We start from the raw sequence: 72,089 nt of genomic DNA, 5'->3' as shown, positions 1-72,089 counted from the left end.
TTAATCATTTAGGGGTTTGTTAACATCTCTCTGAAAGAAGAATTCTCGCCAATCTTTAGTGTAAGTTGATTTAAAAATACATAAAAAAATAAATACATATAAATTGTAATGTAATTACAATTTTTTCTCTGCACTAATGCTAAAAAAAGCTCACCTTTTTATAATAGTAATTCATTTTTTTCCCTCAAAACCATATAACAGGCAGATGATGATAACACAGGTCTTAAATCAGTAATACTATAAGTCTTGCTCCCGCCTTCTCCTTGCCCTCTTTTTTTCTTCGAAAAAATGGAAACTCTCCTGATAAGCTCCGTTTCCAGACAGACAGCAATATAATTTCTTGGGTATTTTGTTATTCATATGAAGAAATTTTGGGTATCTTTTACAATTGTATAGCTACTCTTTTAATAAAATATTAAAAAGTAATATTTTAATACACTATTGAATAAAATACTACAGTAAGCGGGGATCAAATTGTCGCCTACTTTAAACCTTGATAACTTGAAGACGACATTATCAAATAAAAAACCGGTTCCCAAATAGGAAAGTTATCCTTGTCAGCTGACGATACGTAGTTCAGTTATCATCATGCCGCGTCATATGAGGAGATAAAGAGCTATAAGTGGAACGAGGAGCTTTCGAGGTCAGCCGTGTTCATGGCATTGGTTAATAATGGAGGTGAAATCTCCAATTCGACGATTGCTTCAACCTTAGGAGTAAATTTACGGACTGTTCAGCGTATCCGTAAGAAGCTAGAGGACACCGATGATGTTGATGCCACCATAAAGAGGGCACCCAAGGAGGAGAGCGCCGACAGGAAGGTCAGGGACACCAACTTTGTCGACAAGGTGAAGAAGATGGTTGAGGATGATCCTACCAGGTCCATGAAGGCCGGAGACATGCACTGGGTGTGGCAACAGGACTTAGCACCCTGCCATGTATCCAAAATCTCCATGCAGTGGTTAAACGAGAACTGTTATGACGTCGTAACCAAGGATTTGTGGCCTCCTAACTCTCCCGACCTTAATCCTTTGGACATCCCCATAGCACCAAGGCCAGCCTGATGGACTCCATCAAGGAGGTATTCGGCAACATGGACAATGAGATGGTCAGAAGAGCCTGCGGCCGGTTCAGAGGCCGTATTGAGGCCGTTATTGATGCCAACGGTGATTATATGACCTACATATATGCTCGTCATAGTTTTGATTTTCAATAAAAAAGTTAAAAAATGTATATTTTGTGTTGTTTTTTGTAGAAAAATATTTTGGCGACAATTTGATCCCCGCTCCCTTTATGTAGGAATTGAACATTATTAGTATAAATATATGTATTTAATTCATTTTAAAAATATTAGAGAAATAATGTAACAACAAAACAGTCTCAGAGTAATTAAAAGATGCATAAAAGTTGGTATGATTGACTTATTTGGATAACTACCAAATGATTTCGGGTCCTACCTATTATTTTTTCTAGAGGAAAGAGTGCAAGGAGAATACACTTGTAATGCTGATCTACAAATATCCCATTCCTATATCAACAACGCGAGTCAAAAGTGTACCCAGGGTGCAGTAGACTGTTTTACTGCATTTTTGTCGTCACTTTCATACGTGTCTCTTTTGATATACACAAAGCTATTAACCAAGCGGCAAAATGAAGATTGTTTGACTCATATTTGTACAATTTTTATTTGTTTTTGAAAACTAGGACCGTTGAATATTACACCAAGCAATATTACGATCTGCTTGTACAGATTACAATTTGCATAAAATTCCAACATGTTCATGACATATATGTATATATATAAAAAGCTCTGGGACGAAGCGCACAGACAAGATGTAACAAGGAAATGTTTGGTCACCTAACATCCATTAAATATACAGGGTTTATAAGCAAAAAAATCCGGTCTGTAATCAACCATTTCTGAGCGAATTTACGGGGAAAACTGGAAACGATACAGACGATATAAGAAATTTGTTATGAAGTTATATAAAACTCCAATATTAAAGATTCAAAATATCCACCATTTGCAGCTGCACATGCCTCAAAACGAGGTTGGAAGCTTATGCATGCGCTGATAATTTCGGTGGAATCAACAGAAGCCCATTCTCGGAGAATAGAAGCTTTTAAATCAAAGAGACTATTATGTACGGTTCTTCAGCGCCTCTTCTCAATCTATCCGGAAAAATAATAAACCAGTGGACTCAAATCTTGTGATAACAGCAGCCATATTAGACCAGAATCTCCTGATGTTGTACATACACCATTTTAGAGTTATGTTGCTAGTATGGCATCCATCTTGCTACCAACGTACTCCAGATTCTGGATGTGTCCATTTGAATCAACTCCACCCTAAGGGAAGAAATGTGGAGGCATTTCCATCGAATGTAATGTCACTCAAGACCTTAATGTCAGCTGGAAATTTTCCCAAGCTCCCAATACCTTATGATTCGCCGGTCAGAAGTACAAATACTCCCAGCTATTTCAAAAGGACGAATTTGTGTGGGCAGTTAATCTACTAATCGTTGCCTTTCAATATCAAATAACTTCAAATATCACCAGGTGATGTATTGTTTTATTATCTTTCTACTAACGTCACTTTAATTGTATATTAGCATTACTTTAGGTACAATATTTGTAGTTAGAAAAAGGACTCTTTTCTAATAAACTCCTTCGATACAAAAGATCTTAGAAGAATCTAGAAGGTAAGTACGCAAATTGACAACTATTTCGCAAAACACGCAAAATATACTCATTTTATTTTAATTATATTTAGTGTGTCAGTGTGTTTTATTGTCAATTGTCGATGTTTCTACTTCTTTCTCCAATAATAATCAGTGTTTGAGCGTTGATTGGTTGAATAAGAATTATCTTCTTGAATGCTGTGAACAATTCCAGACCATTATTACTGAGAGATACCTAACTCCATATTTGCAAAGGTTTGGCTAATTACTCACTGATTTTGGACCTTTCCCTGTTTATTTTTGTGGAGAGGTTGCGTGGTATAATAAAGTACGTAAAAATACTTTATGGAAGAGGCTTGCAATTACATAAGGAGACTAAGGTGTGTATTCATAATATATGTACATAAAAGGGTATAAACAACGATACACAACTTTCCTTGATTATTATTATTATTTTTTTAAACCTCTTTTGATGTCATCCAACCAACAGAGACCTTAGCAACATCACCTTGCCTTACTTGGTCTAGATTCTTCTTCTTCTTGTATAACAAGGGTATTTAAATGGATTCAGAGTAATAAATTCTAAGAAATAAGTCTCAATTAACTTATTTCTTTGGGAATCTACTTGAAGTTATACAATATGCAACCATCTACAAGGCTGGTCTGAAAAGTTTACGAACACAACGTGAAGGTAGCAGCACTTGTAAATAAAAGCTAGTCACATTTATCTAGCATCAATTAAAACAATTACTTATCAAAGTTTCAGTCATTTTGGAGACGTAATTGTTATGTAACAGTTGTTTGAGTGAGTTGATGCGAACGTTTTTTTGGAGAAATGAACAGAATTGAATATGGAGCTGTCAGTATATATTTATGTTTGTAAGTTGTACCTTTACATAGATTCAAATAATAAGGAGAGATATTAAAGCTTGTTGTGTTAAAATTTGACACGCCTAAGTTTATTCTATGCGGAATAATTGATCCAAAAACAAAAATGGTCATTTGAACAATTATTTTTCTAGGAAAAGTGTTTTGAGTTAAAAGGAGATTATGTTGAAAAATATCTTGTATCTTTGATAGGTCAGAAACTTTTCCGTCCAGCCTAGTTAGATGAGTAACGTCATGTTATATTTGCAATATATAGACGATATTAAAGTATATTATATTTCTTTCTTGATCTAAGGCATACAAAGGTGAATTTTATGAAAGAAGATGGATGGAAGAAGAAGAAGAAGAGTAATAAAAATAAAACAGGTTTTTCAAAACGCCATCTACAGTCAAAAATGTTCAATACTCTTCGAAATACTTCATCAAATTAATATTGTAGTAAATATCAAAATATAATTACTTAACTTCTTTTTATTTAGAATTTTTTTCATAATATACAAGAAGCCTATGCAAAATAATAAAAATACGTAAAGGAATAGTAGATACTGGTGTTGGAGTCAAATATGATTCGAATTCGAGGAAAACCGAATTTCTTAAATAAGATAATTTTCTGAAAAATTACAAGGACTGACCAAAAATATCTTCAACAGGGGCGATCGCAGTATTATTGAGTCATGTATGGAGTTAGTTTTTTTTGTTTTTCAAAAATCCAAAGCTTTCAAAAATTAAATTTAAAGTATTCAAATTTTTGAAGAAATATTTCAAAAAATTCATAGTTATTGATATAAAATTTAATTTTTTCGAAAAAAATTCAAAAAGCCACAACCAACGGTTCTCAAAAAAATAAATATTAATATATAAAATATTTAAGAAAAAAATATCCTTTTTTTGTAAAAAATATCTTCAACTTTACAGAAAAAGTTAAAATTTTAGCAAAAAAAATCGCAAAATCCACAGCTTTTTATAAAAATATAATTAAATATTAAATTTTTGGCTCTGCTACAGAATAAGTTAGTTGTTGTAATTGTAATACTATATTGTTGACGTATACTTCATCCGTTTAACTCCATCTTACAAATTAAAGGAACATTAAAAAAAAATGTTAACCCCTATACACATTTTATTTATTCCTTAAATGTTCCTTTAATTGGTGGGATGAAGTTGCACGGATTAAGTATAAGTAAATATTATAGCAATACATTAACTCCGATTAACCAAGGAATCTTGCGTGTGAAGACAATATACATAAAGTATATTTATTCATCTAGGAATCACCTGGGCGCGAACCTACGCAATAAAAGAGCCTTAACACCAATTTCAGTTTTGTTTGAAGTGTTTGTAAACACTGGTTCAAGAAAACTTGGCCAGACAAGGAATCATCTGTTGCTCAATGCTCTTGGAATGCCAAAAGGCATCCTGGTAGACTTTCTACTATCTGTACAAACTCTCTTGGACTAAACTAAAGTTCAAGAGAATAATTTCTCCCGAGTGCGTTGTCTATGAGCTACGGCCATTCAATTACGTTAACCCCTATTTTCAAGAAAAATGTTCTCATCTTGACCAAAAAAAATCCATGATTTAGGGGATGCTAGATCCCCTCCAGACCATTCCCCGCCACTCCGAAATCAAAACAACATTCGAGTAATAATTATTCAAATCTATACATAGTGGGTACCCAAAACTTGTTGTAGTATTTCCAATACTAAATTGCGATAAACGTTATATTTATGGAAACAAGGAAATAAAATTAAAGACCCACTCTTGATAATATGTTCAAAACTATATTTACCTATATTTTTGAATCATTAAGTCCTTTTTTACATTTAATGAGAGCCTTGGCATGCTGGTGAACGAATTGGGAGCTGTTGAGGGTGAATACCCTGTAAATTGAGAGGATATATTTTCAATTTGTATCAATTTCGATTACGGCTTGTTCGGAAAACTTGTAATATGATAAGAAAAACACCTATAAGGAGACAAAAGTTATTTACTTCGTCAATAAAGATTAAAATACAGCATTCATCCTTATTATACATCCATTCCTTATGATAAATATTATTCTAATCTATAAAAAACATTAGTAATTTTTGTTTTTAAAGCCACCCTTTGGAGCAAAAAGAAAGAAATAAGACATTTTTTATCTTTATTTTCAGGGAATGTATTGAAATGATGCGTTCTATACGCAGATCATCAAATTTTCCAACCTTTTTCTCTTTTTTTGTTCCATAGGAAAATTTTAAAACTTATTCTTTTTAAACATTTTCTTTAAAAAAAAGTTTAGATAAGTCCAGTTTGTATACGAAGTTTCTTTAATTCCTCATTTAATTCCTAGTATATTGATACTCTTTTTGATAAAGAAATCAGCTATTTTAAAACCTTCAAAAGGATTTGATTTACAGAGGGGGGAGTATTGCCATTTTCATTAGTTAATCTTCGAAATCAAAACCTTTTTTAATATTTCTTGAAGTAGTTGATTAATTGTTTGTTTTATAAGAATTATATCAAAGCCATGAAAAGACCTAAATCCCATATAGGGGGTAGAGTAGCCCAACTACCTCGTATTTTCCCGAAAATTTACTCCAAAATTATTGTGGATATTTCAAGAAATCCATCAGTAGAATGGAGAAGAAGTATAACGAACCGAGAACCGTACATTTGGGTCACGATGGGGACTAATCTGACCAACAAAATTACATCTTTGATCTCTCCAGTTTGGGGCTCAGCTATTTAGAAATGACTCAACCATTGATATATGCGGCAAAATATAAATAAAAAGTTATTTTTTAGAAATTTAAAGGACCCCTCAATTTTAGAAGAACGCTCAATCACACGAGATATTTTAACTGTTCATAATTTAAATTCGGAAGAATTGCTCCACGATGGTTGAATAAGATTTCCACTTGTTAATTCTTCAAAATATTATTCAATCCCATTCCCGTGGCACGTTAAGATGGTCCCCCCACATTTGAGCAGCTGTGAATGAACTCTGGGAGCTGCATAGTAAGTGTTTGGGCCTCCCTATGAGTTGGAAAAGAAAAATTGCGTCTTCTCTCAAGGGATTTAATGATGATAAAAAGTTTACCGTGCAGTTACTAATCTCCACAGATTGTATAAAATATACTAGGCCCTGCAAGGACTGTGGAAAAATATATAATAACACAATTCATGCGTTTGTTTGATGCCCTATCATCTATATCCTAAAACATTTTGTATCTATAAATCGAAAAAGGCTGACGAATGGGGGGAAAAAATATGTTAAAGGTCTTGTTCTTTTTGGAATTTCAAGGAAGAAGGGTGGAACTTTTAAGGTAGCAAGGGCTCTGGAATTTGCAATATAAGTTCCTCATCTCCAGCCGATTAACTAAGCCCATTCGGGAGGATGAGTTGAGAGGTATCATCTTGGCAGCTTCTGCCCGCTATGTCTCTCTCACAATGAAAATCCCCAAATCAGGATGTGAGTCATGGAGTTTTGCAGGGGAAGAAATCCGGTACCTTCCATCAACTTCACGGAACCATCCGAGTATTTTAAAAAGGGTTTTAAAAAAGTGTAACAAATATTTATCATAATTTTTTATTTGCATGTTTGCTGCTGTTTTTTCAAAGATTGATATTTAATTGAAATTTTACCCCGGATTAAGTATAAACTACTAAGTTTATTTATGTAATTTTGTAGTTTGGAGCAGTTTTATCCATTTATACAAAAACACTCGCATCAACACACTCAAACAACTGTTAAATGACTACTGCACGTTCAAAATGGGTGAAAATTTGCTGAGTAACTCTCAGCAGATGCTAGATGGATGTGACGAGTGCTTCAAGTTGAGGTCAAAAACTTCTTAGACGACCCTCGTATATATGAGGGCGAATCTTCCCCGAGTGAAGATTCCAGTCACAGATCTTCCCGTCACCCAATAGAAAATGTAGATATAATTAAAAGAGTCCAACATGAACGGATTTGTCTTTTGTATGAATCAATTTTTTTTCAAATTATTTCAAAGTATGATTCATATATACATACACATGTTTAATATGGGTGATGTAACAATTTTTATCGGAATGATATGTGCATACAATCATAGTTTTGTTATAGCCTTGCTCCGCTTGGAACACTAATATTATTCAATGACTCTAGTATTTAAAAATAAAGAGCAAACGATAACGGAAGGGTTTAGTCAAATGTAAAATGATACTCAAATATCCATTTACTCTATTTGTATGTAATAAACACCGTCAATATTTGTTCAATCCTAAGAGTTATATCTACAATCTACATATTATAATGGCTTTGCAGTCTTTAAAATGACGTATTTGTTGCTATTGACGAGTAGCGACGACCTACTTTTAATTAAGATATGATTTTTTATGAAGGAGAGAATGGGATCAGTTCAAACATATGACGGGTGTTACTAGTGTTGTGTTGGTCCCAATTTATTCGGACTAGTTCAGTTGAGTCTTAGGACCGATACTTTGGAATGTTAACTCTTGGGACGAGCACTTAAATACGTTGGTAGGTTGGATTTTTCCTTAAAATGTCGATGATTTAGGTACTGTAGTGATGGGAAGATTAATTGGAATCGAGGAATCGGATGTTTTTTTTCTAGAATCGGCATTGAGGAAATAATGATTAACTTGTTATTTCGAAGCTCGTGTATTAGTATTTAGTACTAGTATTTAACTATTTTTTACGTTTTTAATTTATGGGAAAAAATTATTGAGTATATCGGTGAAAATATAAATAACGACCATGAGAATTTGTTACTTGAGTCCCGTTATTTTATAAATATTGTAATAAAATAATTTATGATAAAAAATGCTGGAAAACTGTCATGAAACAAATTAAATATAAGTTTTGTAAAGGGATCTATGACTGCTCGTCTTTGCAAAATTTGCATTTGGAAAGTTGGCTGTGGGATTACTTGCCCTCGAAAACAACTTAAATTTTTTTTCTTAATTCTAAGGATCTTCCAAAAAATTTAAATTTTTTTAATAGTTGTGGATTTTTTTTTTTTTTTTCTGAAAAGTTTAATTTTTTTGTGAATCGTTATTTATTTTGCATATTTTTTTCCAAACAGTTAAGTATTTTTAATTTAAGTTTGTACGAAATATTCAATTTTTTGTAAACAACTGTGTATTTTTGAATTTGTTTTCTAAAAAAATTATTTTTCTCCGAATATCTATGAATTTTTGATATTTTTTTCCAAATGTTTTTTTTTATTTTTCAATAGCTCTTAATTTTGGAATTTTTTTGAAGAAATTTAATGTTAGAATTTTATTTTCAAAAATTCAATATTCGTAATTTTAATTTTCGATTTATTTTTTTTTTTGCAATAAATTTAACTTTTTTTTAACACTGGATTTTTTGAAATTTTTACTGGATAGCTATGGATTTTTGAAATTTGTAAGTGTTGGAAACTTTTTTTTTGAAAATTTAATATTTGTTTTTAATTTTGGAAATTTTTTTCCAAAAAATTAAATTTACAAATTTTTAGGAAGATTTGTGGATTTTTAAACTTTTTGTGAATAGCTATGGATTTTTGAAGTTTCATTCCAAAAAATTTGATATTTATAATGAAATTTTATTCCCAAAAATGTAGTTTTTGAAATTGTTGTGAATGACTATTGATTTTTGATATTTTTATTAAGAAAATTTAATTTTTGGATTTTTTTTCAAAAAAAATTATAAAAAAGTGCCCCCCCCCCCCAAAAAAAAATAATAATAAATATTGAATTAGTGAATGTTCAGATTTCAATGAAACACCCGGTAAATCAAACCATATTCTGAATAATTGAGTTAAAACAAAGAATCTATCAACAGTTCCCGGTCTCTCCTACCTTCAATTTGATACAATTTATAGCAAGTCATTCGCCATTAATGTTAAAATACGTTTGCAAAGACTCTTGATGGTTGAGTTACCAATGCATTTAAAGTCGTATCCATGTAATATTGTCTAATGAAGAAGATAAGTTAGTAGGGGTGACCGTGGACGATTGCAAAAAGCCCCTTTTCTTGAACATCAAAGTGGGTTTGGACCATAATATAGAGTTATTGAGGCAAAATATAAATCTTTGTTGTCAAATATCCTTCCAAATAATAGATAAAAACAGATTTTGAGTCCTAAAAGTATGTAATTCTTTGGGTTTAATGAAATGAGTTTTTCATAGTTTTTGCTGTCATTTATAGCGTTTAAATTATTATTGATTCTTCTGTAATCCGTTAGTATCAATTCATCAAACCTCAAAATTCACTTAGTAAGGTGAAATTTAAGATATTGCATCACAAAATACAACAACCGTATTGTTTATATTTTCCTTTATCCATCATAATTCATAATAGGCATGTATCTTAGCTAAAAGAGGATCCTGAAGAGGTTTGGAAGAGTCAGTTTACCACATTTATAGTTAAAGATGGGATGTGTGTAATGAAAAAACTAAGCAGAGCTCGTCATTAGAAAAAGAAAGAAGGTTTACTCTTTCTTCTTTTTTGTTTATTATAAACAATGTGAAGGTGTTAACTTTGCCCTCTGAAGTAAGCATTTTCTCCTATTTTTGGAGTAAATTGATTAAAAAAGGATTTATAAAATAAATATCCATGAATTAAATATAATTATAATATTTTCCCAGTACTGATACTATTTTACATTATGAAGAGTCTTCTTTTAATAGAAGTCATTCATTTTCTCCCTCCCCACCCCTCCCCTCCCCCCGAAAAAAAAATTATAAAACCCATATTAACAAGGGACTTCATTCAGGTGTACCCTATGTCCCGCTCCAGCCTTCTCCTTGCGCTCTTGTAAAAAATGTATACTTATTTAAAATATAATGAGATACAATAACAAGGGATAGGACTTCAAAAATAAAAAGTTACGTTAGCTGTTTTAACAAACATAGGGAAGTCCACTAAATAATTCATAGATATTTTGTTCTAAATTTGGATATTTTCAATACTTTTCGAGAAAACTAAATCAATGAAAAGGTCGATAATGATTTGTAACAAATATAAATGTCAGAAAAAAAGTTGGAATAGAAAATACTTTATTAAATTGTATTAGGTTTATACCTTTCGTAAACTAAGAAATATTGGCAATCCAGCATTAAATTTTGCTATTTTTCTTTGATCAGCAGTACAATCTTTCTTATAATTATTTTTCCGCTTATTAATTTACCGAGCAAGATCCCTTTTTTATAAGTAAGACATTTTTTAGGAATAGATTATTTATTTTTCTTCTTATGTTGTTTGCTTTTTTTACAAAAACTATTCCCAAATCTACATTCTTCTTTAATATTATATTTATTTAGACTTCCACCTATATTTGCTGAGAAGTGCCAGCAACAAAGACTACTATTTATTATTTGCGCACCTCAGTTATCTTACTTGGCCTTACCATTTGTTATCCGAACCGCTTCCCCTTCCTTTCTAAAAATTGTCCTGGTTTTCCTAGTGAAACCTCCAATTTTCTGTGGTTAATCGTCATTGGAAATTTTTATAAGAATCCCATCGGAATCGGCATCGATATTTTTTTTATGTTTTTTTTGTTTTAATAGTCTCATCACAAGTATATTGTGTTAAATTTAGACTAGTCAGAGTCCATCCAGTTACAAATAATCCAAGCAGAAACAAAAAAAAAAATCATAACTATGAAGCCACTACATTCGCATATAAAATGAGGCAATATGTTACATGGAATTTGAATGAACCATTAGTTATATTAATAATCCGGTAAATAGTTGATAAGTAAGAAGATCATAATAAAATCTTCATTAAACATTCATATTAGGGGGTTTTTTATTGTGTATTAATCAATTTGGGTTTTTTTCAGTCTCTCACCAAATATCTCCACCGGTTCTAATACAACAATTTTACATGACCTCAGTATTCTTGATGTCTGTCATTTTGGGAGAGGGATCAGGGGCGTCCACAAGTTTATATTTATTTTTTTTTTGAAAAAAAAACCAAAAAATTAATTTTTTTGAAAAATTTTAAATATTGAAGTTTTTGAGATTTAAATTCAAATATTCAATTTAAAAAAAAAAAAAAACTTATAAATTTTTTTGAAAAAAATTTCCAATATTACAATTTTTTGGAAAAAAAAATCAAAAATCTGTAGCTGTTTAAAAATAAAAAATTAAATTTCAAATACTAATATTTTTTGGGAAAAAAATTACATGTTAACAAATCCCTCTAAAGGAAGAATTCTAGCCTATCTTTGGTGTAAATTGATTTCAAAATGCATGATTAATTTAACTATAATAATAAAATTTTCCCTGCATTAATGCTAATTTGAATGTAGAAGGTCTTCCCCTTTGTAGCAGTATTTTATTTTCTCCCTCCTAATTCATAAAAGAGGCAGCTGATATTAACACCCTTCGCACTCTTACAAAAAAACAACTAATTATAATACAATTTATGACCTCAGTGAAAACGCTCTCTATAAAGTAAAAGATTAAGAAGCAAGGGCCACCATTAAGTATGAATTAAAGTGAAAAATATATTGTACAGCAAATTTTTATTATGAAGAGAACAGAATATAAGATTGAGACATGTTCGACTACAACATTGATTTTTAAGGGACTTCCTAATCTCTATACACATTATAAGAAATAGATTTATCAAATTGAATTCGTTAACGAATACAATGTGCATATACTAGAAAATGCAAAATACGAGTCATCATTGCTTTAAAATTGAAAGCTGATTCCTTCAAGTGCATTCTATGTATTCATTTCTCCTCTTGTTTGAAATGCTACTTGCATTAGTATAAAATAGGAATCAAGGCAGCCCAACTGACAATACTTATATAAGTATATACATACGTATAAACCCACGCAAATTTGATAGTATCTATGTACATTAGACCTAATCCAAAATTCATTCTTTTAAATGTTCTTTTGTTTTCGTACACTTTTTGGGAGGCTTATTTAGAGGGTAGGGATGGGCAAAATGCAGGGAAATATAACAGTTTTTAGATTAGAAAAGGAAAAACGGTTGTTAACACCCTAGTCGAATTAGTAAAATATCAAAGGTGTTTTGAATATAGCGTGTATCATATTCATATTTTGATTTAAGAAACAACATTGTAGTTAGTTAATGAAATTGCACTGGTGGTTTACATCTAGTTAATTAAATGGCCAATATATATATATATAGGACGAATATGAATGATCAACAAGAAATTGTATTCCTGACATTTTGGAAACGGAGCATAGGTATAATACACAATAACGTAAATCTGGTGTGTGTTTTAGCTGGTCTCTTAATTTGTAATTGGTAGTAAAAAGAAGGAATTTTTTATTCCTTAGCATTTGTCATTATTATTTAATTACTGAGTAGTGAACATCCTTTCTTAAATCCATTCAATTATGTTCTAAACCTGCTTGAACGTTCATGTGTGCTCATAAAAGACGGAGAGTAACCCTGAGGATTTGTTATATAGTTATCATTGTAAACCCTTGTTGGAATAGGATTAGAATTGGGGATCGACATTAGAGTAATTCTAGCAAATGTCCTTCTTTATCTCCTTTTTTTCCTTCCTCTCTTGTCACAACCGATTGTAGCTGATCTAATGAAACGTCATGACGATTATTCTTCCTTTCCTCCTAAAAATTCTTCAAATTGTCAGGGTTACCATCTTGATTTTCAGTTGTTGTTTTTTTAACATGCCAATTCACCACTGGATTTTCACCTATGATAATACACCTTATTACTGCGTGTATTTATCAAAAATAATAAATTATGAAATAGCCATGATATATCAAGTCAGAGGAGGCAATTGACAGCTGACAACAAGATACATACTGTATTTTTGTGTTAGCGAGATAAAGCCGTGTTATATATAAGGGTGATAATTTTGGTAAGAATAGAATAGCGTGCAGAAGAAATACTTATGGCATCATTGATTAAATAAAATATATCTTCTTCTATCAAGAACGTTATCGTTCCCGCCTTTATTATTCAATATTAATATAATATTAGATGGTGATAGTCGATAGAGAACTGAATAAAATGCCTAAAATAACGTCGCCTTCTGTCTGGATTTATAAAAATGGAGGCCCAGGAATTTGGAAAATACTTACCGGATGAGAAACAGATGGTTTGTCGGATTTGTCGATATAAATGTGCATTTAGTCCCCTGTCTAGAATTACACGCCACTCATTATCCTCATCTCATATCAAGAGCATGGATATTCTTCTAAAAAATCAAGTTAATGATGAATACATCAAGTCAGACTTTAACTCTAATCTCACAAAGATGCTTATTGCTTGTAATATAACCTTATCCATTGCTGATCATCTACTTTCAAAAAATTTATGGAGAAATACACGGGTAAACCTATCCCTTCCCGAGGAACCATCATTAAATTAATGGAGGATGTTGGTACTGATGTCATTTATAGAAATACATATAAAAATGTTTTGAGTCGTCTACACCAAATGACGATCAAGTTATCAGTAAAAAGTATAATGTATTTACTAATTTCGAAATATATGTCTGAATTTTGTACTATGTAACAGTAAGTATTCAATTGTTTTTAAATTTAACCCTAAAATATGATTCTATTTTAGCCAAAATTATCAAGAATTATGATACTCAACTCATTCAATGGCAAAAAAAAGTGTTTTAATGGTCACAACAACGGGAGTAGTAGCTTTGGATGGTTCGCAACTAGTTTTTCTGAGACTAGTTTCTTCACTTAAAGACTTGGCTATGATAATTAGGTTTTCTGATATTACATAGTCAATAAATATTACTTTTTTTATCACTTAAGGCTTAGCTATGGTTGATAGGCTCCAAGAAATGTTGTTCAGAAAACTCATAAAAGGCAAAAACAACTGCTTAAATGGTCACAACAACGGGGGTAGTTACATTGGGTGTACCATTATAATTAGCAATTGTGTATATCCTTCATGATAAAAGTATGTTGTTATATAAGTATAAATAACGGGGGAAATATCTTTTTTGATGCTCTTAATCAGGAGTAATATCACCGGACATTACTACATAATTAGCTTTTGCTCTAAATCTTTAGGATGGATTTATTTCTAACATTGTTTTTATTAGACATAATATTTATTGTCTAATTTTATGATTTTGACATTTACTTTATTATTAATAATTAGTTAGATCTCATCGGTAGAGATATGTATATCCTGTGCACAATTGTATATAGCAACTTCCACATGAAGAAGAAGGGTGATTATCTTTTTGATTAAACACCACGTCTCGCTTGTGTTTTGCAACCTAAACTTATGACATATTTAACTGGATTCCGATGTCCGGACAAGAAAATATTATTTGGATCAATCTATTATTTCAATATTCTGTATATATAATTTATTGTCATTAGTTATATGATTCCAATTTTTTAATTTTGTATATTTAACATAAATGTATGATGGTATATTTTTTATTATGTAGATTATATTTAATTAAAGCCTTCTTTTTTAAACCTGGAACTTCAAATATATTTCGAAATACTCTACTTTGTCGTTTCATTAGCTATTATTCTGAGAATAAGGTTAATAATGAATTACAATTTCATGGAGTGTGACGTTATAAAATCTACTGTAACGGATAAAAAACTTCTAAGTCAATTATACGTAGTATATCTTCATTAAACATTTTGCTAATAAATACTTTCGTTATACCCTCAAAAATCATAATAAAGCAGGTAGATGATAATCACATCAGTATTTTAAACAATGATACCATATGTATTTTCCCCCCTTCTCCTTGCACGCGTTTTTCTCTACAATATTATCAACTTTAGTTATATATATAACTGAATAATTGGAAAAGGAAAAACGTGAAACGCCCTTAATAATGTCAAAAAGGAGCAATTTTGCCTACTTTAAGGACCGAAAAATGGGACTGGACCTCGGTCCTGGATCCTAAATGTGTACCAACACAACACTACAACTGAATATGAAATAAAACACATTCTAAACGAGGGACATGACCTATATAAAAATTCATGTACTATATAATACCTTTTTTGAGTTCATTATCATTAAAGCCCCCTTGTTTGAATCATACAGGAATCAACTTATCAAAATGAATGAAAACTGGAACTGATCACTTAAACCTTCCTACATTTAGAACCGAGAACATCAAATAAGTAAACATTATTTGCATGACTTCTGTCCTGCTCAATGTTCCGCTTTCTTTAATATATATTCAATCATAAGAATAACAAAATAAATTATTAAATAGCGTGAAATTCGCAGGCAGGATGAATCAATATTCAATATCATGCTATGCATCCCAGTAGAACAAAGGAACACAATAATTCCATAAACAATGTGATGTTACGTTTCGAAAAATATAACTAGTAATGAAAAAAAAAAAAAACATTGGTTAAATTCAAGATTTTGATGTCAACTTATTAATTTTTCTACTTGCAAGACAATTTGGCATATAACTTTTTTAGATAGATGTATGTTACTATTTTTTTCATTAACTAAATATATACTAACAAAAAAATACAAAATTTAAAAGCAACATGTGCGGCATATTCCATAAAATGATGTTCTTTATCGCATTTTGATTCAGTAGGAGTTATACAGTCTCTACATTTTAATATGCTGACAAATGTTTCCACAAATAGCCTTCTTGGATGTGAAGAATTCATTGAGACATTTTTTGCTGCTTTTGAGTAAAATATAATGTCGTGTAATTGAATTGCGAGACAAGCAATATAATTATATTTGTGTTTTTTAAAGAAAGGTTGTGAGAGTCGATAAAAGTAAGTACGTAAATATCAATATATATTAATCACTGGAACAATGATTCATATCTATGGATATGTAAATATATCCATGATTGTTTATTTATAATTGTATTATTATAGTCAATATTTGCATGGATTAATAGAATATTTTGTTCGTGTCATACAGAATCGAAGGTCTTTTTCAAGAGTAGTAGGATCCATAATATATGAGTACTACGGAGATGAAGGGCTAACAGTTTTGTTTACCTCCTTGAGTGAGACATTTTTCTCAAGATATAAAATTGGAAGACACTAATTACATCAAAAATGATAAAGGTGATCTTTGTTCTAGGATATCACATTTTTATATCTCAGATTCGTATGTTCGTAGAAACATAATTCGGGATAACTTACTTTTTTTTTTAACAAAATTAAAGTTTAAAATTTTTGATCTGGGCCTGAATTTGACCAAATGACCTTCTTATTTTTTGTACGGTAATACAACCATATTTCAACACATTATAATATCATGAATCGAATACAATGTGGAGGTAAACTCGCACCTAAAGCATAACGATAAAAAAACGCATAGAAAATAAAAGAAATCACATTTGTATAAAAATATTTTTATAAATCTATCAATAATTTAGAGATAATTATTAGGCGTTCTAATGGATCTGAATTTGTATAAAATGCTCTGAACTTTTGTGATAATAAAGTTAACTTATTTTTGATTAGAGACATTACATCATCTTTAGCATTCAATAATATTTTAAAATTCAAATGAAAAACACACCTTAAATTTTTTTTTTTTTTTTTTTTTTTTTTTTTTTTTTTTTTTTTTTTGCCCGGGGCCTAAATATGATCAAATGAACTATTTAAAAAAAAAAATCCTATAAATATTTGTTTTCCCTTATTTTTACTTACGAACTGATAATTTTTCAATATCAAATTCTTTGATTAGAAGGCGGGTCTCTAGTCCTCAACTCTTGCAGACCCCCCTTAGATTGTTATGAAATGTCACATAAAGAAAATATTGTTTCCTCTATTAGTGGATATATTCAACTCTCGACAGCCATGCCATCCCAAGGGCATTTTGCAGTGTTTTATATTGGAGAGGTCTTAATTTCTATAGAAGAAACAAATGATTTTTTTAGATAATTATTTTTTTTGGTTAAAAAATAGCTGTTTACCTGTTTTCCCCTAAAAATTCTTGGGGAGTTTTAAGACCATCTTAGCCTCACCCTGTGAACGCCCTTGTATCTCACTAGAATGTTGTTAATAAAAAAATAGTCAGGCTAGAGCAGTGAAGCTTATATGTGGCCGGCTTGGCTACGTAATGTCGTACCTTAACACGTTAGTGCCGATGTGGTATTCTTCTGTATTCAATTTAACTTACACATTAAATATCTTCATTTTTATTTTTTTCGCTAACGACAATCAAGTGAAATCAATCAAAATAAGAACATATTTCACTTCAAAATCTTTGAAGTATAATATTTAATATATACATTCAGAAATTTCCTCAACATACGCACACTTTTTCATCTGTAGTATTTCAGTAGAATCGTATGCATCTCTAAAAACTTATTGTATATGCTTATAATATATTACAAATTAAGATATAAAAATTTGAGTGAAATTGAAAATGGACATGTTTGATTTTTTTAGGTCAAGATATTGACCTTGTTACTTTATGGGTAAAAACTCATTTTGTTGGTATATACAATCAAATACAAAAAGAGAATAAAACAATGAAATGGTTTTTTAAATGGATAGTATTTAAAACATTCAAAATACATCGATTTAAGAATAAGGTAGGTAGCGCCTTGTCCGAAACTGTAGAAACCTCTATATCCTGAGCGGGAAATAAAAAAATACTGACATTTTGGATTCTTGAGTTTTTAAATAATGTTTAAATTGTGCCATATTTGAAAAAAAAAAATAGAAGATGGTACTTTTTTAAGTGATTAATTTGGCTTGGAATTACCCCTAGAAAATATTGTATTTATTGTTATTAGATTGATTTTTGTAGCTTTATTCATGGAATTTTTTTTTTTAATGGCATGCCTGAAACCGTAAAGGGTACTTTTTTTTGGGATCTTACTACTTTTTATACTACAGTAGTGAGTCAATCTGGGTACACCACTTGAAACATATGGATCAACTTTTTGTATTAAAAAAATTTTATTTCGATAGAAAAAAGTCCCGAAATAAGTAAAATATTTTATTCAAGCCTATAAATTTTTTTGCATGGTTAGTAGCTATTAATAATAATAGGGGTGATATGAGGTCACTTTTTATTATACAAAGTTAGGATATTATTATTCTTCATTTTTGTAATGTGTGTGTAAAGAAAAAAACTAAGTGTTCTTTTTTCTTTTTTTTATCATTATTTAATAGTTTGTTGTGGTGTTAGCATCTCTTTCTAAAACAGGGATCAGGAACCCATGGCTCGAGAGCCAGATTTGGCTCATTTGATAGCTGCATCTGGCTTCCAGACAAATTATTAATATACAGAGTTCGGAAGCAAAACGTGACTGTTCATAAATGCTAATTATGTCATTCAAACTAGAGAGGTTTTGTGATTTGTTCCTGCATATTCCGAATCTCCTGTCCTTTCTGCATAAATAAACAATAATAAGCATTTCTGAAATCTTTCATCATGAGTGAGAAAGAAGGAAAAAGGCAGGGGATATCAGGCCTTCTGGATGCCAAAATGGAGGTGGCAGGGATAATGTACATTGTGAAGTACTCCAGAAGCCTCATTTTCAAGGTGACCAAGATGGAAAATACCTCTCAAGGAAAGAAGGAAGTGGGGACACAACTTGAAAAGTGATTCTCAGTTTCTGGGGAACCTGAAGAAAAAGATCAAGGAGGATCCCACAAAATCCATGAATCGCCTCTTTAACGAGTTTGACGTGGACGAGGGGACAATCAAGAGGGCTGTGAAGGAGGACTTGGAGTTTTTCTCTTACACAAGGACCCTACGCCACCTGTTGACGGGTACTATGAAGGAAAGGAGACTATAGAGGTGCAAGAAAGTTCGTACGTGGATCAAGGCAAATGAATCCACAGTAAAAAAAATCTCGGACCAGAAGATTTTCCCCGTGGACCAGTTGGTCAACCGTCAGAAGTACCGTTGGCTGGGGTGATCACCAGAGAAGGTCAAGGGGATGTTCTGTACAAAACATCTGACCCAAAAAATGGTCCTGGGGGTAAAGGCGTCTGAAGAAAAATAAAATTATTGACATTCTTCTAAAATCAGTCTTTCAGTTCACGTTTTGCTTCACAACCCTGTATATAAAAAAATAACATTTAACATTAACATTTCTTCTTTTGTGAACGAACAGCGAATGCGCCACGCATGTTATGCACTTTATTAATAAAAACTAAGATACTTATTGTACTTTAAAAGTATTTAGTGTTTTCCATCTTGTATTTCTCTCACGGAATTACAATCCCAGTCAGGCAAAATTGTTCCCTAACACTGCTCTAAAAGAACAATTCTGTCTATCTTTGAAGTATTTTTTTTTCTTTTTCAATGGTGCATAAAATAAATATATATGTTTTTAAATATAAAGATGATATTTTAACATGACTAATGATATTTTAAATGTAGAAGGTTATATTCTCTATTCCTGTAATTCATTTATTCTCCTCCTAAAATCCACTAATAGGCAGCAAATATTAACAATGGTCTTCATTCAGTGACACCAGATATCTCGCTCCCGCCTTATCCTTGCACTCTTACACAAATCCCATCCCTCCTAATGAATTAAACCTCAAAAGTGAGAGAGTATTTGAGATTGTTAACTAAAAGTTTAACTATTATTTTACACGCATCTGGAGAAAATTTTTTCATTCACACCACTAACAATATTTATAAATATATGCCATTAAAGTTTACACAGCGTCCCTCTATTATTTATGTTAGAGATGTTTATTGTTCATGAATGACCTATTGAGCTTATGTAATCAGTGAAAACTCGTTTAAATTAATTATCTTAGAATTAATGACATAAATGACTGTAAATTTATAATCTCATTATCATATGATTAGTCAACGCTTAAATGGTTGTTTGCTTCAACAAGGAGCTGTGACAGATTGTCATGGTGTGTATTGCCTTCTCAGTGATAAATAATATTAAAAAGGTGTCATATCGTAAAGAAGATAAGAAAATATTGACAAAAAAGAAACAACATTCAAAATTTCTTTATAAATAATCATTTGAGGGAAAAACTAATGAATTATATTTTTATATAATTTTTTAAAATCAGCTTTGAGGGCTTCAATCTGTATTCTGAATGGAATGGACAGAAGGTGAGCATCGATTATAAAATTAGTTTGAACCATTTGTAAAAGGCTGGATAGAAAAAAACTCGAAGCTTGGGTACCATAGGAGCTGACGCAAAAAAACCAAATGGACCGAGCTTTATCTACAAATGTTTGCTGAATAGAAACAAAATCGATCCATTGTGACTGACGATGAAAAATGGATCACTTACTCCAATATCAAGCAACAGAAATCCTGATGTCCCAGAGCGTGGACAAGCCAGGAAGGGGATTCAGTGTCTTTGGTGGGACTGGAAGGGAATAATCTACTATGAGCTATCCTCTACTGTGAACAACTTGACTGTTTGAAGCTAGCAATTGAACAGAAGCGGCGGCCATCATTGGCGAATATGCGAGGAATTGTGTTTATTCAAGACAACGTCACACATCTTTGATGACGCAGCAGAAGCTCTGGGAGCTCGGATGTGAAGTTCTTATGCATTCAACTTACTCTCCAGACCTGGTACAAAGTGACTACTACCTATTCCTGCCTATGGCCAACGCACTTGTGGATACAAATTTGGCCTCAATAGAGGGCAGTGAAAATTGGTTGTCCTAGTTTTTATTCAAAGTAGAAACAAGGGCTTCTACGAGAAGGGCATTTTGATGTTAAATTCCCGTTGGTAGCAAGTTATGGAACAGAATAGGGGAAACTTGGCTTCAATTGGATTATTGTAACACTTCTTTTAAAGTATTGTAATAAAGCTAAAATACGAAATTACTTTTTCCCCGACCTATATTTGTGTAAAATATAACCGCAAGTGGGTGTGATCCTAAATGAAGGTAGAGTCACGCTAGGGATTTGTTACAAAGTTAAAACCGTGAGTCTTTTAGGACTCGTAGTAAATTGAAGATCGACATTTGAGTCAATTCTGCCATTATAATAGAGTATGGTTTATTTTTATTTTTTACTTCTCATAGCTGGTCACAGCTTATTTCGGCTCAGCCAGTCTTCTTTCAAACATTATTCAAATGATTCAGTTAAACAAGCTCATTTTTTTTTTTTTTTTTTTAATATACTGGCGGATAATATTATTTTCATATATGCTACTGAGTATAATGGAATAACAAGACTAATCCGTGATTATATATAAGTTGGAACTAGGATTATCATAAAAAGGCTCAGTATAGACACATGCAATTGTTTATTTAATCATCATGTGTGTTTAAGCTTTTAAGGCAGTGAACAGTGTATACAACTATCTAAGAATTAGTGATGGGACGATTAATGGGAACACGTCGGTGTGTTGGTTCAGCAAAATTCAAAATAAATGGAGAACAGATGAGCCTTCAGCGTGTCCTCTTTCAGTGGAAGTATGGGAGGCATATCCGCATCAATTGAATGCTTTGAATACAATATCAGTGCCCAGGGTCAGCTGTAAATGAGCAAATCAATATTACACAAGGGATCCCGGAGTCCATAGGCGGAAGAGTATTTAGTACTTCTTTAAAAAAGAAAGCCTTGTCAATGCCTTGATGTCCTTACACATTAGCAGAGGGACTATAAGTTTTACCTATAAAATTAAACGTTTTCTAAGCTATTAAATTCCAATTGATATTTATTACTATTATTTAATTATTTCTTACTTTTCCAAGTGATGAAAAAGATGAACAAAGAAATTGGCTTTTTCCTATAAATTTAATATTTAAAAAAATCTTTCAAATTTTTATTTCCGAAAATTTAAATTTCTGCAAATAACGATTTGAAATTTTTTTCAAAAAATGTTATATTTGAATTTTTTTTCCAAATAATTTTAAACATTAAATATTTTTTTACAATTTATTTTTTGAGAACTGCTGGGGATTTTGTTATTAAAAATTAAATTTTTCAAAAAAATTTCAAAAAATAGATTTTTTCCATTTTTTGTTTTTCTGTAAGTAGTTATGTATTTTTTAAAGTTTTCTCCAGAAAACTTTACATTATTGTGAACTGGAGAATTTAGAACTATTTTTCCAAGAAAATAATATTTAAATTTTTTCACAAAAATTTTAATTTTTAGATTTTTCCTCCAGAATATTTTATGTTTCAAATTTAATTTCTGAAATTTTTTTCAACAATTTATTTTTTTGAGAACAGCTGAATCCTTGATAACAAAATGGTATTTTTTAACTATTATTTAACTATTATCAAAGAATTGGAATCGGGAATTTTTATTACAATTGCATTGGAATCGGCATCATGATTCTTTTCGGAATCGTTCCATCACTACTAAGAATTATAAGAACACTAACAGCATCCCCATCAAAAATAAAGGAAGCGTCATCTATAGAGAGAGGCTCATTTATTCATTAAATATTATCTTTTTCATATATTTTTGTATCTTTACCAATTACGGTATAGTTGTATATTGCAGTATCATTAAAAAACAGGTATGGAGGACTTGATGTCATTATGATTATCTATTTCTTTTATTCATTGATTGAAAAAAGGTTGAATGATATCAAAACTTTACATCAATCAAAACTTGTATAATTATGATGGGTTCGTTCAAGTATCTAGAACCTACCTTGAATTCTGATTACTATTATAGAACTCATTATGAAGATATACTATCTCACAATATATACCGGTAGTTGCATAAATACGCGGACTAATTTTTAAACGCTTATATTTCGAGGTTCCGTTACCGGAAATAAAAAAATTCAGCACAAGTAACTCGGTAAATCTTTTGCTTTTGTTTTTCTTACTCGCATCAAACAATGTCGTTTACGATGAATGAGGAGGCCAAACGACATATGGTTACCACTCTTCTCCGCTCCGGTAGGTCTGTCAAGGAGATAATCAAGGACACTGGACTATCCATGACTACTTTGTTCAAGGCCCAGAAGCTTGTCAAGGAGGGAAAAGATCTGAAGGAGGGTGTTGGGACCGGCAGACCACGGAAAATCAATGTGGAGAGATGGAGGAGGTCTTCACAAAAACATTTGGCTACCTCAATCACCTGATTTGAATCCCCTTGACTACACTGTGTGGTGGCAAATTGATAAGAAGGCCTGTGCTACCCGCCACCCGAATTTGGACTCATTGAAGGCCAGCGTCAATGAGCAATGGGCAGCCATGGAAGACAATTACATCATCAATGTGTACAAGACATTCTGCGGGCGCTTGGAGGGTGTCATAGCAGCTTAGTGCAGTTATATTCAGGAATTATATTAAAATATTATACCAGAATAAATTCTTTATTATATAATTCTCAAAAAAAAATACGTCATACGAATTTTATTACACATTTAATTGTTTGCCACAAATTGTCCGCGTATTTATGCAACTACCGGTATATAGTGTGTGTGCAAGCTATCTGTTATGCAAAAATGATATTTTTTTTTCCAACTATTCAACAAATTCTGAAAATATTATAAATTCGACTTCATTTTATTCAATAAAATCACCTCCAGCCTCAATTATAGACTCTATGCCAAGCGAAAACATGCAAAGGCCCTCGCTAATTTATTCATTTGCAAATCCTAAAATTCCCTTTGGATCCGACTGTTGAGTTCGTTTTAGTGTTGTTTTGTGTTCAGTGGGTTTGGTTGGTTTGTAGTTCGATTACACCTCTCACAAAAAATCCATCAGATGTAGATCCGGCGAGTTTGAAGGGCACACGTTCGGCGAGATGAAGTCATCAAAATTGTATTGGTGCCATTTGAGATCTCAATCCGCATTCCCCTTAGCTCAAAATTATCTTTAGAGGCCTCAAATTATTTCCTAACCTTGTGAACGAACGTCTCACTGAGTCCAAGAGTTTGGGCAATTACTAAGCTGTTGCTCACGGTGTAGATTCCAAGGAGGGCTCCGTGCCTTTTCCAAATATTTGGGACAACGAAATCTTCAAGTAATTTGTTTTTTTTTTTTTTTTGTGTACAGGTGTAAGTTTGAACAAGCTATTTGACAAAAAAAAAAAACCATCTGCCTATGTGTCTACGTTTGCCTAAGAGAGTGTGTCAAAGGGGCGGCAATGATATCTTGCGCACCCTGTATATGTTTTGAACAAGTTTCGATGTCTGTCCATGTTGCAAGTTGTATAAGATGCAATTTCTTCGTCTTCAAATGCCTTATTTAACCACGAAATTGGGCATTCTAATTACCAACTATTCATTGATAATATCATTCCATTTGGATGTATTAAAATTTCATATTTATTTTGTATTTTTGAGTTAATTAAAAGTGATAATTTGAACTTTATAATATGAACCAGAGTACTTATATTTTATCAATTTTATTAAAATCGTCAAAAATGACACCATTAATATATCAATCATCCATGGAATAGTCAATTATTGCATTATCTTTCCAAGTACTTTAAATTCTTCATTTAAAAGGATTCATCCCATTTTTGGTTACAACTTGTTCAATTTGTTTTGTACAAGTTACGACTTGTACAAAATTGCAAATTGTAAAAAATATATATAAATAATATCTGGTAAAGAAACTTCAGAAGAAAAAGACGATAAGCACATGAAATAAGAAAATAGATGAATACGTTCATCTCATGTCTTGAGTCATTTTAAAGATGGCTTTTTGGTATACAAAAATTATATTTTTATAATCCTTTACAAATACAGGGTAATTAATATACTTAGAGACAAAGTTTGTATTTATATCTGTTTTCATGAAATTAGTTTTATTGTTTTTTTAACCGAAGTTATGTTGCTGCAACCTTTATAAATAATTGACATAATATACATAATATACAACGCTATTTAATCTAACTGCTACGATTTTTTCAATATTTGTATTCTTTCATGAATATTTTACAAGGACAAGGAGCGGGCGCATATGTCGAATGACTACGTGTAATGTATTCGTGTTTCCTTCCCCCTTGTTCTCTTTTCTTATTTTCTTGTATGTATATATATGTGTAAAGTACAGTCTTTTACCTCGTTTTAAGTATAAATAGTCGTGTATTTTATGTATGTATCAGAGTAGGTTATTGTGTTAATAAGAATATAATTGTTTTTATTAGACAACCTTTGTTTTATTCCTCCACGTCTTTCTTCTCCTCATTTCTCTCGGTCGTCCTGGATTCCTTGGTTTAAATAGTTTGTGTCTCCTCAACCTCGTCAAGACACAGCACTACGTTATTAACCATTTATCTTGTTTTTATTTTCTAATGGCTTAACATATTATTCTCTTTTCAGAGAACCCTTCTTTATTTATGAGTAGAGTATGATAAGCCAAATGGGTTGACATTGAATTGGCTCTTGTTAAGTTGTGAACAAAATTATTGAACAATAATTGCAGAGTCGATAAAAATTGGCTAACTGATATTGAGCCTTTTTTTCTGTTTATTTTTGGAAGAAAGGTTAATAGTTTTGTTCACTTCATACATATTCTTAGCATCAGTATCAACCTATTACCAATAAGTTATTGAAAAGGGTGAGGTTTTAAATGTTAATTGCTCATAAGGGTGATTTGTTTTTCAACTTTTTATCGAATTTTGATTAAGCCAGAGTTTTAAAGGAGACAAAACCTTATAATTTTGTCAATAAATATTAATCATTATTTTACATCCATGTATTATGATAAAACATTATTGTAAACTATAAAAAATATTAGTAAAGATTGTTTCTAAAGCTACCCTATCGAGCAAAAAGAGATAATATCATAAACCAAAATGGATTTTTTCTTTCTCAAAATGTACAAAAAGGATGCGCTCTATATTTTCCGAAATATTTTACAGTTTTTTGTTCTATAGGAGAGTTTAAAAAAAAAAAAAAAAACTAATTTTTAAAAACTTTTTATAGGTTAAATCAATGTTTATCAAAACTGTTTACTCCGAGACTACTAAAAATATATTTTTAATATCTATATTCACTAAGTAAAGAGTATTTTTTCCTTTTTTCATAATTTAATCGAGATGTGTGATCTAAAGATGACCTCGTCGGAATATGCAATTTTGCATAGGTCATTTTGAAACAATATGATAGCTTTTCCCCACTAGCCGTAATCGAAATTTGGAAAAAGTTAAAAATCAAACTGCTCGATTGTACATACCTATTATGTTATACATAAAAGATTGACAATAATTTAATTTAATGCTTTTTCAGTTGATATTTAATGGTAAAAACTGGTGTTGAATTTGCAGGGTCAAAAACCTCAGAACCGTTAAAAAAAGTTATAATTTTTAGTGGGCAAAACTCATTCGTACTGGATTTCTCTTACAAATAAAAATTGGTCTGGATGCAGGGGCATCCTCCGGGGGTAGGCAGGAGGGCCTGCAGTCTGGACCTAAATATCTGTCCAAATCGGTCTAGAAAAATCACTTAAGAACGAACTGAAAAAAAATCGGTCTTGGATCGAGTCTCAACCCTAGTAACTACGTAATACAAATCTTAAAATAAACTATGAAGCATCCTTACAAATATTGCATCATCATTCATTTGAAAATAGAAAAAAAAATCTCTAAAAGATTTTTTTTTTCGATCCCTACGATTTTTAAAGATCATCTCTTATTTGAAGTATTTTTTCTATTGTTGTTTTTTTTTTTTGAAGATTATATTGATACAAATCAAGATATCAAGATATTTCGTGCGCAAACAATAAAGTACTCCATATTTGACCGCAAGATCAAAGCATGTTCCCCGTGCACTTAAGTATACACGAAATGAGTTATGGCATTTATTTGATGCGTCAATATAAAAACAATCTTTAACAAAAATCAAGTATAAGAGAAAAAAGTTTAATCTATTATTTTACTTTCATCATTCATATTTGAATAAGTCAAAATTTGAGTCAAGTAAAGGCTTGTCATTCAAATTTGTAGGTAAGACAGTGGTTCTTAAATGAGCATACCCATTTTGATACCTATAATTACGTCAGAAGGGTCGTTGAAATTTAAAAAAATATATATATTCTAAAAATAGCATCAATTTTAAACTATTCTGCCCAAAGGTATAGTACCTGACTTTCTCGCCATCCATTGGGAAATATGAGAAATAACAAAAATAAGTATAACTCAGATAGTAGGTTAACCTCAACGTGAAGATAGCAGCAATCTAAATATAAGATAGTCACATTTATTTAGCATATGTTGAAAGTTCCTTACCCAAGATTAATCTATTTTAGACGCATATTTACTTGATAACAGTCGTTTGAGTTAGTTTATGTGAGTGTTTTTCGACAAAATTGAGCATCACTTTTCTTGCTTTTACTCCGACATTTTTAGGATTACAGACATAAAGTAAATACAATAATTGTTTATATTTGTTACAGCTGTCATTTAATTGCGTCATAAAACCTTGTTGTATCAAATGACTGCTCAAAACACTTCTTTTTTTTTTTTCAATTTTCACAAAAACACTTTGGCGAGTAACTGTCAACAGACTAACTTTTATTGAGGTGTGAAACTTTTCAGAGCAACCTCGTAGTGTGTTACAACTCTAAAAAAACTCTTGGTTGCCGCTCTGGGCATTTTTACTTCTTTTCTCTGAACGTTGATTGGTTGAGTTAGAGTCAGCTCTTGTTAAGCTATGAACAATCCCCTACAATGATTGAAGAATAATTCCATAGTTGGAAAAAATTTTCTAATTACCAACTGATTTTGGGCCTTTTTTCTGTTTCTTTTGGGAGGAGAGGTTGTGTGATGGAATGGAGTTAACGACAATATATCTCGTAAGAAAGAAACGTTATTTTATAAATGAATTTGCCTCCATTAAAATTCCGGAAGGAATTGGAAGAATACGTCCTCATGGGATTCACACCCACCAACTCCAGTCCTCTGATAATGGTGTATTTTTTTGTAAGGAGAGGTTGACTCAGGTTTTCGCGAGACACAATGAAGAAAGGCTCTATAAACATCAGTCAAGGTCCTAAATGTTTCTATGCTATTTCTTTACTAATAGCTCATGTTGTGTTCATTCTTATTTAGGACTGAAGACTTCCGTCCCTTCCACTAAATCAGTTCTAAAAACTTATAAATTTCGGTCCTTTATAAAGTCCCTCAATTTCATTTCTTCTTTGCTTAATCATTTCTAGTACTGACAGTCCTAAGGTCCCAGGCTCTTAAGAACCGGTAGCGAATACCGATAAAGCCGGTCCTAAGACTGGGCCGAATAAATGAGGAGCGACACAACACTGCAAATGACTGTGAGGTCATATTGTTTTTTTATTTATGTGACGTAATAGTGGCGTTACGTATATTCATAACATCACGACATGTACAATATTTGAGGATTTAAATAAGAATCACTTGGTTATGATGCAATAACTATTTTTATTTTTTATATATTTTCATGCACAAATAGTTGAGGACAATGGAGTTTATTTGCAGCCGCACAGTTAAATAAAACTTGGCTGTAAAAAAATATTTTAAAATTGGTACATCATTGGAAAAAAGGTTGAGAATCCCTGAGTTAATATATACAAGAATTTTAGCTATAGATTAGAACCTTTATTTGATTTAAGAAACTTAGGTTGACCCCGATATGACACCTTTCAACCATAAAATCAATCGATTTTTAATTGTTTTTGTATGAATATCGATTTCGTCTAATTTAAGCACAATTTAACATGGATCTAAAGGGTTAATCAGAGTAATTTATTGATAGAAATTGACTAATATTTATCGAAGAATACAAATTTAATTCACAATCAATTTTGAAAAGTGGAAATACTTACTCACAGTCCCATATTTCATAGACATATTTGAGTTAGTTAAAGACCTAATATTCAAATTTCTGGTATGACTTAATATACCCCACATTTTTAACTGTACTTTAAAATATTTATTTTATATAAAACACATACAGTGCCTCCGATATGACACCTTTCAACCATAAAATTAATCAATGTCTCATTATTCTATTGTGATGACCAATTTGGGCTACTGGAAGTGCAATTTGCGGCACACCCAAAGTGTTAAGCAGAGTAATTTGTCCGTAAGAACAAGCATTCTTTAGTAGAAAATTACAAATGTAATCTAGGCCTAATTTTGAGAAAAATATCTCTAACTTGCTTTTATGTTGATTGACACCATAATATGTATACTATTGAATTTAAAATATTTGGAGAAAAATGTAATATGTTTTCCTCCTTCGTAATCTTTTGTCTATATGAACATAGTACTTATAATATTATTGTCAATATAGGTAACTAAGGAGTGTACGTAGATCAAAGTAAGAAAACCACAATAGTTTTTACCTCCAAGTGTAATAATATATGTATCTTAGGGTGTTCCTTATTTTTCCTTTTGTTGAAAATGTCCAAATTGCCCTGTCAACGGTTACAAAATTTTCAAAATTGACAACTTTTTTCACAAAGGTGATTTATTTCTGGATTATCGTGAAAACAATTAAGAATACAGGTTTTTCTACTTTATATTTTTTTAAAGCTATCTTAATTTACTTAAAGAAATATTTATGTCGTTCTGAGAAAAAAATATTCTTAATGTGACTTATAATGCAAAATAGTTGAAGATAATATAAATACATATGAAGAGTTGATCTTATCTAATAGTACAAATTGTATTATATTCAATTTTTCAAGAGTCAAATTTATACAAAAGGTTTTATAAGGAGATTTATTCAACAAAAGAATATGAAAATAGTACTCTGCACAACTTTTATTCAATATGTGAGCCCTCAGCTCTAATAATTACCTCAATACGAGGCCTGAAGCCTTTGCAAACCTTTACTATGTAGTCAGACGCGACCTTGGTCAACTCCTTCTTGATGCAAACCTCAAGAGACTGGATACTCCTGTGAAGAGTAGCCATACACTCTCTTCTCCATACTTGCTTAGATAGAGCGTTCCAAGGGGTTTGCGTCTGGAGAGGAGGGTGGGCACATGTTAAGGTACCAAAGGTCCAGAAAGTTGTCTCTCAGGAAGGCCTGGGTCCTAGCAGCGCATTAACACAGAGCTCCACCTCGAGAGAGAAAAAAAGGTTGTTCCGAAACATTTCTCTGACCCAAAGTAGCACTTTCTTATCCAGAAGTTCGATGTAAGCATCTGCATTGAGCCACTCCTTCCTCTCCAGTCTGTGCCGACAACTAGTTCTTTTGTTCTGAATACATGTCTCACTGAAGCGTAGACAATGTCTGGATGTTCGGTTGTGATGTAGCGGCTATTCTGATAGTTCACAGTGGCATCAACGATGAAATATTTTTCATTGGAAAAAACAAACTTTGTCCAAATTGTCGTTTGCCTTGAGATGATTTAGAGTCTTCTTTGCTCTTCCCAATCGTCTCAGCTTGCTTTGTTCATAGATAAGATGTATTTTTGTCCTCCTCCGTGATTTTGTACGAATGTCACTCCGGATTAAAAATAATAATATGTGTACCAGTAGACAATATCAACCCTGTACCTGACGTACTACAAGCAATGTTTATATACTGTCCCTACAAAACATGAAGATTTTTCATGTTAATTTCTCCATCCTGCCCCTAAAGGATTTGCATGCCCTGATGACTTTCGCGGAATCGACAGCATTCCAATCCCTCGTAATGGAGCCCTTCAGGGCCGTGATGCTCTTGTGGCTGACCTTGCACACCTCCTTCTCCAACTTCCCCTACCAGTAGTAATCATACAGATTGAGTTCGGGTGAGTTGGAGGGCCAGGTGTCGCGATCCCAGAAAGTGATGTTGTGGGAGTTGAAGAGGTTAGTGGTCCTCATGGCGATGTCTTCGGGCGCTGAGTCTTGTTGGAATAGGAACTCCCTCCCAGCGGCCGTATCCTTCATCCAGGGGATGACGAACTCCTCCATGACTTCGCAGTATCTTATTGCGTTAATCCTTTCCTTGGGATTGAAGAAGAAAGGAGGCATCACCTCACCGGTGCTGCAGATGACACCTAGGGTCATCAGGGAGGCCGGGAACTTTGTGATGAAGACTGCAGGTACCTCTTCTCTCTCCTTGGCAAGCCACCTGTCATTCTGGACGTTGTAACTTCTGTCAACGGTCGAGTTCTTCTCGTCGGAGAAGAAGATGATTCTTCCTCCATGGCTCTTCAGGTCATTGAGGAGACACTTACCGTTGGTGAGCCTGGTGGCCTTCATGGATGCCGTGAGGATGTCTTGTTTGGCAATTCGGTATGACCTGTACTACAGGTCCTCATTCACAGCCTTGGAGACTAGCTGCTTGCTCACTCCACGGTTCTTGGCCAACCTGGACAAGGAAGTCCCCGGCGAAGCCTTGATGGACTTCTGGAGAACTTCAAGGAAGCGGGGAGTGCGGATTCTGTCACTTCTCATCTTATGGGCCTTGCAGCAGACCTTCCCCTCAACCTCCCAGGCATTGAAGACCCCTGTACACCGTGGTCTCGGGGTAGTTAAGAAGCATGTAGATAGCAGAGGGCTTGTGTTCCGCGCGAGCCAATTCGAGGATGGCGTCTCTCCTTGCTTGTTCCATGATGACTATTGTTTGCTGTCAAAGCAATTGTGGTGAAAGTTATAGTGTATTGTTCACGCAACCTTTTATATTAGTATGATTTAACCCTGAATATCCACATTATGGATCTGGATGAAGTTTAAAGTAGTTCTAATTTATCGTGGACACCCTGTAAACATTGCTCAGTAACACTCAAACTGTACCAATTGTATATTGTATTAAGAGATTTTAACCCGGGATTTGATCATTTGAACAAAATGAAGAATAAGAAACACCCTAATATTGAGTATTTAAAAAACATTCATTTTTAATTGTGGGTGTTAGAATTCATCTGGGATCCTATTCATCAATTTACAAATGCATCATGTGTTATTAAATTCGAGTTTCTATTACATTACGTGTTCATTTCTTGGAATTAGTATACTGTGTGTCTAATGATATATTATGAACCAAATATTTAGAAAGATAACCTTGATGAATAGTTATCATTGTATTATGCCAATGAATTATAATTGCATAATGAATTTCATTATCTTACATTACTTTCAATTAGTTCTTTCTAAAATATGTTATAAAAGGGAAGAGATTTTTGGAGAGCACGTGGAGAAGGCGGAAGAAAGGCGTATGACATTACTGAATTAAGAGCCTTGTTTATATCAGCTGCCTGTTATATGATTTAGAGAGGGTAGAGGGGAGATACCCCATCAAATTGGAAATCAAATAGTATTAATATAAAGTCCATCATGAAAACCTATCTGTTGTAAATGATGCTGCAGAGATGGGAGTGAAGCCTTGCAATGACTAAGTAGGCACGTCAAAAACGAGAAAAACTAATGTAACATACTACAAGTAGACGATCATTGTTCTGGTTGTATACCAACTCAGCGAAAAAATCAATTGAATGTTAAAAGATGGTATCTAACTCTATTGGTTAAAACCTATATTTAAAGAAAATATAAATTATTTAAATTTGTTAATCAATATATGTTATGGAATAAAATGAAAATAATCAAATACATTTAATCCAAATGGTCCTATGTAAGATATTGTCCAATCCTCACCAAATTTTAAACAGTTATTCTAACGGTGAAGCCTCAAGACATGAACAAAGACCGATCACATCCCGTGACTTTTTGAAAAAAATTGGGGCGGAGCGATCACCTTATTAGAGATTCATCTGTGATGGAAAGAAAATCTTTGGTATATATCCGCTGTATAATGCACCTCTATCTGTCCATATATGTATGTATTGTATATATCTAAAAGTATTCATGAAACTTGTATTTATTCAATAAGGAGTGTCGCATTCTTTCTACCTGGATTATTTTTGATGGAAATAAGAAAATACGTTAAATTGAAACTTATAGGATAATTTACCGTAGGTTGTATGACTATTAGATACATAAATAAATACATGCATGGTCGTCAAAAACATAGGCGTAGAAGACGGAGAGACAAGTGGGTAATTACCCTCCCTCCCAATTTAGACGTGCCTATTCGTTTGGGCAATATATTAATTATAACAAAATTAGTTAGCCCCAACAAAATCATGACCTCTTATGCCTTTCTTATAAATTACAGTCCTATCAATTTTTCGACCTTTTTCACAATTTTAAGGCTTTTTTTAAAGCATTGTTACATTTGTGCATCACGCAACCTTTACTCAAAAAGGCAAAAGAAAAAAGGTCCAATATCATCTGGTAGTTACAATTAAGTTTATTATACCAAAAGATATTCAGGGGTGAGCGCAGATGGTGGCCAAGAGGGGCAGTACCCCTTCCCCCTAATTAAGGAATTTTTAATTTTTACTAGAAATTTCATTAGTCAGGCGAGATAAATTTTACGCGAAAATAGGGATATATGTATATATATTTTTTTTTTAAATTTTGTATTAGAAACTAAGTTTTTGAAATTTTTTTTCTAATTAATTAATTTTTTGTGAATTGCCATCACGGTTTTAAATTTTTTCCAAAAAAATGTAATATTTTCCATTTTTTTGACAAAAAATCCAATGTTTTGTGAACAACTGTTGACTTTTGTTTTTTTTGTGAATTACTATTCCTTTTGGAAAAAAAATTCCGAAAAAATTGAATATTTGAAATTTCATTTTTGATTTTTTTTTCCAAAAAATGTAATTTTTGTGAACAACTGTGGAATTTTTAATTTTTTCACCTAATATGAAATATTTAAAATTTTTTCACAAAAAAATTGATTTTGACTTTTTCCCCCAAAAAAATTAATTTTTGAATTTTTTTTTCCAAAAAAATAATTTTTAAGTATTTTGCAAATAGCTGGAGATTTTTGAATTTTTTTAAATTGAATTTTTGAATTTTTTTTCAAAAAATTGCAAAAAAAAAGCTCCCCCACTTTGTATCTTTCCCTCTGATGTAAACATTCTCGCCCATCTTTGGTGTAAATTGTTTTAAAGAAACCTAATAAATATATATTAATTTAAATATAGTTATAATATTTTCCCTGCACGAATTCTATTTTAAATATAATAGGCTCTCTTTTTTATAGTAGTAATTCATTTTCTCCCTTATAAAACAGGCAGCTGACAAGAGTCTTGATTTAGATTTACCATATGTCTCGCTCCATCCTTTTTCTTCTGTTCTTACAAAAAAACATCTCTAAGTATAACGTATTACTTCATTATTTATCAAAAAGAATAAATTATGAAATATCGATGACGTTTCAAGTGAAGGAATCACAGCTGACAAAGAAATACATAAGGTATTTTTATGCTAATGAGGTAAAGCCGTGTAAAAGGTTTAAATTTGTTCTCCTGTCCGAGTTAGTTATGATTATAAGCACACTTTCAAATCCAGTTAGTTGTGCAGTGCCCTTAAATGGTAAAAAATTACATTCTTTCTGTCTCGTCAAGCTTTTTTATCTACTTGAGGATCTAAATTGACAAAAATACTGTTAATCATTATGGCCGAATTAATTGTTTTGGATGTACAGACACTTTGCAAAAAACATATATATTTATTGATGATTCATCCTCCAATATCATATAATTGTGATTTCCATTAATGTTAAACCAATTTTAAAAGATGGGATCTTGAAGTATTTACCACGAATTCCAATGATGTAGTTTTGATTAATTAAAATGGAATCCTTTCTTTATGAAGATGCTTTAACAGTTGGCTCGAACTTCTGTTAGAACAGTTATAACAAAAATCATGACAGCTGGCCAATAAATAAATTAGAAATAGAAAACATGTTTAAAGAAGAGGTGAGATAAATTAATCATTAATTATGATTCAAAAGAAAATGTGAGTGAATCAATCGTTTTGGATCGAATTTGTTGGAACTCTTGTCTATTGTGTCAAGGTCTGATCAAAACTTATCTAATCTGAGGTCTACCCTGACTTTATAATTATGCAGACTTGTTTCTCACTTACTTTAGCAATGAATATTGATTGATATAGATTAATATAAAAATAAAAATCTAAAACCTTTTTTGAGTTGATAATAGGTAGCTCCTTAAAATCATACTAGAGTCAACACATGCAAATTAATTAAAGCACATGGAAAGGAAATACGCTGTAGCTTTGTTTATTTCAAAAAGTTGACGTGTTTTTTTTGTTTTTCAGAAAGTCCCTAAAGGTGTTTTAGCTTCCTTATTCTTTTGATTATATCCTCCTGGACTATATCCAAGTAAGGTATGGGAAGAGGAAAAACAATTCTGTTCCAAAGATCAGCTTATGGCCTCTGCTTTTAAGAGACTCCATGCTGTATTTGGTCCCTTAATAGACATTCTTGATGTAGACTATTTTGAGGGCATAAACAACCAAGCTTTAGATTGGAGTTATTTTATGAAAAACAAAAAAAAAAACACCTCACTTAATACGTCAATCATTAATAATTTTTTCAGTGATATCTCTGCAATCAATCTAAAAAAAATCAAAAACTAAAAATTTTGACATCCAAGTGCCAGATGATATTGTGTCTGACATAAGTTTATCAATTCCTACCCATCAGAGACATTTCCAGTTCGAACATCCTGCGAAGAAGTTTCTCTGGATGTTTTAGAAAGGTTAGTCAACCAATGGTACAATTTTCTTTAGTTCATCTACATATATAATGCTATTCAACATTCAAAATAACCTTAGTTTGCTCAGCAAAGGAGAAGACCTGAATCATTGACTTTCCTTAATAAGGTCCCCATCTTGATTTATAGCCCTGAAATCTAGTATATATATGTAGAGATTTCGAAATATTTTCATTGTTTTTTCATTAAGAAATTGACAGTATATAAATGCAAATGATTCTTCGCAACGGATTGTAGCAGTAGTAATTATTTGATTCCTTCCAAATGCTTTGAAACCAACATATTCATAATTAAGGTTGAAATCATTGTGATTGTCTACCTTTTTGTTTCAAATTTCTCAAAGCTTGAATACAACGGTAAAAATTCCACAACAAAACCTATAGAAATAAGAAGAACTGGAATTCCCTTCATATTTATCCAAGGCAAAAACGCAACAATGCCAACGGATTATAGGAAGAATACGTACACGGCGGAACCGTTCAAGGCGAAATGTTCAAGGTGAATCCTTCAAGAACTACATAAAAGGGCCCCATAGCGTCATGAATTATATTAATTTTTAAGTATCTTCGTCCAATAATACTTGTCAAACCCCCATGCCTGGTGTCCTTTGTTTTAAAATATTTATATCGCCAGGACTGACATTCATCCATGCATCCCTTGAGTCTTACTTGGATAAATGGGTATTTTTACCTCTTTCTATGAGATGTTAAGTCCGTTCAAATTCGAACTCCATCATTACTTCTAGGAACAAGCACCATTGGATGGCACTATTCCGGTGGCTCATAAACTTTTTTATTATCTTCTTCTTCACAATTTGCACCTGATCTTCTTTTACCCTATCTTTCAATGTAAATGGAATTGTTTTTGGAGTACATACAACAAATTATTCATAGCCTTCTTTTAAATACATTTTCATGGGATCATTTCATTTATCTCGATTTCTTCTAACGTTGGGTCTAATGGAATTGTACATTTTGGCATGCATTATTTTACTCTTCTTATGCCTGGATACGAGGGGGGGGGGGGCAGATCCCCAACTCTTTCAACATAAACAAAAAAAGTGCTTATCCATCAACAAGTTTTCCTTGGCGTTCAAATTCATCCATTGCTTCCTGACCGGATGTTCAATGTCCGTATCCAATTTTGCCTACATCTGGTCCATTATATCTTGACTTTTACATTGCTAACTCTTAGATAAATATAGAGATGGCAACTGTACAATCAGCGCCAGAATCTAGAAGTTGAGTTATCTTCTTATCGCTGGCCCTCAATATTGTATGAACTGGAGGAGGAGCCTTACTGGTTCCTGATCTCTTCAACTCGATCGCATTCAATTATTTTTTAGATTAGATTTACAGCACATAGCCAAATGTCCCATTCCTCGGAACTCTTGATTATAAGCCAGACATTTCGACCTGTTTTTTTTCTGTGATTAAGTTAATATCCACTTTATCAGACGACTTTCGTCATTCTTCTCGAGCTCTGCTCATCAAAATAAAAATCTAAAAGCGTTGGTGTAACTATCAAAGGCTTCCCCCTCCTTCTGCCTCCTGCTCATATAATGAGTCCAGACCAGATCCAATATCTCTGAAATGTTCTTCTCTGAACGAAACTCAATATTCAGTTGATTTTGGGCAATTTCCAACATGTCTCGCTTGAACATCATGAACAAATGTTGCACCTTCAGTGTTCCGATAACTTTCGCAACCTCATTCGCTATGTAGAGCCTATTCAAATATATTAGTCAATGCTCAAATTACTTTAGAGTTGCCTCACTTGACATTTTGTCATCCATCCGACAAGCCACTGTTGTCTCCTCCATCGTATTCTATGTAGTCGAATTTCCATTTAGATCTTTTACCCTAAGAGTCCTGATTGTCCCATCCATATCCCTATATTCCTCTCCGGTGCATCCGGAGCTTCTTCAGAAGAATCTGTATGAGCTCCATTAACTCTTTCGCTTGCATCTTGCTCGCTTTCATTTTTTTTTCTTTTTTCACTTAGATCCTGCATCTTGTCTGCTCATGTATTATAACAATATGATTATTTATTAATCCTCATGCGTTCTACATGTCATGACGTCATTTGTATTATTTACGTCACTATTACATGACATAAATATATATATAACATAAATACCATACAACGACCCTGGATGTATTCTAAGTATGGCAAATCCTTAATTTTATTGTATCACACAACCTCTACTAATAAAAAAAATCTGTGGCAGTTATCCAATTCTTCCCAGATGTGAAATTAATAGCAAATGATTACCTGGCGTTGCTCGGCCGAAGGTGGAAGCGGAAATCAAATTGACAATGGTCAATTTGATTTTTTAATGTTTAGACCCCTTCAGTGCGGGAGAATGTTAGGTTATTCTATAATCCGTTAAAATATATGGAATGTATCATTATGAATTTTTTTTTTTAATGTCGTAACATACTTCAAATAATATACCAACACATATATATGAAAAAAATTGCTCGAGGTGATTATCCATCTTCTATCCATGTTAGAAAATAACAAAATCAAACTTTGCAAAGTTAATAGCATTCATTGTTATTGTAAAGAGGAATACATACAAACCGACACAGTTTTTTTCTTAATTACAAAGCACAAAAAGTTATGGATTTAATGTCATCGAAAAAGTGACCCTCGATCTCTGGTTCATTTTTGAAAATATTGCAACCCCAAAGTAAACTACACCTTTTGTGTGCTTATCGAGAGGAATGCCTACAGTGTCCTTCATCCAAACACCGATGCCCTCAAAGGCACTGGCAGTCAAGATTGGTACGCTATGACAGAGGATTACATAGGTATTAGGTGTCAGGCCTTCACCCGCCCCTGAAAGACATCATTGCCGCTTAGAGCAGTTATATTAATGATAAAGAGAGCTCAGATACATATCTATTTATAGTATTTTTTTTTTCAAATTCCCTTCTTAATTAATAAATTATATCCTGTTGAAGTTTAAAATTCAAAATGTTCAGATTACAGGTGTGCGCGTTTAAAACTGAAAACTCCTTTAAATTTTACGACATGCACAAATTTGTGATTTTATAGAGTTGAAACCGGCTTATACTTCAAGGGTGGGGTCTTGACTAGTTATAAACAAAACTCCAGCAAAGTCTAAATAGCAACAGGTAAACAACATCCGATAATATGGAGAGACGTCGAGTCGCAATTTTGGAACTTTCCGCGCGGGGAAAACTCCTACTGAAATTACCAAGGTTCTGAACTGCAGACGCACTACTGTTTACAGCTTGGTAGTCAAAGGGACTCCTGAGGCTACCACAAGATCTAAGTCAAGACCTCGAAGGTCGGACGAAATGGTTGCTGCCGTGAATGAGTCTGTCTAGGACAAGAGAGGCAAGGTCACCGTGTACGGCCTCTCCAGGGAGTTCAACGTCATGGACCGGCTAGTTAAGAAATATCTTGGCCTTAAAGTCTACAAGAGAACCCCTCGTCAATCCCTCAAGCCGTACAATTTAAAGGAGTGTTCAGTTTTAGACGCGCACACCTGTATAGTGGACCACTCGGTAAAATTAATCTTTTTTACAAACTTCTCATAACTCTTATTTCAGAGGTGGAATGAGTCAATTTTGATTGGACTCTAATTTATAAGATCCCTGTTATCGTTTTTTATTGTTAAAAAAGGCCCCATTAGAATTCGTTGTTTTTTAATTATAATGAACAATTATCTTTAAAAGTATAGCATTGACTCATTATGTAATACTGTTTTTATAGTATCAATTAATTTTAAGTGCTAATATTTTAAATTCCTCAGGCGCCCCTATGTGACGGATCTCCTCTACAAGGGGAAGAACATTTTGAGCAAGCAAATTGACTATTATTCTATTAATCATAATAATAGTAACATGAATGGCTCATTCAATAAACAACTACCAAATAACACAAACAGATGTGAACTATAAAAAGTTACGCAAGAGAATTGAAACAGGTTCTATGTAGAGAATGTATCACAGAGTGTCGTTACTTCACAAACACAAAAATATAAACTGTTTATTGTCAGCTGTGGATGTGTCTGCTTCTTCTACCATAATTAATGTTCTAAAAGTTGATTGGTTGAATAGGAATGAGCTGTTTTTAAGCTGCGAACACTTCTCACGTCGTTACCTACAATATTGTATCATGCAACCTTTCCTTCGGATAGGGAAGGGAAAAGCCCAAAATCACATTCAAAACTCTAATTTGGGGGAAAGAAGCGGGAACACAGACAGCTTACAATAAAAGACACTATATTTTCAGCCATTATTGAATAATAAAAAGAACTACAAACTCATGTTGAGCCATTTTTCTCTTTTTCTATTTTTTTCATATGCAAGGTTGCGTGATGTTATAAATTTAACGAAATGACAAACGTTCATACATATTTACTTCAATTAAAGTTATTGCTTTGACGGAAAAAATTATATCGGGAAAGAGATACCCCTCCACCCTACCCCGCCCTAGAAAAATAAACCTGCGTAGGCCCATGATTAAGGACCTTTTATTGGATAGCTCATTGTAATGCATACTATGAGCAGAGCCAGATTACACTCTGCAACATAATTTTGGGGGGCTGTTGATAGAAGCCAAAAAAGGATACTGTCTCTAGGCAACATTCAACATTCTGAATTAATTATCAAAATGTTCTGAGCATGGTAAGAAGTCAGCATTTGGATTTTTGATTATCCTTTCAGGGAGTCCAATATAGAAAATTTACAAATGGTCATTATGCTGCCTTAAAACAAAACATGCCCCTGTCCTAAACACTATGGATTATATATACATATTACAATTATGGACTTGAAATGAGCTCAAATTTATTTGAGGAATGGAGCACGACTCGATAAAAATATTCAAAAACTTGGACCTGTGAGTGAAGGTTTGAAAAACAAATTGGACTTGCAGTATACAGACTTTTTCCGCCTCTGCTTAATACTTACTAGTTAATAGCAGAGAGTCGCCATTTTGTATGGGTGAAAAAGAGGGAAAATAAAGCAAGTATACAGGCAGAAGAAAATAGAAATAGACAGAGAGAGAGAGAAGAGAAGAGGGGATAGACAGAGAGAAGCAGAGAGATATAGAGAGAAATAAGAAAAATGAGGTGGTATTTTGGTCAAAAACATGCTCTTAATGGCATGAGAGGTTCCAAAATTAATATCATAGGAGCAGGATTATTTACTTCATACGTCGTCGTGCTAATTTATTTTATGTATTTAATGGATTTTATCTATGATAACAACTCATAAATATTTATAAGATTGTATATCAACAAGTATCTTCTATGAATGGCTTATATTTGATACTACAATTTGGTATCAACTATTCTTAACTCTAGGAGGGATTTTATATTTTGCATACGGGGGATCACTGGTCTTTTTGTGTTTGTTGGTGAGCACTCTAGAGTATTTGAGTACTCATCAGTCATCTCATAGTATTTTTATATTCTTCTCAAACTCCCATTATAATTTTCTTAATTATTGAGGAGAGAACACAATATGTGAAGTATTGAGTAGTTACGTGTGAGTGTACTCATGAAAAACGGAAATGATTTCCTGAGGAATTATCTTCTTGATTGTTAAAGCAAAACAAGTAATTAGACAACCCATAATTACTTTGGGTAAAAAAAGAGGTCTCTTTTGTCATTATTCATCTTACAACACCTTGAAAACCAGGCTCGTGGAGTAATTCACAATCTCCATAATCCTCGCCACCTCAACTTCAGCAGCTACAAAGTCTAAGATGTGCTGTCTTCTGGCTTTTTCTTCATGCATCATGACGAAATGACAAAATTTTTGTTATAGTATGTTTTATAGGATGGCTGAATCAGAATGTCAAAAAATTATTACTCAACCTTCCTATATAAATAAGATAATTAACTTGAATTAAAAATCCAAGTTTTTCTGCCCAACCTTGTATATAAACCGAGTTGTCCATTAAATAAGAACACTTTGAATTTTAAATTTCAACAAAATATAATTGATTAATTATCAATAGAATTTAAACAAAATTAATATTATAAATAGATGCGTGTCTGAGTTCTCTTAATCATCAATGTAGCCGCCCTTCCGGCTTTTGTAGACTTTCGGGTGGAAGATCATTGTTGGCATCAGGGCTGTGGGGGCCCAAAAGTGTCAAAAAGAGTTCAAAAGAGTCTTGTAACGGAGGACATGGGTTTCTTTACTTTATTGATAGCTTCTGTATAGTCTGATCTGAAACAATGAGATCTCTTGTATGGACCATAATGGACTTGTGGTGATTGGCCTGGGCTGTTTTTATTCCTACAGATCCAATTTGGCCTTCTGGACAGAGGCATTCTTCCTCTCCAACGTTTCAGACTTGTAGATAGGAGCCCTGGAGACGCCTAACAGCTGGAAGTGTGCAAGTGGCAATTTGTCGATCACGTTCATGAGTCATTTTCTCAGCTAGAGAGCTCAAATTTGTTTTATTTGTTAACCAATTGTGTATGCTTTAATTTATCGGAATATGAATTTATTTCAATCACTCAACCTTCATTCATTCATTCATTAGTAAGTGTTCAGATTTCAATGGACCACCCGGTAAATAAAATTATTATTAATTTGATTTATAATTTTTTGATATACAATAAGGTCTTTTTAATTGTGAGCCCAATTTTGACATCCCCTGGTTCATTACTTTCCTTAACATTAATTAAAAAAAAGAGTTTTTATTCTTATAAAACTTTGGTTTTGAGGCCCTGAAAATGCTTTAGACCTGGGACCCCCACTCCATTCAAAATTAAAACATTTCTTACATCTCAAACATATTCTATTAGACAAGGTGGAATTTATACCATTCCTCACATCTACAAGATTAATGAATGAAATAATGATGTTTTTATACAAAATGAACCCTCATTTTTTTTTAGTAAGACACAATAATAGTTCCTATTTTTTTAAAATATACAACTTACATAAAAAAGTGGTCCTTCCAGCGTTCGTTTAATGAAATTAATCTTTACGTGTCTTAATTAAAGACAAAAATATAATATTATTAATATAATATGGGCCTAATCTTGCAAACTTGAAGAGTATCACGGCCATCTCCAGGGGCGTCCACTGCATTATGTTCTAAAATTAAGAAAAAATTTCAGTGGCTCAACCTTCAGTAATTATTGAGCTAGTAATTGTTCAAAATTTCAATTGACCATCTGGTCATTCCATAAGAAATTTTCATGAGGAAACGGATTTTACTGAAATTTGATCTGTGATATTATAGACAGTACAGATACCTTAGAAATGAAATTTTGGATCTGAAACTCAATCCAACTTGTAGTTTTGAGGCTACAAAATGAGCATTTTTATGAATATTTGATTAGCAATACCTCGTAAACCCCAATGTTAATAGAAATACAAGGTTGGGCCATCATGTAATCGGGCTTGTTATAATTTTCAATCGGATTTATTGTACTTACAGCTGGGCAAGAAAGGCAGATTTTGACTAAACCACAACCAACCAGTCTATGACGTCACTATTGCTAGAATTTTCAATTTATTGTATCGTACCGACTACTGGGCAAGAAAAACAGATTTTGACAAAACAATCAACCCTCATTTACTATGACGTCAATATTAAAAGCGTAGTGGAAGTCAAACATACGTCGTGCATGCGTTATGGCCTTGCATTTCTATTAATATTGCTAAATCAAAGAGAAGAGATCGAGACGTATTTTATTAATCATAACAATCGAGTGCTTTTTTGAGCTGGGCCGTTTTTTATTTCATTTTTTGAATTAGTCATCTGAAGAATGAATTTTCTTTTCCTTTGCAGTTGTCATTATTATTGAATTCTTGAGAATTTGTTGCAGAGTTGTTGGATTCAGAGTAGAATTGAGGATCGACATCAGAGTAATTCTTGCCAATGTCCTTGTTTATTCCCTTCTCCCCCATCACATCTGATACTAGCTTGCTCATCTCCTCCAAAACGTTCCTCAAATTGTCATTTTGATTTTTTGTTTCTATTTTTTTTTAACATTTTTATACAGGATTTTCATCATTACGTGTCAGATTCAGAAAAAAAGGATGTCACATTTACTCTTTTAGCAGAGACAAAACAAAACAATGGAGGGCCCTAAAAGTAAACGTCATTCAATAGAATATAAACAAAAAGAATTATTAAAAGGGCCCTTCTTAAAGACTTTAGAAAGTTTAATCTTTTTTCTCACGTCATAACAGAGTCAGAAAAAATGACAATTTCTCCCGCCCACACACAAAAAAAAAACCCTAGCATCCGCCACTCAGCCTTCGAATATACCCGTTTTTTCTCTATTATGTAGTCATTTTTGTTTGAATTATCTTCATATTAATATATCCACTTAAATCCACTTGGCAGGAATATAAAAATCGGAGGAGTTAAAAAAGGATGGTCTCATTTTGATAATCATATACACATTTAAAAGAAATTAGTGGTTGGCTTGTCCTGAAAGACCTGTGAAGGCATTTTCCTATCAATAAGGAGTGTTTCGAAGGAGAGGATCAAGAACTACATACCTTTAACTTCCTCATCTGGTTCGGAAAATTTAGGATTTTAAAATTTGTTGATCAACAAATGTGCCAAGGTCATTTTAAAAAGTTTTCAAGGCTCTCTGATTTCTCATTACACATAGTGGGTAAATTATAGGCTGATTAAAAATAACGGTGATTGATGGTAATACTGCCCTCTGCGTACCAAGAGTTTTCTTTTTACCTTCATTGTACAGCCTTGACACTTAGATAATAAAAAGTATTATTTAGAAATGGCTCTATTTCAGTTGAATGTATTTATTAGCATTCAATGGTGTATTTTATCTCTACTTTTTGTCCAATAGCTAGGTAAAATCATCAAAAAGGCATTTTGGAAAAACTTTCATGCCTATGAGGCAGGGTTGAGGACGTACTTATATTCCTAAAAAAATGATTTTCGAGCTTCTCACATCTTCAAGCATGGGGGTAAATGCGGAAATATACCAAGACTAACTTGCTAATCCTCTTCCTAATTCCTTTTCGGGTTTTTCCACGTCAAATCAAGCAAAATAAAATAAAAATGTCCCCCAATCATCCCAGATTTGGGATGATTTTTGGCACACCTGCTCAAATTTATGAGTAAGTTAAGTGTGTCAAATTTAAGTACATAGTTTTGAGTTGTTCATGAGACATAAATACTCCTATCAGTGTCTGTTTGGACCAAAATTATCGACGTCGCTTCATTGTCTTATTATCGGACGCTAATTTTTATGTTTATTTTTTTTATCACAAATAGCAGACCAATTGAAATTTGGTACTTAACTATTTTGAAGTGTGATGATTCCAAAAATGAAGTCAAAGGGAAATATTTAATTTTAATTTGAAAAAAAAAAATGTCAAACTCTTATTACATATTTTACATACGTAGAGGTATCTCTGTGTCAAAAATCGTGTTGGCTTTTTCATCATGGCTTCTAGCGTGGGATCTCAATGTTAGGTTAATTTTCTCCAGAAATTTGGTCAATTTTACGAACTTAAAACTTAAACTTATTTTATGATTTATATAGACTGAAAAAAGAAAACTGAACTACAATCATTCATAATATTGATTAGAATTTGACAAATAAAAAAAAATAAAAAATGAGTAGTTTATTGTATATCACTTATTTCTAAGGTTAAGACATAATTTTAAAGTAGTTCATTCTTCTCCCTTTTTAGGGTCTGTATATATAATATTTATAGTTGATAATATTGTAGAGAAAAACGCGTGCGAGGAGGAGGGGAAAAAAAAGACATATGGTATCATTGTTTAAAATACTGATGTGATTATCATCTGCCTGCTTTATTATGATTTTTGAGGGTATAACGAATGTATTTATTAGCAAAATGTTTAATGAAGATATACTACGTATAATTGACTTCGACGTTTTTATCCGTTTCAGTAGATTTGAAAACGTCACACTCCATGAAATTGTAATTCATTATGAACCTTATTCTCAGAATAATAGCTAATGAAACGACAAAGTAGAGTATTTGAAATATATTTGAAGCTCAAAGTTTAAAAAAGAAGGCTTTAATGAAATATAATCTACATACTAAAAATAAACCATTAAACATTTAAGTTAAATATACAAAATTAAACAATTAAAATCATATAACTATTAATAATAATAAATTATAAATAAAGAATATTGAAATAATAGATTGATCCAGATAATTTTTTTCTTGTTCTAACATCGGAATTCAGTTAAATATGTCATAACTTTAGGTTGCAATACACAAGCGAGACGTAGAGTTTAATCAAAAGATAATCACCCCTCTTCTTCATGTGGAAGTTGCTATATACAATTGTGCACAGGATAGATATATCTCTACCGATGAGATCTAACTAATTATTCATAATAAAGTAAATGTCAAAATCATAAAATTAGACAATAAATATATTAATAAAAAAATGTTAGAAATAAATTCATCTTAAAGATTTAGAGCAAAAGCTAATTATGTAGTAATGTCCGGCGATATTACTCCTTATCAAGAGCATCAAAAATATTTCCCCCCGTTATTTAGGTATGCTTATATAACAACATACTATTATCATGATGGATATACACAATTGTTAATTATAATGCAACACCCAATGTAACTACCCTCGTTGTTGTGACCATTTAAACAGTTGTTTTTGCCTTTTATGAGTTTTCTGAACACCATTTCTTGGAGCCCATCAACCATAGCTAAGCCTTAAGTGATAAAAAAGTAATATTTAATGACTATGTAATATTGGAAAACCTAATTATCATACCCAAGTCTTAAAACGAAGTAAGTAGTCTCAGACAAACTTGTTGCAAACCATCCAAAGCTACTACCCCCGTTGTTGTGACCATTTAAGCAGTTGTTTTTGCTCTTTACTGAGTTGTGTATCATAATTCTTGATATGTTTAGCTAAAATAGAATCATATTTTATGGTTAGATTTAAAAAAAAATTGAATACTTACTGTGAGATAGTACAAAATTCAGAGTTCCATTTCGATATTCGTAAATACTTTTTACTGATAACTTGATCGTCATTTGGTGTGGATGACTCAAAACATTTTATATGTATTTCTATAAATGACATCAGTAACAACATCCTCCATTAATTTAATGATGGTTCCTCGGGAAGGGATATGTTTACCCTTGTATTTCTCCATAAATTTTTTGAACGTAGATGATTAGCAATGGATAAGGTTATATTACATACAATAAGCATCTTTGTGAGATCAGAGTTAAAGTTTGACGTGATGTATTCATCATTAACTTGATTTTTTAGATGAATATCCATGGTCTTGATATTTGAGATGAGGATAATGAGTGGCGTGTAATTCTACACAGGGGACTAAAGGAACATTTATATCTACAAATCTGACAAACCATCTGTTTCTCATCCGGTAAGTATTTTCCAAATTCCTGTGCCTCCATTTTCAGAAATCCAGACAGAAGGCGACGTTATTATAGGCTTTTATTCAGTTTTTTATCGACTTTCACCATCTAATATTATATTAATATTGAATAATAAAGGCGGGAATAATAAAGTTCATGATTGATAGAAGAAGATGTATATTATTTAATCAATGATGCCATAAGTAATTCTTCTTTTCCCCTCGCACGCTTTTGTATTCTTACCAAAATTATCACCCTTAATAATATTTTTATGTTAGTTCTATAATTATTTATTTTTTTATATATTCTTAATTGTTTTAGTCTATTTTCGAATCGATAACCCATACCTTAAAAATCGATCTTGTTTTATGAACAAAATCAACTTATTAGCGAGAAACAAAACTTGCCCTCCAGGCCCTAGGAATCTGATCTGATAAGAATGAAACATGGCCATTGGTACGTAACTCAGAGTTTTGAGCAACTTTTATTTGTAACTAATTATGTATCTGTTTTCGTTTTTGAAATAAATACCTTATACGTTTTTATCAGCGGACATACAACTATCATATTTTATTAGATAAAAATAAGTTTGAATATTCTATTTTTGAGTTGGAACATTCCCTTATTAAATGGGACGTTTTCCATTTTGAACTTGACTATTCCATTTTGATTTGTACAATTCCCAATTTGAATTCGACTATTCCGTTTTGAATTGGACTCTTCCCATTTTGAATTTGACTGCTCGGTTTAGATTTGGACTGTTCTCTGTTTGAATTGGAAATTATATTGATATTAATGCTCCAAGATGACTATATATGATCTAGGAACTGATTAAATTCCACAAATTGACATTCATATTGAAAAATTAATACACAAGTGGATGGGAAGTATCCTTGAAGAATATTTATATATATCTGATGGTTTTATGAGCTATATGGATCTAACAAAATGTTATAAGATGAAATTGATCAAAATCCTGTCAATTTTATTTATAGCTACAAGCAGAGCCTTATGCACAGTTTAATGGAGAGTGAAAATACCCCACATGTTACAAAAAATCATTAATTTTTTTAAACTGTCATAAGTTTCACAATTTAAAAGATAATTCAACGGCCGGGCAACATGACATGGGTTGTTACCTAAGAAAAATAATTCCAAATTATTTCTGACGTAGTGCAATAATTAATAGCCATCTATTGGTGTTTTTGAAACTAACAAAAAGTAGGATACTTGATACACCAGGAGGAGACATGATACAGGGTGAAAGAGACTAGGTACATGTTAGGATTAAGCATATTACAACAGAGGAAACATGTAAAAACTGTCATTTGTTATATTAAAGAATTTATTTTACTTTTTATTACAATTTATCAGCATAAAGTAAATACTTTTAATTACACATATATAAAATGAACAAATAAAACATTTACTCAAATAGAGCATAGTTAATAATAAAATTGAATAAATATTTTTTTACTATTTACTGTGATTGATAATTAAAGTATATCATGAAATAACATATAATTAAATATAATATATTCATACATATAATAAAAATGGGGTGTCACAAGTATTTTCCATAGTTTTGGAATACGAATAAAGGATGTGAACTGAATATGGAAACGATTAATATATTACAAGCATGTTAATTAATTGAACAACATGCCAGACTATGATATTTAATACAATAAAATTAAAATCTCATGTTTCATAATAGAAACATATCTCAACAAACACTCAATATCGAAATTCTGTTTAACTGTAAGCATTAGGCAACCCGTATTTTATGTTGATTTGATAAACAAAGGAAGACATTCAATTTTATAAGAAAAAGGTGGATAGATGACTTTACACTTTAAAGTTATTGGCAGTCTTAACATGTCTCCTCCATAACAAGTATCCTCACTCTCCCCACATAGTACCCAAAGCTCCAGCAAGGCCCCCAAAAACTAAGTTTGTTTAATAGAATGCTAGTAAGTGTGGGAAACCTTGGCTTAAGACATAATATAGTTATCGGGCCCAGAAAAGCTTAGTTGTGACGCAGGATCCATAATCTAACCTACCTCTTCCCCCGTCTGATGCCTAAAACTACTTATCCAGATCCATAAGAAGCCCTGGGCTATTTAGAACAACTGTACCAACCTGAGGACGTAAAAAATCATAATGAAACGCCGCAATCGCACCAAAAATAACTCAGAAAATTGAACCATTGATAAAAGCGGAATATATTTTACAATATATATTGTATTTTCATTATTTATATTCTATATAGGAACAAAAGTACAAAAACAGAGCTATATATCAAATATATAGCGGTATCTGTTTGACTTTGACGGTTCTAGCAGGGCAAGTACCAGAACCTATATGGGTATGACCTTGTGTTTAATATTTAACAAGGTAGTGAAACAGTACTTAAAATTATAAAATTCAGTGACAATTTCTTCAGGGGAGACTAAACAAAACCCTCGACGAATGTTTTTGGCAGGACTATTGAGTTTGATTGAAGATGCATCAGACTATAAATTATCTAAAGCCTTCAGGACATGCAGCAAAGTAGCATAAATAAGCAATGCTTTTGTACTATAAGTAGAAGAAATGATGGAACGAATAGTCTAATTTCTTACGCAAATTACTTGTTAAAATTCTTTAAGTATCTTATCCTACTCTTTTAACATAAGGTCTACAACACCTATGGAGGATTTTCACGTGACACCCACACTGTTTATGTCTTGTTATTTATGACTGACCAACCTATTTTTCATAAAGGAATACCCATCTACTGAACTGTACGAACCTCTCAGAATAGGACAAATACGAAGTCCAAATAGTTCTATCTTAAATAAAAGGCGCTGGCGCCAAAGTTTTTTAGAAAAATTAATGAAATAGGCAATTCAACAACATATATAGGTTGTTTCCCATATATGGGAAAAGATGGGGTTAATCCCATTTCCACATTATATTGAGAAACGGAAGTATAACATAGAAAGAACAAGATATTTTTCTCTATTAGTTTCCTGATCCCTCATAGATCAAAAATAACCTTAGCATAATTAGTACACTTTCCTTGGATTCAAAGATTATGTTGATCATTCGCATCAAGGTATATTAGTTAGTTTTGCATCTAAATTTATTAATAATACTATTTTGCGAAGATTCATTAAAAATTTATCTACTAAATATAATATCACGTCTCCAGAAAAATGAATCCCCTGTATGAATTATGGTGTAATTAATAATACGTGGAAATTATTCATTGGAGGGGGTTCTCATAAAAATATTATTTTGACTAGGCCAGAGCTCAATACAAGTTGGTGGATAAAAAATAATAACTAGTTCGAATAATTCAGTTTAGATACATATATTACAAGAATATGTAAATACAAAAATTAGATTTTGGTAGCCAATTCCTTGGCCTTAGCCCTCTCAAGCTTGTTAATTTTAGCACTCGACTTGCTACCAAGAGTAGATCCACCCCAGTGTTTCTTGATCTCGTCCGCACGTTGGTTAAAGTTGGTATTAATGGCCTCAACAAGCTTGCTCAGTGAAACTCTATCAGATGATTCAACCTAAAAGAGGAAACGACAATATTAAAAACTGAGAAGTTTTAAAGGTAATTGAAATTAGTTTTAAAAATAAATTTCAGAATTAATTAGGATATGGGGTTATAATCAAATATCATTCATGGGATTGGCTCTGTATTTTTTCATCACGTTGAGAACGTAAGTAATAAAAGTTTGGGCTATAAAATTACCTGAGTAATGGCGAGACAAGAGCAAGTTTTGCGTCCGGCAACCTTTCCCAATCGTGCCTTGTTTTTAACAATGCAGTAAGGTACACCCATTTTGCGGCAGAGAGCAGGCAAAAACAAGACTATCTCAATGGGATCAACATCATTAGCAATGATAACGAGCTTAGCCTTCTTTTTCTCCACGAGCGTGGTGACGGTATTAATACCATGGCGCACAACAGGTCGCTTAGAGGTAGGTTCATCGGGCTTACCAGCAGCCCGTTCTTCAGCTCTGGCCTTTAGCCTGTGCTTCTTGGCTTGCTTGGATTCGGGTTTGTAGTTGTGGAGAAGGCGAAACATTTGGGTCGCTAAATAAGGGAAGAGTCATTTTAGATAAGGGAGTTGAAGCCTGGGACTTAATTTAAGCTTTGAAAATAATTATTCAGAAATACAACCAATAAATGGCGTTTTCATCACATATTTCTATGATGAAGAGATTCATTAAAAAACATCATTTGAAAAAGTAGCCTGAAGAGTTCCCGCGCTTAAGTTTACCTCTTTGTTCCAGACATTAAATAGCGTCGAGGCTCTCTTTTAACGAACATCCCACATGGCACAATTGGCTGGTTAAAGCCGAAAGGCTTCAGGAGTTAATTAAAAGCCCGTCATTGTTTATGGAAATAAACTGTCGATACGAAAAATCGTATCTTGGGCAATTACCTGTTTGTTTATCCAGAGCCTCGCTAAATTGATGGATTGGTGGTGGGATCTTTAGGCGAGTTTGGAGAACGGCCTTTTGTCTTTGGAGACGGATATATTTGGGCCATCTCACGAATCGGCTCAGATCCCTCTTGGGTTGGATATCCTGACCAATACCAAAGTTACGAGTACGCTTCTTGAAAAGAGGATTGACGACTCTCTTGACCTCGGTCTTCTTAGAGGGGAGAGGAGCTGCTGCTACCCTCTTTCCCTTCTTCTTTCCTTTCTTTTGAACCATGATTAGTCTGTAAATGAAATGTAGGAGAAGAGATTGGAGTGTTGTTCCCTCTATGGGAGTTTAACGGAAAAGGAAATTATGAAGGCAATGTATTTAAAAAGAAGGAAATTGATGTTGCTGATATTCAAGGCTACCAAGTGAACATATTTTTATAGCAATGTATCGTGAAAATCGTGGGAGAAACAAAGCAGATTTATTTCAGTAACTCTCTTTCTCTTTATAGTGACGTCATTGGGGGGAGGTGTATGGGTAAGTGGCGTACATTTACCATTTTTAAGATAAAAAGTAAAAAATCAATTAATTTCAAATTATTTTTCTATTGGTTCCTTATTTATTAACGCTATATTTAGGTTTTTAATTATTCCTCATCGTGAATTCCTGTATTTGGACCTCCCAATGACGTCATCCGTTATGCTAGTAAATTTTCATTGAGAACTGAAAATTGTTGCTGACTAACCTAGTTATATTAACGTTGATTTATACCTGGTAATAATGTTCCCAATGTTCCCTGGATAGGACAATACAAATCTTTAAGACTAATCTGTATTTTTAATATTTTGATGAATTACTAGAAAATTAAAAATCTATATATTTTGTAGCGTCATTGAACAACCTTCAACAATGATGAGTGATGCCGAAAAGTATTTGCAAGTGAGAGGCCAGGCCAAATTGTATAAACTTGATGTCATAGTAACACAAAACTACAGTTTTATTTTATAAATATTTCATTTCGTTTAAAAAGTCCAATGGCTCCTACTAAAACTTTTAAACAAATTTTTAAAGCATTAGTTCCGGTGCAACTGTCAGGAATGGAAGTAAAATTAAATTACACAACATGTGTTGTTACATTTCAATCATTGAGCTGGACTTGGAATCCATCAAATATTTTGAACTAATATTTTATTTTATTTTGTATAAAGAAGGAAATACCTAGTTATAAAAAGGTATATAAATTGAGGCACTAAGATCTATATTCACAACAAAAGATGTATCATAGACAGTACATGTTGGCTTTTAATTTTAAATATTATATATCAAAGTTGTTATGTATAGAAAGATTAAACATTTGTGCTTGCATTTCTTGTTCGCAATTAATCATATAAACAAACACATATTTTTAATTGCCAAAAGATATATTTAGTTTCAGTATTGACAGCTCTTATTTATTATGAAATTCATGAAACTGGCGTTATATTCTTTAAGTCCTGCGATAATGTAAATAATAAAAAAAAGAGTTATAGCTTTATTTATTAATAGTCTTATATCAAATTAATATTAAATTACCCAGCTAAACATAAATAGGTTAATATATTGATTTTAGGGGTACAGTATGTATCGTTTATAAATTACAATTTGAAAGTCCGTTTTAGTAGAACTATTTTATTTGTCTCTGTAAAAATTGTTTAATTATCATCATTTTTGCAGTAATATCAACCCTAGAATTATCGAATGTGTCACATTATCAAAAATGAGACACTGAATACATTATTGACTCTCTATGAAATTTTTTTCATAATTTTCTTTTTTAAGTACTTTAAATTCCTCCTTTCAAATTGTTCATGACATTTTTAGATCGTAAGTTGTACAGTGTGTAACACCTGATATTTTATTATCCAATGTTACAAGAATGTTCTAATAACACTGTTATTAGTAACTAAATAGGTATAAATTATAATATTTATACCCTTATAAAATGACAATTGGATATTTATTGCCCATTGGTCTGCCAACTTCCGTTCCGTTGTTTGTAAAAAAAAGTATATAGCTAATTTTTTAAAAACAGTCTTAGTTTATTTATAGCTAAATAACTTTAAAAATAATTTTGTGTTTTTTCAGTAAAATATATTTAGTTAAATCATGAATGGCTAAGTTCTAGTAATGATAATGATTGTTGAATATATTGCTTGAGTGCACTGATTTTAAATTGAGATATCTAATTAATTTACGGAAAGAGATAGAAGGGTAACGACACAAGCTCAAGGAAAGGCTGTAATTAAGGACTTGGTCACCCTGTATAATGGAGAAGAAGGAGAAAAACCTAGTCCAGGGAGTACTGAGATAAATATCTTTTTTTGGCGTGCGCTTATTTTGACTGAAGTGCAAAATAACTTTCTCAAAATTACTAAAATATATGCTGATTACCCATTAAAAAAAATAATTAAATTTTTATATATAGAAAGTTTAAGCGTTTAACAATTATCCTTTAAATTACATGTGATATCTATCATTTATTTTTAATATAAGCCCATTTTAAAAATGTATAATATTCAAACCAATTTCTGCAAAATGTGCGATAGCAAATCAACTTCCCATCCAACTTACATGGCCTCAAAAATCGTTAACCTCCTACATAGCACATTTTCCAATCAAATTGCATCAAAATTCTTCCATATCTATGCTAAAAAATATGTTTCTGAAGCAAAGAGTCAATTTCATGTTAATAAAAAAAGGAAATTGTTTCAAAAAATTATTCAATTGTTTTTCCGAAAGTTTGATTGTATTGTTAATTAACTCCATTTTATATTTAAGTGTTAAAATGGACAGAATAAATGTGTCTCATTATAAAAATGGGTCAAATTATCAAATAATGAACACATATTCTTTGCGATTGATATAATAATTAAACTTATTCGATTTTTTTTTTTGCTATGGCCTATGGGTCAGATATGAGCTGCTAAAGTTTCAAATCACACTTCGTAGCATTTACTTGATGAATAGCAGACAATTCTTTTGCACTTGCGTCAAACACAAAAAAGCGTGCTTTTATTCTAATTTCAGTGTTCCTTGCCTTTTTATTGTACAGCTAGATCTGCCAACTTGATCCCTCGCCGGCCATCGCCCATAACTCTTCTGACTACTCTATAGAAAACTAAAAGAAGGAAAACAGTAGCTGTGATGCTTGAGGAGTTTGAAAGGATCCAATAAGAGAGAGGAGTCTGATCGTCTGGAGTCCGGAATATTGTATATTTGTCTAATTCCTACAAGGTAAGGCGTTTTTCTCCTATTTATTCATACTGTTGTTGTTGTCGTCGAGAATATGTTATTCATGAATCGATATTATGGGTTATACTTTGGAGAAAAGTCCGTATATTTTGATGGAATTTTATGAAGGAGTGTTTGCTATTCATTTCTTGATTGAGAAGAAAGGGGATGCTGATATAGGAGAAAATGGAGTTAATTAATAAAAGAAGTGAAGAGACGGATGAGGATTATTGATGTATTGATTGGTTGTTGTCCGGTGGAGTAGAGATAAGATGCGATTTGATTGGATGGATTGATTGTGGAGTGAAGTGATTGGTTGTTGGCGTTGCAGTAGTGATGTGATGGAGTGGTGGCTCCAAGCTCTCTGATTCTCTCTCCCTGAGCAGGGAAAATGTGTTATAAATTACTAGAAAAGCTCCTTCCTTCTTTTTCTTTGCCCTAATTCACGATTTGAGTGATTTTTTACCTCTATGGAAATGATGACGGAATATAGCTGTTAATATAATTAAAACTAACTCCCGCTGGAACTCTCCCTGGGCCTGAAATGAAATGAAATCCCTCCTCAGTTAAAATTATTGCAATTCTTTATATGAGTTGTGAATGCAACAAAAGAACGTCCTGCTCTGTCCAATGATTGATTTGTTGAGTTGAATTGAATCCCAATCCCAATTGGAAAAGGATATTTTAAAGCAGCTAGGATGAAACTTGAATTGAGATGCAGACAATGGGCAAATATTAAATAAATATACATTGAGTCAGAGAGCAGAATATATAAATTATATTTTATAGTTTAAGCCGGTCATAATGATGAGTGAAACGAATTCTTTTAGCTTGTTCCGCTGTTATTTCTGTGGATTAACCCTTTGCTTTTGTTCATATACCTATTGCCATATTAATAATATTGTAAAGAAAAAGAAGGAATATTTTATGATATAAATGGAAACAAAATTATTGTGTGATCATTATTTTTAAGAATCGTTTTTTTCTGTTTTCTTATCTGACGTAAACCCTTTTTCTCTAATAAGTCTTAAAGAATCATATATTGATTGACATCTTCAAAATGTCTGATGTTTCGTCGTTGGGAAATAAAAGATTGAAGGACCTTCGCGTCACAGATCTCAAAAGTCAACTTGAAAAGAGAGGACTTGCCACGTCTGGTGTCAAGGCTGTATTAATGGATCGATTGAAAAAACATTTGGAGGATGGAGGATATGTAGCTGAAGATTTTGATTTTGATGCAAATGAAAATGTGAAAAAAAAGGTGGGAGATGAGGATAAGGATAAAGAAGTGACGTTGGTTCCTCGAACTGGCGAAGAAAAGGTCAAAGACATTCAAATGGAGGAGGATGAACACGAAGATGAAGTTAAAGAAGACAACAAAGAAGAAGGAAAGGATGAGTTCAAGTCTCTTAATACTGATGATAAATCTACAAATAAGGATTCTGAAAATAAAACTCCCGAAATAGAAAAACCCATGAATGAGGTAACTGACAAGAACACTCCCGAAATAGATAAATCCATGAATGAGGTAACTGAAAAGAACACTCCCGAAATAGATAAATCCATGGAGGATGTAACTAAAAAAAAGGATGGTATTGAGCCATCCAGCATTGAAAAAAGTAGTCGTGTTGGAGTTGAAAATTCGCAAGAAGACGATTCTATAAATTTGATGATTGAAGACGAAGAAAATCTTTTTGGAGATGATACTCGTACCGGCTCACCTAACTCACAAAGTCAAACTAAGATTTCATCTACCAAGGATGTAGTTCCAGTTGTGGAAGTGAAAGAGGAAAAATCTCCTTCTTCCGAAACAAAGGCAACTTTAGATCCCGAACCTGACGAAACAATAATAGACTCTGACAAAAAACTGGAATCTACCAAACCAAAAGATGAACCTAGTAGCTGCAATGAAGCTCCAGCTGAAGAACAAAAGAAAGATGTCGAGGAAAATGATTCCAACAAGAGAAGTATCTCTAAACGTAATTTATGGATATCTGGATTAGCATCATCAAGTCGAGCCACGGATTTAAAAAATGCCTGCTCGAATTATGGAAAAGTCGTGGGGGCTAAAATTGTAACGAACTCACGACGTTCAGAGGAAACTAAATGTTATGGTTATGTTACCATGGGCTCTTCTGACGATGCGCTGAACTGTATTAAACACTTGCATAATACTGAACTTCATGGAAGTGTGATTTCTGTTGAATTGGCTAAATCGTCCGAAAAAGAATCTTCCAAAACGGAATCATCATCAGGTCGAAAATCCTCAAAGGAAAAAAGTGTTGACCGAGGCTCTAATGTATCTAAAACTTCCAGTAGGGCTCATAGTGAGAGTAAAAAAGATATTTCATCGAGTAAGAAAGACAATTCGGGCAATTCTTCATCATATTCTTCTAGATATGATTCCAAATCTCCACGACGTAGTAGAAGTCCTCGTCATCAACCATATCGCAAATACTTGGCTCCTGGTGATGCTCGCCATAAATTGAGGGATATTAGTCCTGAGAGAGAAGACCGTGCAACTCGTCCAGGTATATACACAGTATCTCAAATTCGTGAAAGAAGAGAAAAAGAAGTGGAGGAGTCCAAAAGGCTTAGAGACCGGGAAAGACGCCGAAAAGAAGATGAAGAACGGAATAGACGAGATTTTGACAGACGTCGTCGACACGAAGAGTCTAAGCTAGAGAGAGAGCGCTTTGAGCTCCGCCGTGAGCGTGAAAGAATCGAGCGTGAAAAAGCAGAACTCATAAAATTGGAGAGGGAAAATCAACGACTTGAGCGAGAACGACTTCTAAGAGCAAAGGAAGAGTTAGAAAAGTTAAAATGGGTCCAGCAGTCACGTCTTGAAGAAAATAGAAGGCCCTTTAAGCGGCAAGCACTAGCTAGCTTTGGTGAGCACTCCAGTCGAGGTTCTGAAAGTTATTACGATGAAAAGAGACGCGATACTAGAGGGGGAATATCACATTCAGGAGATCGTCACAGCTCTTCCTCATATCAAAATTCTTCGAGTCGAGATGATAGGTCAAGGTATGAATCGACCAGAGGTGCCTTTCATAATGGAAGTCGTCGGGATGATGATCACTATAGAAGTTCTCGAAGTTCAAATAATACCCCTTCTTCCTCAGCTCACAATCGCAACAATTATTCTCACTCTTGGAACTGCTCTTCTAATAATGCGTCTTCTAAATCCTCCAGTGGTTTTCCAATAGTAAATTCTTCCAGTGGTGGTGGCGGCAGCAGCAGCACAAATATTGGATCAGGTGCTGTCAGCGGTACAGATTGGTCATCACGTGGTGGAGGAAATAAATCCTCTTCTTCGCAGCCCAACATTCCTCACCCTCCCATTCTTCCCGGGATTGCATTGGGAATCAATAATGCATATAACAATGGTAATATGGGCGGAAGTGGAGGTGGATATGGAGAAGGAAGTGGAGGGAGTGCTTCAAACGATAGATATGATGCTTATAAAGATCACAATATTCAAAAACGCTATTGATTAACATTTTAAATAACTCCACAATTTAATTATTACTATTTATCCATTTTTTGAAAGTATGTATCATTTATTAATATAAAAAGTACATTTCTTAATACTTACGGAACACAAACCTTATAGGTATTTATATACAACATATACATTACATATATATATATTTCTATTTTTTGCATTGATGTTTTAAAGTATGTATTCCTTCTTTTTTTTGCAAAGTATAATAATAAGTTGTTATACTATTAATTATTATTATCATTATATTTTGTCTACGGGTTATTCAATAAATATTCTATTCCGCTTTATATAGTAAAGGAGAAAATATTTATCTATCTCCGAGTAAAAGTCATACCAGTATTATGTGAGTGTAGACAATCTCATGGTACATATTATGATGTTGAATGGAATAGAAAAACCATTTTTTGAGCAATTGATTTGTATATAATTAAAGCTTCGTTATTTGTTGATTTTTTTTCTTCTATAACCTGCCTATACAGGTACATTATTTAATTATTATATATGTTCATAAACTTGAGTAATCCTTTAGAAAAACTTTATAATAAAAGTCATACAACTAACATTTCCCTAATTTTTAATTCTCTTAATCACTAAATCTATCATCTACTTACACATTTGAAGAAACCGAAGAAAGTGAGGAAGAAACATGCTGGTTCTGGTACGTGGAGACCCGGCTTTTACAATGACTGAAGTAATTGGTTTGGACATCCTTGCTCCTCGTCATCCATCACTCTATGATATGGTCATTCAAAGACTCGGCTATCAAAATAATAGTAACATTATCAATAATCAAATGGAGCCTGATGGAGAGGGAAGACAGATCTGTCTCAAGCCTATGATGTATCCATCTGATGTTGTTAATATTCTAGAGGAAACGGGTGGCTTTAAGCTCGTTGGAACAACATGTCAAGGGAAATCTATACTCGTATGGTCTATGATCAAATAATGTCATAATTAAGCAAACCATTGTTGTAAGTTATCTCTACACTTCTACAAGAGATTCAATTATAATAATCAGAGCCATTCCATATTTTCTCCTATATGTACATATATGTTTGCATCATCTACTGAGTTGGATAACTGGTATTTTTTTTTAAACATGATGTAAAATAAATTATATTATATGTATTATTCTAAATAAGAATCGGGCATATATAACATACATACAAAAGGGTTGTTAAATCATTGTTTTATTAAAATATCTATGGATTTCATTTATTTTAATTAATTCTTTCCTCAAACAAAACAAAAAAAAAATTGATTCAAACTCAAAATCTTTAATATTCTATATGTTTCATTAACCAATCATATAAATAACTATTTATGCCTAATTCATTTAAGAAATTCATCCATAGTTTCATATGTCATGCTTATTTTTTACCATTATTTATCTAATACATATTTTCTTTAATTACTTTACAGGAATTAAAAAGTTGACAAATGATATTTTCATCACTCAAGATTTGAGAAAAAAAAAGAAGAAAAAAAAGTGCGTGAATGACTATTACTTCTTATGAATACAAGCCAAATTATGTACATATATACATTATGATCTGTGAACTGAGGAATATTATTAATCATAATTATAAAGGAGTTATCACTCTTACGACTACTACACAATATTAAGCATTGAAATATCTCTCTGTTTTATCGTCTTCATCTTCTCTGGCATATTAAATAGTATGATAATTAATATGTGAGAATACTTATTGTTTTCTTCCTGCATTTATGAGTAGATCATACCTTTTAGGAGCTACAATTATGTAACTTTAGTGTGTATATTTAATATCGTTATTCATGTGTATTACTACAAAATAAAAAACTGATAAAATTCATTCGTTTTGATATTTTTTCTATTATTAATTAATTTAAATAATAACACTAATAGTATTCATAATATGTTTAAATTCCCATTGTTACTTTTTAAAAAGGAATTAATCACACTGTTAAGAAATATGAACTAATAAAGTGTCTTATTTCTGAAGTTTTCATCATAGCAATGGTATCAAAAATGTTGGTAACCAATTGTCCTATATCCTGTCTGGGGTATTTTTCATTTAAATTCTTGAAATGTCCCGTTTTATGGGATAAAGAGTCAAAAATAGATTTTTAAAAATGAGTAAGACCAAAAATATAAGTTGTTTCAATTAAAATAATAAATCAATATTACTGTTTTAAGGTATTCACCCTGAAACCGACAGTCATGGGGGGCTATTTGAGCTCATTCACGGTAAGTCTAATTAGGGTCACCTTATGTGTAGGGACAGACTCAAAGTTAATGCATATGTCATAACATTGTTTAGTTTAGCTATATGCCATTGTCGTGAGTTAAAATGATAATTATATTATGCTAAATTATAGCTAATATTTTCAACCTTCATTTACCCCCCTCTAAAAATCTTATCAACCATCAAATCCTAATTATTTCATTCTACAGATTAATTTTTGCTACTTTGAGTACAATCCAATGGATATTAATCATAATAATTTATTTTTAGAAATGAACAAAGAATTCAAATGTAATCCAGACTCAATTTGAAGAAAAATATATCAAGCCTTCTTTTGTATATTCAAAATTATAAATCGTCTCCTTTTTCCAATCCTTCTGAGCTTAATACTGATTCATTTATAAAATATATATAAGTTAAAAACGTAGACAGTATTATAATTCAGCTTTATAAATTAATAATTGTGGTTTATAAATCTGTGGTTTAAAAAAAAGAAACCATCTCCTGTCTTCCTTTTCAACATACATTGGTTCAAAAAATGGTTGTCGTCTTTAAAAGACTGGCAGAACATCCGGCCTCTGTAGGCTCTATTCTATTTATTTATTACTTATTAGTAAGTAACAAAGAGAGAGAATGTAGGCAAGAGAACACTAATGAATTTCAGTGTTCTCTGATGTCGGTATTTAAAGCGCATTTTTCAGCCAGCCCATTCACTCTCTTTTTCCCCTTTCGGCCTCATACTACTACTGAATAATAGCCAGAGAAGGAGAAGAAGAGAGGAATAAAGAAATAGCAGAGAAAAGATCAATAGCTAGCTGATGGAAGAGTAACCTAGGAGCTACAACACAATTCATCAGCTTCATTCGTAGTTCTTCAGCCGCCATATTGGATCTCCGGTTGACTTTCTATCTGGCTCGTTATATATATACCTATATAACAGAGGGAAAGAGGAAGGCATCTAAAATAACATTCAAAGCTTGATTCATTCCAAATCAGGAGTCTCGCAATTTCTTCTCTGCTGCAAGTCTACTACTCCTGCGGGAAGGTAAGAAATGAGCCAATTCACTAATGTTCCGGTTACGTGTATCGTACATCTCTTATCATCACTTGATTCATATGTGTGTCTTACCCCCTTCCAAACAAAAGAAATTAATCAAATCCCAATCCTGTATCTTGGAGAATGATCATGAAAGGGATTTCTTCTTCATGAGTAGTTTAGTTCTACTCAGCATTGCCACTATTACTCTAATAGCATTGGGCAAGAAAGGGAGGAGGAGGAGGATATGACTAAACCAATGGCAATCTGTTATTCATGACGATTCATTCTCATTGGACTTGATTTCTCAAATTCCAGTTAATTCTTTTTTTTTTTCTTAACATTTTCTTTTTTCCTTTTCTTTGTAATTACTTTTCACCATTTTTTGAAATTTATTATGATGGCTAATGATCTTGGAATTACGCTCTTGTCTCAAATGTGTCCCTCGTAGTTTTGTGTTTTCCTTCATTATGTGATGACGAATGGGTATATTTATTCTAAATGCAACACTTAAATTACGCGAGTTGTTACTGCTAATATGCAAATCACTAATTGTAGTTTAAAATATGAGGGTCTATTCCACGATTATTCTCAGTATTTGTTTCAAATTAATTGTTGTTAATCAATGTGAAGTAATAGTGATGTCAAAAACACAAACACGCTCAAGGTATAAGATTGGGATTAATTTTTTTGCTTTCATGCTACACCTTTAGTCATAATTATTTAACATGATATTATATACAAAATTCTTACGTACAACCTTTTTCTCTAATAAGTTTTAAAGAGTCATATTAATTGAGACTGACATCACAAAAATGTCTGAAGCACCTACGCCTGGTAAAAAGAGATTAAAGGATCTTCGTGTTACGGATCTCAAAAATCAGCTTGAAAAAAAGAGGACTGGCTACATCTGGGGTTAAGGCTGTTTTGAGTGATCGGCTTCAAAAACATTTGGAAGACGAGGGTCATGATTTAGATGAGTATGACTTTGATGCTCCACCTCCTTCCAAGGAATCAACTGAGAGCAAGGAGAGTGAGGATGTTGAGATGAAAGAGGCTAAACAAGAGGGAAATGATGAACCCGAAAAAGAGAAAGGAGACTCTGAGGAAAAAAGTACCTCCGAGGACAATAAGAAAAATGATACCGAAATGAAATGCGATGATAAAGCTGAAGCTAGTCCCATTGATGAGGAAGATAATGTCTCTGAAGAGGATAAGGCTTCAACTGTAGACTCTACTGACAAAAATGAGTCTAAAGAGGATGATGATGATGAAGAAGAAGAGGAGTCGAAAGATAAGGATAAAAAGTTAAACGGAGTTGATAATCCTCCGGAAGATGACTCCATTAATCTTATGATAGAAGACGAAGAAAATCTTTTCGCCGAAGAAACTCGCCCTGCTTCACCACCCCGTCCAGAAACAGCTCCAGTGCTTCAGCCTTTTACCTCCAGTGACACAATTTCTCTTTCTTCTAGGAACAAGGCTCCGTCTGAAAATAGTTCAATGTTTGCAAACCGAGATGAATCGGAATCTGTTGCAAGTAACAAATCTGAAGGTAAAGACATGAGTAAGGATGATTCTAAATCAGGCAATGATCTTAACGCAGATGATTCAACTGAATCTGGTGATCCAAATAAAAAAGTTTCATCCTCTGGACGTAACTTGTGGGTATCTGGTCTTGCATCTTCTTATCGTGCAACAGATTTGAAAAAAGTATTCTCAGTTCACGGGAAAGTTATTGGAGCAAAAGTCGTGACAAATTCACGTATACCTGGCGCAAGGTGTTATGGTTATTTGACAATGGGATCATTTGAGGAAGCTTCCGAATGTATAAAACATTTGAATAAAACGGAACTCCATAATAGAGTTATAACTGTAGAGCGAGCAAAGTCAGGGGAGAGTGGACCTCCTAAAAGAGAGGACGAATCTGTCGAAGAACCTTCTAGTGAAAAAGGTGAGGAAAGTAATTTGACTGATGAACCTTCTTCATCCAAATCATCTGATGAATCAAACAAACAGAACCCATCATCTTTTAATAGAGAAGGCTCAACACACTCTTCTCACGGTTCTAATCCCAGAACAAGGTCTAGATCTCCCAATCGTGGACGTAAACGTAGACCTCGTCCACGTTTTCGACGACTTGCTCCTGGAGACGCTCGTCACAACATACGGGACATCAGTCCTAGAAGAGAGGATCGACCCACGCGCCCGGGTATATTAACCTTTTCACAGATTCGAGAACAAAGAGAAAAAGAAAAAGAAGTTGAGGATACTAAGAGGCTACGAGATAGGGAGATACGACGACTTGAGGATGAAAGACAGCGACGGGACATGGAAAGAAGACGCCGTCATGAAGAGGAGAGATTTGAGCGTGAAAGACTTGAACTACGCCGCGAGCGTGAAAAGATTGAGCGAGAAAAAGCCGAACTTCTCAAGTTTGAACGCGAAAGACAGCGTTTTGAACGTGAACGATTACAAAGAGAAAAAGAAGAGTTGGAAAGGCTTCGATGGGAACAATCTAGATTAGAAGATACACGCAGAGCAATTAAGAGACCAGCTGCTGGTTCAATTAACGAACATCATCCACATCCACATCCTCACCACCATCATAATCACAATAGAGGATTAGGTAATAATGACGGAGGAGGAGGTTATTATGATGAGAGGAAAAGGGATCCTACGGGTGGTGGAATGCCGATATCAACTGACAGGTATGGTAACCTTACCTACCCAAATTCCTCTAATCGGGATGATCGCTCTCGATATGATTCATCCAGAGGAGGACTATCAAATAGCGGGGATGTTAGTGGTAGGAGAGATGACTATCGACCTTCACGGCCGTCAAATGGACCTCCATCGAACAATCGTCACTACTCAGGTGGTTGGAACTCCTCTGCTGGTTCTTCTAAATCCAACTACATGATTGGGGGATCATCATCTAGAGGAGGTGGTGCTGGTGGAGGAGGAAATGACTGGAACTCCCGTGGGGGAGGTGGAGGGGTGAATAACTCTTCCCAACCTAACATACCGCGACCTCCTATCCTAACTGGAATATCAATGGGAGTGAACTCATATAATGGGGGAGGTGGTAATATGGGCTCTGGAGGTGGAGGTAATGGATTCAACGGTAGTGGTTTTGGCGGTGGCGATAGATACGACGCCTACAAAAATAATATAGTTCCCAAGCGTTACTAAGAGCTTAAGGAAAATCCCCAGAATTCATATATAGATCCCTATAGATGAATATGAACTTGTATATGTACATTTTTATTTAAGTTTTAATCTTATAAATGTATTATTCATTGACCTTTAATTAGGTAAAGTAACTTCATTATTATATTATATATTGTTTGAATTGAATCGTGTATATTTACACCATATAATATACAAATAATGTTATTGTCATTAATTTTAGATATCTATACAGGCACATGTATATATATATATATATATACATGTACATATTATTTTTTTCCCCTTTTGTGTATTAAGTTTCTCTGATAGAGTGCGTCGTACTGCGATATGTCTTCTTCAAGTACTTATATTAATATGTTATAATGTCTGAATATAATGGAGTGTTTTTATGAGCACAAATTTCTTTCTCCTTTTCTATTTTTTTTTAGTTGGAAGACAATTAAATAGTTATTATATACCAACTGATTATACAATATTACTAATTTCATCGTTCTTATTTATTTGCTTTTATGTTTTATGTGACATTACAAACCTTGTTTATCCTCTCTCTCTCTATATATATATATACATAATACCAACTACACAAATGGAAGACAACGATTATATAATTCTCAAGATTCTTCCATTTCAAATGGTGATGAATGTGTGTGTGTGTACTCACCAACTCTCCTACTGTTAATGATATAATCTGAAATGATAGAATCAATGGTGTTGACAACCATTCACCATGTTGCAGTTTATGTACTTACTTCCGTACATTTAAATCTTCCATTATGTTGAATAATATATTAATAAAAGTTTTGATTAATTAAAAAAAAAAAGAAAAAAGTATTTCTCTGAAATCCTCATTTAATTCTTAAAAAGGGTTGAAGGTCAATTTTTGGGATAAATGGAAATGTTACCCAATCAGTCAGTCATATAGAGCGTTTTCAATGACGTCATCAACTGCATCATCATTGAAGGAGACGCCGGCTCAAAGTTGGAATTTTACTATTTAAAATGTAAAAAACACCTTAATCAAACTTCAACAAATGTTTTTAAAACTACACCTGGATTGAATACTATGAGATGTCAATGATAAAGCGTCATATTTGACGTATAATCAAAGCAATAAGTCCCTATGAAATGGACAAATTGGTACAATTTTTATGTGTTTGGATCGATTAGGTACGAATAGGGTGTCTTGGCATTTAATAATTGATTGTTATCTACAATATGATTCTAAGCAGGGACATCGTTAGCTCTTTTTAGGGTGCTCAAGCCCCCCCTCAAAAAAAAAATGTTAATCATATATGTACATAAATAAAACGAAACTACTTAAGTATTTTTGTGCTGATAATTTATGGGGCTAAGCCTCCAAATAATAAAAGCTAGTAACCCTCCTGTTAGTAAGATTGTATGACCATGTAGCAACCAATTTTTAAATAATTTAATAAAACTAGTCAATAGGGGGATACAGTTATGATGGACTTATGGTTTGATAGATTTAAGTCCTTTAATTTGTTCGTTCCATTGTGTCATTCCCTATTTTCCTTAATATAAATGGAAAAAAGGGGTTTCATTCATATAAAACTAAGCTGTTTAGGACTCCAAAATGGCCAACATTAACAATGCTGACGTCACATGAAAACGCTCTATTGTCCCTGGTAATGACTTTCATCGCACTATCAACAAAGTGAATCGGCAATACGTCAAATGAAGGAATATATCTGTATGGATGACATTGCAGAGGTTTTTTTTTACGGCGGCAAGGGACTCCTTCAAAAGATTGGAAAGCTGAAGATATAGCTATTGTGACTGAAATACATCCAAGCATGAAGTTTAAAATTCTTGTTCAATATACAAATAATTTCAAAGTGTTTTTAATTAAATCCACTCTACTTCCCTTTCAACTTAATTGGGTTAAAATTAATTTTTATTTACTCTAATTTTGTTCACAAAAAATTAAAAAAAAAAACCTTTATCCTTTACACACACAACATATCAATAATACTAATAACATCATATGAGTGAAGAAAGTCGAATTCATTACATTTATGGGAATAAAGAAATGGCAACCTTCGGAATGACCATATATGCAAAAACACGAAATAAGATTCCACTACGGCTACACGGAAATTCCTCTGCTTTGAAAAGTGACATGTGCCAACAAAGTCTCTTTTGAATGAAGATTGAAGCTTGGTCAATAAGGATTACTCGAAGAACTATACCTATCTAAAGATGATATTATTAACTTAGTATATGTGAAGAAATGGTGTCCTTTTGCAGTTTAAATCTAAAGCCATCAATTACCTATGATGCTCAAGAATTCTTACTTAATCTTTTAATTTTATGCAGCAAATATACGATTCAGTTGTCTATCTATAGGTTAGTTGAATGTCATTACATAGGTGTTTTTTTTTTTTTTCAAAAGTAGTATTTATAGTATGCGTATATTTTTCAGATCATTTCAGTTCAAATTATTTTGTTTTTATCTTTCAGATACACCCTGAAATACAAGAATGTCAAGCAGACTCAGCAGTGTACCCCTGAGTAAAGATGCTCTTTTAAAATCATATCGCTATCGGCTCAAAGAAGACATCAATACTCTTTTATCAAACTTTACAGAAATAATTAAATTATGTAGAGTTGAAGAAGAACATCAAATTACTCGTGCAACCCAATGCGAGGAAGATTCATTTGAGAAACAGGTGAGGGCTGCCAATATGGTGAGAGCCTCCGAGTCTCTAATGAAGCTGATTAGTGATATTAAACAGTACCTGATTTTGAACGACTTCCCTTCTGTCAATGAAGCAATTTCTCACAATTCCAAAATGTTTCTTGATCTAAGAGACTCTTGTGATAGAAAGTTAACTATTCTTCGAGATGAACTTGCCATAGATTTATTTGAATTGGAGGAAGAGTACTATAGCTCATGCTACAAATAGATTAAGCATAATCATCTTTAAATTATAAATGTACCTCCCAAAAAGTGATATTATTTTTTATATTTATTAAATAAATTCTTTATATGTTCTGTAAATGCCAAAATGAATGCTTACTTATTATTTTGCTTAATTTAGACTCTGTTAGTCTTATTTAAGGGAAGGTTTTATTAGATTGGGAATTATATATTAAATACGAGGATATATATGTCACAGTAGAGATGGAAATCCAGTAGAATCGTTGATTCTCCTAGTAGAGATCATGATCGTAATCTGTTCTAGGCTTACAATCTCTACTAGGAGAATCAATAATTCTACTAGTATTGCTAGCTACTATTTCATATTTGAAGAGGTTGCCTGTTGTCGAAAATATGACGCCAAGTCAAACCCTCTAATTCACCTATTATATAATCATAGTTAATAGTAGATCGTTTAGGTTAAGAATTTTAGGACTAAATATAAATAAAATCTTTTTCATTTAAGTATAATTTATTTCCATCCTAACAAATGACAGTCAATACAAATATCTTATAAGTAATTACAATGTATATGGATTGAATATATTGTTCTTGGATTGAATGATAGAATTGAAGATGACGAGGCAGAAGAGTTAACACGGTATAACTAATAAGCCTTCAATTTAATTTTCCTAATGGATTTGAGTGAAATCCGACAATCTTCTTCGTACCTCGCTGAAGCCTACTATGGCAAAACGATCCTCTGTAGAAACTTAGCTTCATATACTTTATTACGACGTGGAAGATCCAGAATGGGTTTGAATGTCTTTTACTAAAATTGAGACCTTATCAAATAGTAGAATGTAGATTGTTTCTTTTTTTATACTATGGAAAATGTAAACAAAACACGCAACTACTTATACACTATGCCGTCACTATTTAAAGCGTGGTGGAAGTCAAACATCAGTCGTAAACTTGTTATGGTTAAGGTTAATAATTTTGGTGAGGATACAAAAGTGTGCAAGGAGGAGGGATGAAATACTAATGACTTGTGACATATTTAACTGAATTCCGATGTCAGAAAAAGAAAATATTATTTGGATCAATCTATTATTTCAATATTCTGTATTTATAATTTATTGTTATTATTAGTTATATGATTCTAATTGTTTAATTTTGTATATTTAACATAAATGTATGATGGTTTATTTTTTAGTATGTAGATTATATTTCATTAAAGCCTTCTTTTTTAAACTTTGAGCTTCAAATATATTTCGAAATACTCTACTTTGTCGTTTCATTAGCTATTATTATGAGAATAAGGTTCATAATGAATTACAATTTCATTGAGTGTGACGTTTTCCAATCTACTGTAACGGATAAAACGTCTAAGTCAATTATACGTAGTAAATCTTCATTAAACATTTTGCTAATAAATACTTTCGTTATACCCTCAAAAATCATAATAAAGCAGGAAGCTGATAATCACATCAGTATTTTAAACAATGATACCATAAGTCTTTCTCCCCCCCCCCTTTCCCCCTCGCACGCATTTTTCTCTACATGATCATCAACCTTCTATGATTGTGATAAGTGCTTGGAATATTTAGATATATTTAATATTATATATTATATTCAGAAATGCATGCAGACTTTATGGATGAGCTTTATCTTGATATTCTTCAATAACTCTCTATGGCCTCTTGATGAAGAAATGGACGGAATATGAATGTCAATGATTCTTCGCAACGGATCATAGTAGTAGTACTCCGTGATTCCTCCAAAATGCTTTGAAACCTATGTATTGAAGTTTGAACAGTTACGATTGGATGTGAAGGAGATGAATGATGATATATTCTAGAAATCTATTATGAGTCCGAGCATGATCCTATGAATGATGATAGTTCACCGAAATTTGAAATTGTTGTAACTTGCAGAATTCAATGAAGAGTTAAGCTTGAAGCAGGAGATAGTAATTGATCATGGAGAAGGGAGTTAGAGGCCCCATCAATGTGATTTTAGTTATTTTTTACGTAGATTTGAATTGGGAAAAGAGGAAGGAAGAGAAAAGGGGATGATGAAATTGATGATTGTCGATGGATGATGAGGAATAGGAGCAAGTAGAATTAGATGATAAAAAAGAGAAGGAACAATGTCCGAATTTACTTGTATTTACCAATGTATAAATAAGGGTGATAATTTTGGTAAGAATAGAAAAGCGTGCGAGGAGAAATAAAAAAATACGCATGGCATCATTGATTAAATAATATACATCTTCTTCTATCAATCAAGAACGTTATCATTCCCGCCTTTATAATTCAATATTAATATAATATTAAATAATCGATAGAGAACTGAATAAAATGCCTAAAATAACGTCGCCTTCTGTCTGGATTTATGAAAATGGAGGACCACGAATTTGGAAAATACTTACCATATGAGAAATAGATGGCTTGTCGGATTTGTCGATATAAATATGCCTTTAGTCCCCTGTCTAAAATTATCCAAAAAATCAAGTTAATGATGAATACATCAAGTCAGACTTTAACTCTGATCTCACAAAGATGCTTATTGCATGTAATATAACGTTATCCATTGCTAAGCATCTACGTTCAAAAATTTTATGGAGAAATACACTGGTAAACCTATCCCTTCCTGAGGAACCATCATTTAATTAATGGAGGATGTTGGTACTGATGTCATTTATAGAAATACATATAAAAATGTTTTGAGTCATCCACACCAAATGACGATCAAGTTATCAGTAAAAAGTATAAAATATTTACTAATTTCGAAATCGAACTCTGAATTTTGTACTATCTAACAGTAAGTATTCAATTTTTTTTTAAAATCTAACCATAAAATATGATTATATTTTAGCTAAACATATCAAGAATTATGAGCACAACTCATTAAATGACAAAAACAACTGCTTAAATGGTCACCACAACGGGGGTACTAGCTTTGGATGGTTCGCAACTAGTTTGTCTGAGACTAATTTTTTCACTTAAAGACTTGGATATGACCATTAGGTTTTCCAATATTACTTAGTCAATAAATATTACTTTTTTTTATCACTTAAGGCTTAGCTATGGTTGATAGGCTCCAAGAAATGGTCTTCATAAAAAACATAAAAGGCAAAAACAACTGCTTAAATGGTCACAACAACGGGGTAGTTGCATTGGGTGTAGCATTATAATTAGCAATTGTGTATATCCTTCATGATAGTATGTTGTTATATATGTAAGCATAAATAACGGGGGAAAAATCTTTTTTGATGCTCTTAATAAGGAGTAATATCGCCGGACATTACTACATAATTAGCTTTTGCTCTAAATCTTTGAGGTGGATTTATTTCTAACATTTTTTTAATTAGTATATTTATTGTCTAATTTTATGATTTTGACATTTATTTTATTAATAATAATTAGTTAGATCTCATCGGTAGAGATATATCTATCCTGTGCACAATTGTATATAGCAACTTCCACATGAAGTAATCTTTTTGATTAAATTCCACGCCTCGTTTGTGTTTTGCAACCTAAAGTTATGACATATTTAACTGGATTCCAATGTCAGAACAAGAAAATATTATTTGGATCAATCTATTTTTTCAATATTCTGTATTTATAATTTATTGTTATTAGTTATATGATTCCAATTGTTTAATTTTGTATATTTAACATAAATAAAAATGGTATAATTTTTAGTATGTAGATTATATTTCATTAAAGGCTTCTTTTTTAAACTTCAAATGTATTTCGAAATACTCTACTTTGTCGTTTCATTAGCTATTATTCTGAGAATGAGGTTAATAATGAATTACAATTTCATGGAGTGTGACGTTTTCAAATCTACTGTAACGGATAAAAAACTTCTAAGTCAATTATACGTAGCATATCTTCATTAAACATTTTGCTAATAAATACTTTTGTTATACCCTAAAAAATCATAGTAAAGCAAGCAGCTGATAATCACATCAGTATTTTAAACAATAATACCATATGTGTTTTTCCCTCACCCCCCCCCCCTCTCTTCTCCTTGCACGCGTTTTTCTCTACAATATTATCAACTTTAGGTATAAATCGGATTGGGATTCCATTTCTACTCACTATTAAGGATTTATGATGTCGTTATTTCTAATTCATAAACAATAAAAATA

General features: G+C 32.5%; 3 protein-coding genes and 3 long non-coding RNA genes across 7 annotated transcripts; 4 read left to right on the top strand and 2 right to left on the bottom strand.

Moving 5' to 3' along the window:
- Nucleotides 1–32,845: 32,845 nt before the first annotated feature.
- On the top strand, nt 32,846–35,396 carry LOC139906328 (uncharacterized). 2 transcript variants are annotated; one of them, XR_011781798.1, is made up of 4 exons: nt 32,846–33,174; nt 33,229–33,310; nt 34,483–34,665; nt 34,731–35,396. It is a non-coding gene; the product is annotated as an uncharacterized lncRNA (long non-coding RNA). The 2 variants fall into 2 exon arrangements; XR_011781797.1 differs by having other exon boundaries at nt 32,849–33,174; nt 34,483–35,396.
- An 11,110-nt stretch (nt 35,397–46,506) lies between these two features.
- On the bottom strand, nt 46,507–47,216 carry LOC139906309 (uncharacterized). The gene is made up of 3 exons (XR_011781746.1): nt 46,950–47,216; nt 46,757–46,896; nt 46,507–46,694 (listed from the first exon to the last, which is right to left on the bottom strand). It is a non-coding gene; the product is annotated as an uncharacterized lncRNA (long non-coding RNA).
- A 3,499-nt stretch (nt 47,217–50,715) lies between these two features.
- Nucleotides 50,716–52,253, bottom strand: RpL7A (ribosomal protein L7A). Its single transcript, XM_040718920.2, has 3 exons — nt 51,821–52,253; nt 51,125–51,468; nt 50,716–50,939 (listed from the first exon to the last, which is right to left on the bottom strand). Exons 1-3 carry the CDS (start codon nt 52,095–52,097, stop codon nt 50,760–50,762), a joined length of 801 nt encoding a protein of 266 aa, XP_040574854.1. The 5' UTR covers nt 52,098–52,253; the 3' UTR covers nt 50,716–50,759.
- Nucleotides 52,254–52,262: 9 nt separating this feature from the next.
- LOC139906373 (uncharacterized) lies at nt 52,263–54,689 on the top strand. Its single transcript, XR_011781861.1, has 3 exons — nt 52,263–52,346; nt 52,448–52,640; nt 52,697–54,689. It is a non-coding gene; the product is annotated as an uncharacterized lncRNA (long non-coding RNA).
- A 255-nt stretch (nt 54,690–54,944) lies between these two features.
- LOC121124880 (uncharacterized) lies at nt 54,945–65,877 on the top strand. Its single transcript, XM_071890858.1, is given in 4 exon segments — nt 54,945–55,082; nt 56,105–58,567; nt 62,632–62,741; nt 62,743–65,877. Coding segments are annotated over 3 exon segments (4,842 nt in total). The 5' UTR covers nt 54,945–55,082; nt 56,105–56,139; the 3' UTR covers nt 65,047–65,877.
- Nucleotides 65,878–67,547: 1,670 nt separating this feature from the next.
- MED22 (Mediator complex subunit 22) lies at nt 67,548–67,973 on the top strand. The gene has a single exon (XM_040718921.2). It carries the CDS (start codon nt 67,548–67,550, stop codon nt 67,971–67,973), a length of 426 nt encoding a protein of 141 aa, XP_040574855.1.
- Nucleotides 67,974–72,089: the final 4,116 nt, after the last annotated feature.

This window comes from Lepeophtheirus salmonis, chromosome 9 (genome assembly GCF_016086655.4).
Source record: "Lepeophtheirus salmonis chromosome 9, UVic_Lsal_1.4, whole genome shotgun sequence".
NCBI classification, from domain to species: Eukaryota; Metazoa; Arthropoda; class Copepoda; order Siphonostomatoida; family Caligidae; genus Lepeophtheirus; species Lepeophtheirus salmonis.
This window is presented reverse-complemented; position numbering and strand designations above follow the sequence as displayed.

What these genes read in the sequence shown, in the direction of transcription:
- RpL7A (XM_040718920.2), bottom strand. Translation starts at nt 52,097, where the DNA reads ATGGTTCAAAAGAAAGGAAAGAAGAAGGGAAAGAGGGTAGCAGCAGCT. An exon ending in GGCTCTGGATAAACAAACAG is followed by an intron (nt 51,469 to 51,820) that starts GTAATTGCCCAA and finishes TCCCTTATTTAG; the next exon opens with CGACCCAAATGTTTCGCCTT. An exon ending in CTTGTCTCGCCATTACTCAG is followed by an intron (nt 50,940 to 51,124) that starts GTAATTTTATAG and finishes TTCCTCTTTTAG; the next exon opens with GTTGAATCATCTGATAGAGT.
- MED22 (XM_040718921.2), top strand. Translation starts at nt 67,548, where the DNA reads ATGTCAAGCAGACTCAGCAGTGTACCCCTGAGTAAAGATGCTCTTTTA.